General features: G+C 33.0%; 2 protein-coding genes and 7 pseudogenes across 2 annotated transcripts; 2 read left to right on the forward strand and 7 right to left on the reverse strand.

Annotated features, from left to right (window-relative positions):
- Positions 1 to 5,820: 5,820 nt before the first annotated feature.
- On the reverse strand, positions 5,821 to 8,119 carry LOC121391128 (annotated as a pseudogene).
- Positions 8,120 to 10,114: 1,995 nt separating this feature from the next.
- LOC121391118 lies at positions 10,115 to 12,127 on the reverse strand (annotated as a pseudogene).
- A 12,299-nt stretch (positions 12,128 to 24,426) lies between these two features.
- LOC121391129 lies at positions 24,427 to 26,893 on the reverse strand (annotated as a pseudogene).
- Positions 26,894 to 38,174: 11,281 nt separating this feature from the next.
- On the reverse strand, positions 38,175 to 39,835 carry LOC121391120 (annotated as a pseudogene).
- A 222-nt stretch (positions 39,836 to 40,057) lies between these two features.
- Positions 40,058 to 42,677, reverse strand: LOC121391130 (annotated as a pseudogene).
- Positions 42,678 to 45,708: 3,031 nt separating this feature from the next.
- LOC121391131 lies at positions 45,709 to 46,314 on the reverse strand (annotated as a pseudogene).
- A 1,581-nt stretch (positions 46,315 to 47,895) lies between these two features.
- On the reverse strand, positions 47,896 to 49,262 carry LOC121391133 (ras-related protein SEC4-like). Its single transcript, XM_041522861.1, has 3 exons — positions 49,058 to 49,262; positions 48,773 to 49,014; positions 47,896 to 48,093 (listed from the first exon to the last, which is right to left on the reverse strand). Exons 1-3 carry the CDS (start codon positions 49,260 to 49,262, stop codon positions 47,896 to 47,898), a joined length of 645 nt encoding a protein of 214 aa, XP_041378795.1.
- Positions 49,263 to 49,471: 209 nt separating this feature from the next.
- On the forward strand, positions 49,472 to 57,479 carry LOC121391134 (centrosomal protein of 135 kDa-like). The gene is given in 10 exon segments (XM_041522862.1): positions 49,472 to 49,574; positions 49,702 to 50,231; positions 50,611 to 50,742; positions 50,930 to 51,079; positions 52,026 to 52,253; positions 55,090 to 55,146; positions 55,148 to 55,189; positions 55,372 to 55,584; positions 56,274 to 56,327; positions 57,471 to 57,479. Coding segments are annotated over 10 exon segments (1,518 nt in total).
- A 5,530-nt stretch (positions 57,480 to 63,009) lies between these two features.
- LOC121391135 lies at positions 63,010 to 67,761 on the forward strand (annotated as a pseudogene).
- Positions 67,762 to 72,089: the final 4,328 nt, after the last annotated feature.

Genomic DNA, 72,089 nt, shown 5'->3' on the forward strand with positions numbered 1-72,089 from the left:
TGGTAAACCTCTCTCTATCTCTTTATAATCCTGTTTATATCGCACAGCTACTTTGTGGAGAGAAAGTAATCACATCAACAGAGTGCTCAAGCATAGAGTCTCCTGAATTGTCTCAGTCAGAGAGAATTACTATCACGCTAAGAGCAATTCGTCTTGTTGTCCATACCAGCTATCATAACTTGGAGGTGTTTGCCAGTGTTCTGCTTAATGTTCCTGAGAATGTTCAGTTAGCAAATGCTATTCTCAATGATTGGCAGTGAGTGTAATTGTATGTAGTCAGAAACGAAAGGAAAGAGCATTTAAATTAAGAGGGTTCCACTTTTCATATTTAGAAATTTACATCAACAACCATCCAGCTACATTTCAATTAGCATTTAAACTTTTATGAAAATAGATATTATGTATACGACACTGAAATATTAAATGGTTGATCTTTTTTGTTTTATGTACGTCCCATTATTAGAAGCATTATTTGATTTCATGTGTATAGGGAAATCTTTTGATAAAATTCCATACATTCCTCAAAGTATGAGTCCAAGATTTGGTGACAAATCGAGATGCTGAATTTGCAATAGTCCTTAGTAATATTTGTCAAGCAATCAAGACATCTGATCCACCCATACAAGTTGATGCTCTAAAGCAGTTCCTCCAAGATGGGTACCCTTACCTTAAACATCAGTTAGATCACACAAGCTCTATTGATAATATCCTGGATCTTATAAAAGAGAAGTCCACACTGATAGATCTTAGTTTTTTAGATGGTCATTGCAAAAGAGTTTGATGTCAAAGAACTACACAACAAATTCAGGCCTACCTGTGTTTTCTTTGCTGAGCGTTGTAAAAGTACATCTGACTTTCTAGACCAAACCTTGAAAGTGACCAGACTACCACATCTTCTTCAATGTGAGACTGCTACATTTTTTCATGAACTGGGAACCACAAACCTTACATTGACTGATATTGAAAACATTCTTTCAAATTCCCTTGGAAAGAATGTTCAAGTTCGCCAAATAACAACCAGGAACTCCATCACTATTACTTGCTACTTCCCCACTTTACTTAACCCCTTTCCTAAGTGCCAAAGCTCAGGAAACTCTTGAAGTGGTGAAGAAAAGTGGATTAATTAAACTTATTACGGTCACTGTGTTATTTTTGATAAACACCAAATAGATCAGGTAAGAACTGTTTTGTTCTATTAACATTAACTGTTGTACATGTAGAAGTGAAGTCTTTAGAGATGGCTTTAGAAGCAAAAAGAAAGAGAATCAGAAAAACTGAGAAGTCAACTTGAAATACAATTCAGAATAACTAGAAAAAAATGACCCAAGAAGACGAAAGATTTGAAGTCTAGACCAAAGGTAACGCAGGTAACATATGAAAACTTAAAATTGTTAAGTTGAAAACTTTAATTTCTTGAATGGCTATGCAAAATACTCTGTTCTATCATTATATCTGATAAAGTGGATGATTCGACATTAGAGAAACTCAAAGACAAAGTCACTGAAGAGACTTATGAATTGGAACACGATCTCAAAGGAATGGAAGGTAGGAAGCTTCATAGCTATTACATGATTACTTTTAAATAGATATTAATCCATGAAATATTATAGATATGAGCAAACTAGGTATAAAAACAAAGAAGAGAGTATCTTTAGAAATTAGTCCAGTTAATTTTGATGCAAACATTACTAATGTTGAGTCGTATAGTATTATATACACATAGCATCTGCCCTAATGATCTACATATACTTGGTTCCAAGGCTGGAGTCAAAACGTAAATACAAATATTATTTTTGGATACATCAAATATTGGAACCAAAAAGGTAGGTACTGAATGGCAAAATACTATATTTTAGATCCTACACAATAGTGACCAAATTAATTTTTGTTTTAGACATAGCTGTGAACTAATAGTCAGTACCATATAAAAAATACATCCCTATACAGTATATATCTTCTATAGAATTACAGAAGGAGGAACAATCATTACAAGAGATAATAACATCTCTTACTTTACAACTAAAGGAGAAAGAGAAAGAAATATTCATTTAACAGAGAACATAAAAGGTATATTAACAACATGTATAGTTCTTTACGTTTTATCTATTGTAGATCTGAGGTCTAGGATAGTAGAGGGAGAGATCTCCTTAAAACTAGTCATCCACTTCGAAGTCAAAAACTGAGGAACCACTTGATAGCAAACAAGAAGGTAAGGACACCTGTACATTATTTATCACTTCATATTTAGCTAGAGATAGAAGCATATGAGTTGGTTGACAAGATAAAAACACTAGAGGACCTCACATCTACTGTCCAAGAAAAGAGAAGGTATTATATAACTACTTAAATGTACAACATGTTATATTGTGTATTGTGTAGCTACTGACAGACAACAAGAGATTATAAAATTACAGGAGATGATTAGTTCACTAACTCTTCAATTGACAGAGAAAGATATAATCATCAATCAGTTAACATCAAAAGATACAGATGAGAAGAAAGAATCCCACAGTGCCACAAGAATCATCAGACAAGAAGAAACCATCTGAGCTTCCAAGTAGCAGCTGTCCACTTTCAGTGCAGTAATTTCTAGTGTGTAAAGGATTATGCTTCAACTAATGAGAATGGTTTTCACTACTGGCTGTCATGGTATGCTAAAGTATTTAAGTTTAGATTTTTGGAATGGGGTCTAGTAACAGTAAAGAAGTATGCAAACAGTTAATTACAATGGCCACATGAAAGCAACTACCATTATTGATAATACTAATTTTGACATTAACTTGCACCATATTTTCTGACTAATTCTCATTAATCAGAAAATTAGTGTGTAACAACTTTAATAAGAATTATGGACACCTCTTGCAAACAATAATAGTACTGTGTGATACACTTCATGTGCCAGACAGAAAAAAATAGCCACATTATTATGTATATAGTCCATGAGTTAACTTCAAGATCATTCTTACTTATAATAGCCTAGTTCTATGATAGGCATGCTGGCTATATCATCTGCTAGTACCATCCTGGATTGGGTCATTAAATCATTCAGTACCAACTGTAATTTTACCCTCCTACTTAATATAGTAATTTATAGTTATCACAGTTAAGGTAGTGACAAACTTACTAACTAGTAGAGACATCTAGAGTGGAGCATACACCATGTTAAGAATTTGTTTATATCAATCACTTCATTGATATTTCCATATACCAGACTATGTTGCCATAGTAACCTAACCAGTGACAATATCTTCTTCCTTGTTTGTGCCTTTACAACTTGTTGTAGTTGAACAATGTTAGAGTGTGTGTATCGCTATTGTTGTGTGTAAAAAATATTATATAGTTAAACTATTTTTATTATAGGAGACACTGAAGTGTTAAGTGATAGTGATAGTGTTATACTTACTTCATCTACTGTGGAAGAAATGTAAAGAAGTGATACATCAATTAAAGAGACGACAACACACAACATGGGTGGATTAAACTAAGTTCATTATCTCCTCAAAGTTTACTAACACCTATTAATTGATATTAATGGAATATCCAAAGTGAGAAGACTTGATATAATGAATACTCATTTTGATAGTAAAACTGCGTCAGTCAACTATCACAAGTAGTAACTTATAACAAAACAATGGAGTCCTAGTTTTTTACTCCTCCCCTCTTTTACCAAATACTTACCACTTACTAACAACAGCTGTAACTGTAATATAATAAATTAAGAGCATTAGCTTTGTTTGATGACATAACCATTACTGATTAAAGATATACCTCATCTCTCTCATCTCATCGCTAACAAATAAACATTACAATTACTATATCTCACTAAATGTCCTAATATACGAAAGTTGGTGAACAACACAATGCAAGAGGTTTTAGTTAAAAATAATAGTTTGAATGTTTTGTTTTTTTTTTTTTTTTTTTTTTTTTGTTAACATTACTGGTTACTAACTCCGGTAACTATTGTTAAATTTTTTATATTGTTGACATTTTTTGCCTACAAAAGAAATTAGTTTCCTAAATTTCCCCCAATAAGTCAGGTATTAGTTTAAATACTCTTAGTCCTTCAGGTCTTATCCTCTCTTGTTGCTCACAGTTAACAAACTTCACTACAATTTTAATATTCACTTCTCTAGAATAACTGAAGTGAAACTATGCCTGTGAACACTGGTTAAAAATATAGAGCACTTGAATATTGTTATTTCTAATATTTACCAAATAGCATTTAACAAACAAAGTTCGATGAAGTGTACATTAATAGGAGCTAGTATAGAATATTTCTATTAACAGTAGAATACGTATCTAAAGTTAGCAGTTTTGGCTAGTATAACTTTATCATTAGTCGATCTATCAAAGAAGGATAAGCCTAATGAGCACGGATTGCTATCATACACTTAACGATCTGGTCTATTGTCTAGTGAGTATTCGGCAATATTGATCCCCACAATATTTTGCTCTAGGAACAAAATTGCTAGCGGTTACGATCTTCAAACACTTCTATCTTAGCATACTGTTTCATCACGACTCATAAGCCAGTACAATAATGTCAGTACATCTTTCAAAGCTATTTTGAGCCATATTCTCTATATCTTATGTTGCCTCTTCTATGGCACTTAATAGATATAGCATAGTCTCTAAGTAAGTCATAGCCGTAACAAGTTTTTCCCTTCAATCTCTTTTTTTACTTTTAGATCACAAGTCATTTGATATAGTTCTTCTACAGTGAATTGATTGTAATTTTGTTATCTTGCCACTGATTTTCAACAGGTGCACAGTGAAACACCAGGCCTATAATTTTTTCGTTCCTTGAAGTCCTTTTTTGTATCTTGAATCAAATTCATATAAAAAAGTAAATCAAGATGATGTGACGTCCATCACCACATTGTTGAAGTCCTCACCACCAAGATGTGTGTGTACCTCAATTATGGCATAACCTCAAAGATATCATCAATCTATTGTCATACAGTAATGTTGAGGTTGTTTCACCAGATCAAAGACAAGGGTGTTGTGTTTCTCATAGGTGTATTGTTAGTCAAAATGCAAAGGAGTTCTGCGTTGGGTTCAGAGATCTTTTGGAGGAATATTAGTCTTGAGATGGTTTCAGCATCTTTGAGTGTTTAAATTGGCTTTGGTTAAAGTGTGAAGGAACAAGTGATACTGCATCGTCTACCAAGATATAATTAGCTGAACTCTTTCCTCTTAGCAGAATCAGTGCTAATATTTCCCAAAAATCATAATTTTGTGTTCACCGCTCTGAAGCTAACTTTGACGCTTTGGTTGGACTGTTTACATTGACAATTTGAAAAAGGGAAGTTGTTCAAAATCAATCTATTTCACAGCTGGATAATTGGAATTGTTGCTCAATAAACAATTTCATACCATAGATGGTATTTGAGCCACATTCAGCTCTTGGCAGTCAAGTCATTCTGTGTGGTGAATGCAACATAACTAGTTGTTGTTACCATGATCATTAGGGAATGATCTCTACTTTACCATGATGGAAAAACAGTTACACAGGAATTAGTGTCTGTAGATCAATACCAATGAAATGAAAGGGGTCGACATGTAACTTATAGGCTAGCCCCACCCACTGGCAGGAGGGAGGTACTCATTACTGTAAATCAATAACGATTATTTTAATTATAGTGCATTAACCTTTTTGGTAAACTTTAATTTTGTTAAAAGTATTAACATATTTCAGGTGTCTACTAACAAAAGACTGATAATAAAGTTACATAGTCCTTAATGTATACAATATATTACAAACACACAATACAATGTAACATATTGACCATTCTTAACTGTTTAGTGTTAATCAAGTCTTCAATAGGTTGGACCAGCTGAACTAGAAGAATCTCCTCCACTAGTAGATCCACCTGGAAATCTCTGTCAGTGCCTGGAAATCCTCCAGTCATACCTCCTTTGGCACCAGGGGGAGCACCACAGCTTTGATAGTCTTTAGATGACAATAGGCATACAGACTTTCTCCAATTCTTTCGTTGATGTTCAAACTCTTCTTTCTCAGGCAGTTTGATTCCTGTCTAACCAGTCAATGGGCCTCTTTTACATTTGTCCAATAACTGTCTGACTATCTTCTTCACTCACTTTGTCCTTAACTTTATCATCTTCCATTGTACTCTTCATAGTAAAGGCATAACTCTCCAGACCATTCTTAGCAGAAACACGTTCTCTCTGTTTATCATCTTCAGCTTTGTATTGTTCAGTTCATTGACCATGTCGTTCAATTTCTTCAGCTGAGAGAGATGTCCCTTGTCATTAGTGATAGTAATTTTGTTTATTTTTGCCAGTACTGTTTTCAACACAAATATTTTAAGAATATGATTTTTATCAATGTCGAAAGTGACTTCAATTGAGGAATTCCTCTTTGGAGCAGTGTGGGATACCACGCAATTTAAACTTCCCTAAAATATTGGTATCCCTTGTAAGGGCTTCGTCACCCTCATGGACTTGAAACAGGACACTAGTCTGGTTGTCTGAGCATGTAGTAAAAGTTTGAGTCACCTTCTTGGTGATGGCAAGAGTTTGGCTTGATGAGAAACTGCCATGTTTCTTTCTCCAATCTTGTGTTCCTTTACTTCGACAAAGCACCATCTATTGCAATAATACAAGAGGAAAGAGGAGCAACATCAAGAAGAAGAGAGCCTGGATTTCTTCACTTTTTTTAACCACTCAAAATGGCTTGCCTGGACAGGCTGCTCCATAAGCAACAGCTTCATCTGGATTGATGGATTTGTTGATTTCTATACCATTGAAGAAATCTTGTAAGAGTTTTTGGATCTTTGGGATACGAGTTGGAACCTCCTACCAGTACAATATCATGTATTTGACCTTTGTCAAACTTGGCATCTCTGAGAGCTTTTCTCAACTGGTTCCAGTGTACAGCGGGAAAAGATCAGCACAGAGTTCTTCAAAACAATCTCTAGTGTGGTAGTGTAGAAATCAATTCCTTCAAAGAGAGAATCAATTTCAATTGAAGCCTGAGCACTGAAGATAAAGTTCTCTTGGCACGTTTCACAAGCCATTCGAAGTAGTTGTTGACAGATCTGGCATTTCCACTGATGTCCCTTCTTTTTTCTGTGTTTGAACTGCTGGATAAAGTGACTCACCATACGATTATCAAAGTCCTCACCACCGAGATGAGTGTCACCAGAGGTAGATTTAACCTCAAAGATTCTATCTTTAATTGTTAACACAGATACATCAAAGGTACCACCTCCTAGATCAAAAATGAGTACATTTCGTTCACATCCAACTTCTCTTGTCTAAACCGTAGGCAATGGCTGCTGCTGTGGGTCCACTGATTGATACGTAGAATGTCAATTCCAGCAATGGTTCCCAGCATCTTTGATTGCTTGACGTTGGGAGTAGTTAAAGTAGGCAGGGGCAGTGACCACAGCATCATTGATAGTTTTTTCCCAAATATGCTTCAGTCTGTTTCTTTCATTTTAGTCAGGACCATTGACAAAATCTCTTCAGGATAGAAGGTTTTTGTGTCTCCTTTTGTGTTCTTACTTGTAATTTTTGGTCGACCTTTGCTATCAATTACTGTGAAGGCCAGTGTTTTGCGATCTGCTTGAAACAGTCAAGTCATTAAATCGTCGACCAATCAAACGCTTTGCACCAAAGACAGTATTGTGTGGGTTCATGAAGACTTGGTTTTTTGCTTCATTACCAATCAGTCGTTGTATGTCAGTAAATGCAACATAGCTAGGTGTTGTGTTGTTACCATAATCATTAGGAATATCTCCACTTTACCATGTTGGAAAATTCCCACACAAGAGTTACATGTCCCTAGATCAATACCAATAGCTAACCGTTAGACATTTGTGTTTTGAACCTAAAGACAGATACACATAGAATTCTACTTACTTTGTAACCAATAAACTGATTGACAATTTGCTATGTAACTTGTTACATATTGTACATGTAACATTTTTACAATACATAACAATACATTGTACAATGCATTACAATGTTACATTGTGTATATTGGCTTTGCTATGAATGAATACTATTTTAGAAAGTGTATTATCTGGTCTTAATTTCCAGTAATTTAAGGATTATAGAGGTTATGATCTACATTAATCTTGATACCAGACATTTCGCTATAGAGGAAAGGAAACCTCTGGTATCAGACTATATTAAGGGTTTATGGTTTAGAAAATTATAATCTATTGCTAATGATGTGATGTGATCGGTTTTACACATAGAAATCATCAATTAATCATCTCATAATTCATGTCATTTGGCATTTCTAATTTCTATAACATTATGAACAAAATGTCATATAACATACTGTGGTATAATTAGAGATTTAATGTGCTAGTATATATATATTATATAGATTTATTATATAATGATATAATTGATAATTTACTTATTGACTAATTTATATTTTTCAATGCTGTGTTTAGGTATTTAATGTAAAATCAATATTAATATATAGACCCTAACAATAGAACAAAACTGTATTATTTTTTTCACATAAAGTAGGTTTTTTTCTGTACCAGCTCCCTACATGTAGACATATTGTATTTTCAAAACATATTAAATTAACCAACGAGTTAACCAGTAATTTTTATAATTACCATTATTTATATAATAAATTATTTTAATCAATAAATATATCCGTGAATACACAGCTGCAATTCATATACATGGACTAACTTGTACAGGTTTTTGTGATGACTTCTTTGAGTTAGAGCTTCTAGATTAGAGCTTTGTTTACAAACTATGAATATTGCCTACCATGTATTGTTTCCTCTAATGTATATCATTAACTTATTCATTTGTTATTGTATCAGTTTTGTTTATCTAACTTATTGCATCATCTTTTAATAATATTGTTGCTTACTTTGGTTTGATTTTCAGTGTACGTATTGACTTATTAGAACTTTTGAAGTATAGTTTTCTTTCCCTCCTATCCTATCCAAAGTTAATGTGTTGAGACATGTCTGCTACATAGTCTGATAAAGAGATTACATTACTGCTAAATCTTTCTTTGAGTTCCTTTATATGTTAATCTTTCTCTATGGCTTTCTTTCTCTGATGAGGTGGACAATGCATAATCATACATGAACTGTTTACTACTACTATATATAGTGGTGTAATGTGATGTTAGTATGATATATATACTTACTTTAGTTCATAACTGTTTCTTGGTTACAAAAGTGACTCGTGTAATTGTCAGGAGTGTGTGCATGTTTTGGTACAGTACATGACAAAACATAGTATATGTCCACACTGAATCCAGTTTGATCTCAACAGTGGGTAGTATCTTGTCATTCTTCTTTCAGTAAGCATCACAAAATAGAGATAATTTCTTTTGCAATTTTTGTTTCACATGGACTACTTTCTTGTCTCAATGTCTTAAATAATGTTGTAGTGACATTTTACGCTATCATTATGGTGACCTCTCTCTATCTCTTTATAATCCTGTTTATATTGCAACAGCTACTTTGTGGAAAGAAAGTAATCACATCAACTGAGTGCTCAAGCATAGAGTCTCCTGAATTGTCTCAGTCAGAGAGAATTACTATCACGCTAAGAGGCAATCGTCTTGTTGTCCATAACCAACTATCATAACTTGGAGGTGTTTGCCAGTGTTCTGCTAAAATGTTCCTGAGAATGTTTCAGTTAGCAAATGCTATTCTCAATGATTGCAGTGAGTGTAATTGTATGTAGTCAGAAATGAAAGGAAAGAGCATTCAAATTAGAGGGTTCCACTTTTCATATTTATAAATTTACATCACAACCATCCAGCTACATTTCAATTAGGATTTAAACTTTCATGCAAAATAGATATTATGATACACACTGAAATATTAAATGGTTGATCTTTTTTGTTCTATGTAGTCCCATTATTAGTAGCCCCTCTTGCTAGCCCCACCCCTAGCAGGAGGGGCTACTAATGTAGACAGTAATCAAATTTTTAGTTTTATAAATAATAAAAATTATTGACATAATTTATGGTCTACTAACAAAAGATTGATAAATAAAATTGCGTGGTTTAAATGTTAGCAACATTTTAAATGTATACATATATTATAACAACTACATTGTAACATATTAATCAGTCTTGATTGACTGTCTAGTATTAATCAACTTCTTCAATAGTTGGACCAGCTGCACTAAAAGAATCTCCTCCACCAGTAGATCCACCAGGAAATCCACCAGCACCTGGAAATCCTCCAGGCATACCTCCTCCAGCACCAGGGGGAGCACCACCAGCTTGATAGAGTTTAGTGACAATAGGCATACAGACTTCCTCCAATTCTTTTTGTTGATGTTCAAACTCTTCTTTCTCAGCAGTTTGATTCTTGTCTAACCAGTCAATGGCTCCTTGCATTTACCAATAACTGTAACTGTCTTGCAATCTTCCTCACTCACTTTGTCCTTAACTTTATCATCTTCCATTGTACTCTTCATAGTAAAGGCATAACTCTCCAGACCATTCTTAGCAGAAATACGTTCTCTCTGCTTATCATCTTCAGCTTTGTATTGTTCAGCTTCATTGACCATACGTTCAATTTCTTCAGCTGAGAGACGTCCCTTGTCATTAGTGATAGTAATTTTGTTTTCCTTGCCAGTACTTTTGTCAACAGCGGACACGTTAAGAATACCATTTCTATCGATGTCAAAAGTGACTTCATTTGAGGAATTCCCCTTGGAGCAGGTGGGATACCACGCAATATAAACTTGCCCAAAAATTAATATTGTTGTCTTTTGCCATGGCTTGGTCACCCGCATAGACCTGAATTAGCACACTAGTCTGGTTGTCCGAGTATGTAGTAAAAGTTCGAGTCTTCTTCTTGAAATGGAAGAGTTTCGCTTGACGAGAACTGTCATGTTTTTTGTCCAATCTCATGTTCTACGCTTGACAAAGCACCATTTATTGTGATAATACCAAGAGAAAGAGGAGTGACATCAAAAAGCAAAAGATGTTGGATTCTCTTCACTTCTATCACACTCAAAATGGCAGCATGGCGGTGTGCTCCATAGGCAACAGCTTCATCTGGGTTGATGCATTGGCTGAGTTCTTTACCATTAAAGAAATCTTGTAAGAGTTTTTTGGATCTTTGGGATACGAGTTGATCCTCCTACCAGTACAATATCATGTATTTGATCTTTGTTAAATTTGGCATCTCTGAGAGCTTTCTCAACTGGTTCAAGTGTCCTTCGGAAAAGATCAGCACAGAGATCTTCAAAACGAGCTTGAGTGATGGTAGTGTAGAAATCAATTCCCTCAAATAGAGAATCAATTTCAATAGAAGCCTGAGCACTTGAAGATAGAGTTCTCTTGGCACGTTCACAGCCATTCGGAGTCGTTGGACAGATCTGGCATTTCCACTGATGTCCTTTTTGTTCTTGCATTTGAACTCCTGGATAAGTGGTTCACCATACGATTACAAAGTCCTCACCACCAAGATGGGTGTCACCAGAGGTAGATTTAATATTCAAGAATCCTTTTTCAATTGTTAACACAGATACATCAATGGTACCACCTCCTAGATCAAAAATGAGTACATTTCGTTCACATACACTTTCTTGTCTAAACCGTAGGCAATGGCTGCTGCTGTGGGTCCACTGATGATACGTAGAATGTCAATTCCAGCAATTGTTCCAGCATCCTTGATTTGCTTGTCGTTGAGAGTAGTTAAAGTAGGCAGGGACAGTGACCACAGCATTATGAATAGACTTCCCCAAATATGCTTCGGCTATTTCTTCATTTTAGTCAGCACCATTGATAAATCTCTTCTGGATAGAAGGTCTTTGTCTCTCCCCTGTATTCCACTTGGATTTTTGGTTGACCTTCAGCATCACAAACCACACGAAAGGGCCAGTGTTCTAGATCTGCCTTGAACTGTCAAGTCATTAAATCGTTGACCAATCAAACGCTTTGCATCAAAGACAGTGTTGTGTGGGTTCATGGTGACTTGGTTTTTTGCATCATTACCAATAAAGTCGTTCTGTTTCAGTAAATGCAACATAACTAGGAGTTTGTGTTGTTACCATAATCATTAGGAATTATCTCCACTTTACATGATGGAAAATTCCCACACAACGAGTTACATGTCCCCAGATCAATACCAATTGCTATTAGGTACATAGTTATATCTCAATTAATGTACATGTTTACCTGATAAAGTGTCAGTTAATTGTGGTTCTTCTCTCATCATACTGTGTGCTAGTAATAATAAAATATACAAATATAGTTTACTATTAGTTCCTATAGTTAATTGTTTATACCATAACTTGTTATACTCACATAGTTTTTTTGATGGTGTATCATCTAGTTTACGAGGCAACAATTGCTGCGTGAAATCAACTTGTTCAAGAGTTGGATCTTCTTGTAGATCCTTCATAGTCAATGCTATATTGAATGAAGTAGTTTTGTGATACTTACACTTTTAAGGAATGACAGATGGGTATATATGCATGAAGGGATGGATTGGTTAAGGGTCTGACAAAGCAGACAACGCAATATGGCATATACATTCTTTATGTTTAATGTCCATTTGTAATGTGTTTGCATCATCCAACTATTTTAGTTTTATTATTTGTATTGTCATATAATATATCACTACATTATACTTTAAGTTACTTACCTAATAATGGAGTATCAGTTAATGACTGGTCTTGTTGTTCTCTATCCATACTACTGGTTATAAACTAATGTTTTAAATAAAGAATAAAGTGATCCTTATATCATACTTATTGTATTAATATTCACCATTTAGAGAAGACTCATCTCTGTTATTTCCTCATCTTTCTCTTTTGCTGTGATATGACCTTCTCTTCAAGAATTCTAAACCTCTTCCATCAAACCTCTTACCTCCTAAATAGTATCAATAATATATATACAATTTTATTTAATACTATCATCTCTTACCTTATCTCTCGTACACTTATCCCATATAATATGATAGCCAATTTCTAATTTAAGTAATCCCAGTTTTATTAATAATTGAGATTCTTTCAGCTTCCATTTGTAGAATATCCATTATATGTTGTGGAGCATAGCAGGTCACAATGATGGAGTTGCCTTCTTTTGCTTCATTAACTAAAACCTGTCAGCAATATCTCCAAATGTTTTACACAACAACTCTCTTATTTCATTGAATGTGCGTTCATTTTGTCTTCCATTCTAGGACAAATTTAATTGTCTGACATTTGAGAAAGAGAGACGAACTTGAGATGAGCTTGTTCTTACAAACATTGAGTTTTACTTCATCACAAAATGTATCGACAGATGATTTGTAAGTTATGACACGAGCTTTAGCTTCTTCAATCTTGTAATGATTGATTATACCCTCCAAACATGCAACATTGATATTGTACACTTCTCTTCCACTAAATCCATGACATCATCAAATGATTCAGCTATGCTAAGTTGTGGTTTCAGCTCTCGAAAGCATCTTCGAAGGTATGTTTTGAGCTCTTGCAGTGAAGGTATACTTTTTGCAATTAGAGGAGCAACAGTGTCAATAAAATGTTCCAAAGGTCACTTTCATCTGATCAAATTTGTACTGATAATCGGGTTGAAAATGAATCTCTGTTGTTGCACCTAATGATAATATTGGTAGTTTAATAATAAATATTTTTTTTAATCACTTACTTTGAGCATTTGTTGATGTAGTTTCTGTATAGGAGTGGCCAGTGCTGTATATTGAGATATAGTAATAACTATTATATTTATAACATAATAATGTTGCGTCTATTTCAACATTATATATAATTATTGTAATATTATAGAATATAAGAAAGTAACACTTGGTTCTTTTTAATATAAAAGGTTGTCTTGGAATCTAAATTCTAAGTATTTATCATTTTAATGTACGTAAAAACATGTTAGTTAGATTGATGTATAGTATAGATTATACTTATACCTGATTGAATTTGAGGTGAACTTTCTTCAGGAAAGTTTTTGGTCTGTATAAATTAAAATATAATATCACATCACTATATATATTTTATGGTATATATACAAAACCAATTTACCATATTCTTTGAGTAATCTTTTGCTACTTGTACTGTTTTCCTTGATTGTAATAAGACAGTACCGAATACTCTTAACTGACCAGGATCTTCAGATACTGTACTAGACATGTTCTCATTGGACCATCAGTTAGTAAGCCCCTGATCGTTCTAGTTCTTTGAACGTCTCATTAGAGATGACCTCCTCTTTGTAAAACATCTGAACAAGTTTCACTGAAAGCACAAGTTGTTAGAAGATTGTTTCGGTAGTATTTGATTGGGTACATCCTTTTGCACTATATTTTGTCATATCATAGATAGTCTAATCATGGAGCTATAAAATACTCACTTTCTACTAATGCCTTCTTGTATTCCTCAGCCAATAACATTCTCAGCAATAGTTTTTGCTTCTGTAGTGTTTCAATTATCTCTCTTCTCATAGCTTTTGGTTTGGAACTCAGCCACAATTCAAACATTTTTACAGCTTTGACATCACTATCTTTGTATTGTTGTTCAATATCGTTTAGTTTAGACGTATCTAATTTGAGGAGTACACCAAATGTGTACCGGGGTATTTAGTAACAAACTCTGACGTGTTCACATAACTTCAGCAAGAGATTGGTTTCCATTCACAAACTGGTTGAAAGTAAATGGAGGACGAAGCCATGACTTGAATTTGCTGGGTAGGGCTCAATTATCATTTATTATAACATAGTCACTAGTGAGCATGCGCAAATTGACTCCACCCTAAAGTAAATTTTAGGTATACAATTACATATATAAGGCAAAGGAATTTAATATTGTATTATGAAACGTTGTAAACTGCAACCCATAATAAAATATAAAAAAATGACAAATGATAAATTAAATTGTTATGGCTTTATTGGCATACACATATTATAACTGACCTAGAAAGAAAAATAACGTCTAATAATACAAAGTAAGTTATCACTGTTTAGAGCCAAAACTCATTTTCTTCCAACCACATTGTTCCTGTATAGAGATAATCAGTGATACTAAAGTCATTGACTATATTATTATAATTAGAATACCTTACTTTTATTTTACTTGAAATGTTCAGTGACGAATATAGTGAGAACTCAAAAAATAAAAAGAAAAAACTAAAGTTTACTATTTATTTACAAGTAATATAGTAAAATAGTTCTCCAGTAGTGTTTTTAACCAAATGTCTCCTGACTTTTCATTGCTTTGCAACTCCTAATAATGTCATGTACTACATGATATATTATTATGGACTACATGATATATTACATGGACTATTGATATTATTACATGGGCCTACAGATATTACATGGACTATATGATCTATTACATGGACTACATGATATATTACATGGACTACGATGATAATGAATGGACTATATGATATATTACATGGACTAATCGGACTACGATTACATGGACTACATGATATATTACATGGGCTATATGATATATTACATGGACTACATAGATATTACATGGACTATATGATATAATTACATGGACTATATGATATATTACATGGACTACATGATTGGTATACATGGACTATTGATTATTAGCTGGACTACATGATATATTACGATATTACATGGACTACATGATATATTACATGGATAGCGGAGGATGATATATTACATGGACTATATGATATATTACATGGACTATCATGATATATTACATGGGACTATATGATATATTACATGGACTATATGATATATTACATGGACACATGATATATTACATGGACTATATCTATATGATATTACATGGACTACATGATATATTACATGGAGTATATGAATATATTACATGGAGTATATGATATATTACTGTGATAGATGTAATGTTATATGTAATACATATAGGTACTATATGATATGATGGTAGCATAACCTTAAAAGTATAAACCATGCATGGCTGTATTTTTTGTAATGGAATGAAGTCACATTCCCTTTCCCGGCAGTCCCCTCTGTAGAACACAACGCAGCCGTAGCTATACAATATAACTTATCAGATATTATATATTTACTATATAACTATAAATATTTATATATATATATATATAATATATATATATATATATAATATATTACTATAATGCAGTTAATATATATACTTTTACTTTATTAGAAGACAACAACTGAAACTAAAGTATTTAACTATAATAATTATAATTATTGACTTATTTGAATTTGAAATAATTTATTTTTTAGCAAAAAATATGACAATATTACAAAAATAACTATAATAATAAACAGAGTCTATTTACATTTGAATACACACATCCAAACTTTTATTTTTTTTTTTTTTTTTTTTTTTTTTTTTTTTTTTTTAACACATTTTACAGTTTTGCACTTTTAACAAATTTAGTTTTTTATTAGGACAGTAGAGAACAGGAATTGTAATGTTGTATTAGTACATGTTTTTTTTTTTTTTTTTTTTTTTTTTTTTTTTTTTTTATAGATAATTTTTGGTATGGTCCTTGTCACTAATGTTTTTGTCATTAAACAAGTATAATCTCTCAAGTATGTTTTTTATTACTTAGAGCTTTTTTTTAGTTTGGTTTTTTTTTTTTTTTTTTTTTTTTTTTTTTTTTTTTTTTTTTTTTTTTTTTTTTTTTTTTTAGTAAGTTTTTTTTTTTTTTTTTTAGTAAGTAATATTTGGTTGGGAAGAAAAGAGGCGGGGACGAATCTTAGTTATATTAGGGGAACATCATTAGTTGTATTAGTTTGTTCGCTGATAAAGCTGCTACTTGTATTAAGATTTTCTAGTTATGAACTGACACAGTATGTATTATCAAATAATGAGTGTTAATATAGGCGGGGAGGGGGGGGATATAAGTCCCTTCACTATACATGATGAACAGCGCTATCACTGTACCACTAAAACACTTCCAGTGTATAAGGCCTAGACAAGTATAATTAAACATCCAATTACATAATATATATTTTTTACACACACAACAATACTATACACACACTCTAAACATGACTCAACTACGATTGTTAAGGCCTAACAAAGAAGATACCATCACTGGTATTAGATTACTGTAGCAAGAATAATCGAACAGACTCTACCAAGTGTAACTATGTTTTACTGTGTGATATACAAATAAGTAATGGTGATGCACAATTTGTCAATGATGTGGACAGGAGATCAACAGGTACAAAGGATACTGAGCTGTTGATAGTCATCAGTAAGGATGAATCATAACATATTACTGACATATTATTACTTATATATTACTGCAGGGACTAGCTATGCTGATTTACATGCAAGCAACACTCCTTCATATCTTGTCTGTTGTGTTTTATTAATAATTTCACCTGATACAGTGTCAGTTGATTGATTTGGTCTTGTGGTCCTCTCTCTCCACACTGTGTACTAGTAATAATAAAAATATACAAATTATAGTTATTATTAGTTCTTATAGTTCATGTTTGTGATATAACTTGTTATACTCAATGTAGTTTCTTTGATGGTATTTCATCTTCTAATGAGCTTCAAGCATTGTTACAGCTGCTGCACATGTTTACTGTCTGTATAACATTTAGTCTGGTATATTTCGAATTGCCATTTCTAAGTGTGTATTTTAAGTGGTATACAAATAGTACTTCTTTGCGCCTCTAAATCTTTTTTTTTTTTACTTTTGAAAGAGAGTGTGTCAATAAAATATGAATTAATTGTATTTGCTGATGTCCTGTCTTTATAGACAATGTTGTCACTAGTAGTAGATGTATATGTTTACATATGTAGAGCATGTAGAAGATATCTAGACATGTTACATGTGTAAGCATGTGGACACAACTTACAATTACAACACATAGTTTTACAATCACAGCTTTCTAGTAGCTTTCTATTACATAATGTGTGTCTGGTATATTCAGAGATCTTACTTTTCATGTATTATTTAAAGATATTAATGGCATTTCATAATTTTTACAATCCTGTTGGCTGCATTTCCATCTTCCTCGCTCAATCGATCCTTCAAATTAAAGCTGTATATTTCTGGATATCTTAATCAGTCCATCCAGCTAGCAATACCAGTTGGATACTAAGTTGCATGGAGACTTATAGTATCCAGATTCCCTGCTATTGCTAGCTGGGTACTGCTGTGCAGCATGGTAACTCTCTTCAAAGCGAGGTATCCTGGCTGGAATATTGCCCCTCATTTACCAGCTATGCTGGGATTCAAGATAGGGTTTGTCACTGTCAGTAGAAAACAAAGAATGTAAACATACCAGCCTCTTCACATTTAAAGGGGATTACCATCTGTATCCTAATCTACCCCATTGGGAATACCTGTAATCTCTTATGAATATGCTGGAAACCCTCTTAACAGGTTATTTTTTATACAAGTTATCATGTGCAATATTGTTAGAACCAAATATACACTAGATATGACCAGAAATAATAAGAATAAACTGTATTGTGTTTATCTGATTATAATATAGATCAATACACTCCTTGAAATTTACTTGCAGACTATTCTTGTGGTGTGTGTTAGGTAACTGTGATTTTATAGCCATATATGCAAATCACTGTAAATGTGTTATATATATACACTTCTAACAATATTACTACAGAACTTTAGGAGTGTAGAACTTTGACATCCTTCCCATCTGTGAAATTTAATTATAATAAACATCCTTTAGCTGTTCATCAGAGTTATAGACAAGATCTCTTGAAGAAGAACATTACTGCTTCTTCTTATATTCCATTTGGGGTTTTGATTGACCTTTGGTTTCCACCATTTTTGGTTTTGAAGGACCAATGCTCACAATTGTTTGAACTCTCATGTCATTAAAATGTTGTCCTATCAATGCTATCCCACAACATGATGTTGTTTGAATTCATGGATGTATCACAGATATATTGTCCTGCATCAGTGAATGTGACATAGCCTGCCCAGTGGAGTTGTTTGACTGTCACAGTCAATTTAGGAATTTATCATAAAAGTCACGATCAGTTGGGAAATGGATTCTTCCAGGTACCAGTAGTAGAGCTGTTGTAAAGTCTAAAGGATTACAGAAATGTTCATGTAGACTAAGAGTGTGGAGGTGTGGTTGACATTACAATAAAAGCTAATAAACAACATGTCTAGTTCTTTACTTTATCTATTGTAGATCTGAGGTCTACCAAAAGATGAATACGGCCTAAAGGCAGGTGGATTGCTGGCATTGTTAGAAAAGTTTCAAACACTGTTTGGCTTCAGACTTGGGCATTTAGTTTTTAGTGCTTCTGAAACATTTATCGAAAACCCTGCAAGGAAAGGATACATCTCTTCAGGAAGCACTATCTGCAGTAAATCTAGCAAAGTCCTTCTATCGACGACATCGAACTCATGAACATTTTTTGACAGTTATATTCTCAAACTGTTGAAATTGCCAAGAACCTGAAAATAGGCCTACCACAGCTTCCACGATATAGAAAAGCTCCAGCTAGGTTTGATGGAGGAAGCCAGCAACATCAATACAATTCAACTGTAGACTATTTTCGTCATCAGTACTTCCAAGTTTTTGACTTACTGATTAGAGAATTAGAAGACCGATTTGATCAAAAGGATCTACTCCCACCTGTCCTTGCATTGGAAGGTTTGATACTCAAGCAGCTAATGGAGATGATTACAGCAGTAGTCTCTCTTATATTAAAACTTCATGCTTTAACAGTGATTTGGACTTCGATGTCCTGCATAGGCAGCTGTTACTTCTCCAAGATGTGATTAGTCAAGAATACCACTGTTAAAACATGTTACAACAGTCCGAACAGTGTGCGAAGCACTAAATCTAAAGAAAACCTATAAATCTTTGTTTTCTGAAGTGCACAGCTTATATTACGATTATTTTTAACTATACCAATAACTTCGGCAACATCCGAGAGATCTTTTTCAACACTGAGACGTGTATGCACCTACCTGCGATCAAAACTATGACTGAAAAAAGGCTCAATAACTGTTTCTTACTGCATGTTCATTAAAGACACTAACCGACAAGTGCAAACCTGCAAGAACTTGCCAAGGAGTTTGTTAAAAGAATGATGAACGATATAAATATTTTGGTGTATTTTAATTATTGTTTTAAAAATTTATAATTTTTGCAAGTGATACTGTGTACAAATATGTTCAGCCCCCCCAACTTTTTTGAGCTTCCTCCGCCTATGTCTAGGATAGTAGAGGTGAGAGATCTCCTTAAAACTAGTCATCCACTTCTAATTCAAAAACTTGAGGAACCACTTGATTAGCAAACAAGAAGGTAGGACACCTGTACATTCTTTATCACTTCATGTTTCAGACATAGAAGCATAGGAACTGGTTGACAAGATGAAAACACTAGAGGACCTCACATCTACTGTCCAAGAAAGAGAGGTATTATATAACTACTCAAAATGTACAACATGTTATAATTGTGATTGTGTAGCTACTGACAGACAACAAGAGATTATAAAATCACTGGAGATGATTAGATCACTACTCTTCAATTGATAGAGAAAGATATAATCATCACTCAATTAACATCAAAAGATACAGATGAGAAGAAATATACCTACAGTGGCCAACAAGAATCATCAGACAAGGAAGAACCATCTGAGCTTCCAAGTAAGCTGTCATTTTTACAGTGCAGTAATTTTCTAGTGGTAAAGGATTATGATTCAACTAATGAGAAATGTTTCACTACTGGCTGTGCATGATATGCTAAAGTATTTTAAGTTTTAGATTTTGGAATGGGGTCTAGTAACAGTAAAGAAGTATGCAAACAGTTAATTACAATGGCCACATGAAAGCAACTACCATTATTTGTAATACTAATTTTGACATTAACGTGCACCATATTTTCTGACTAAATTCTCATTAATCGAATTAGTGTGTAACAATAAGAATTTAGGGCAACTCTTGCAAAACAATAATAGTACTGTCTGATACACTCATGTGCCCAGACAGAAAAAATAGCCACATTATTATAGTATATCCATGATCGAGTTAACTTCAAGATCGTTCTCACTTATAGCTAGTTCTATGATAGGCATGCTATATCATCTGCTAGTACCATCTGGATTGGGTCATTAAATCATTCAGTACCAACTGTAATTTTACCTCCTACTTAATATAGTAATTTATAGTTATCACAGTTAAGGTAGACAAACTTACTAACTAGTAGAGACATCTAGAGTGGAGCATACACCATGTTAAGTTTGTTTATTTCAATCACTTCATTGATATTTTCATATACTTAGACTTTGTTGCCATGTAACCTAACCCAGTGACAATATCATCTTCCTTGTTTGTGCCTTTACTGTTGTAGTTGAGCATGTTAGAGTGTGTGTATAGCTATTGTTGTGTATAAAAAATATTATATAGTAAACTATGTTTTATTATAGAAGACACTGGAAGTGTTTGAGTGGACTAGTGATAGTGTTATACTTACTTCATCTACTGTGGAAGAATGTAAAGAAGTGATACATCAATTAAAGAGACGACAACACACAACATGGTGGATAAACTTAAGTTCATTATCTCCTCAAAGTTTACTAACACTATTAATGGATATTAATGAATGTCAAGTGAGAAGACTTGATATAATGAACACTCCATTTTGATAGTAACTGCAGTCAGTCAACTATCACAAAGTAGTAACTTATAACAAAACATGGAGGTCCTAGTTTTTTACTCCTCCCCTCTTTTGAACCAAATACTTACCACTTACTAACAACAGCTGTAACTAATAATATAATAATTAAGAGATTAGCTTTTGTTTGATGACAATAACATTACTGATAAAGATATACCTCATCTCTCTCATCTCATCGCTAATAATAAAACATTACAATTACTATATCTCACTAAATGTCCTAATATTACTGAATTTGGTGAACAACAACTGCAAGATGTTTTAGTAAAAATAATAGTTTTGAATGTTTTGTACATTAATGGTAATAAAACTCCGTTAACTATGTTAGTTATTTTTGTATTATTGTTGACATAGTTTTTTTGCTAAAAATAAAATTATTTTCAAATTCAAACAAGTCAGGTATTTGTTAAATACTTTAGTCTTCAGTTCTTTTTTCTTTTAACAAAGTTAACAATTTTAATAATTCACTTCTCTAGAATAACTTCTCTACTTGACAACTGAATTGAACACGCCTATGTAATAATATATAGAAGCTTGAATATTGTCATTTCTATATATTACAAATAGCATTTATAACAAGACTAAATTGTACATTAACACTCCTCCAGTCATTAGCCATAATAACAGTAGTACACTGTATCTAATAGTTATAAACAGCTTTGCTATTACTAACCTTCTATCATTAATAGTCTCTAGTAAAGAAGGATTAAAGCTTAATTAGCAAGGATTTTGCTCTCATACACACTTACCGACCTCTGGTATATTAGTCTACAGCCAAGCGAGCTAGACTGTCTGTCACGCAATATTTGATCCCCACGCTATTTTTTGCTCTAGGAACAAAAATTGCTAGTTGTGTTTTTATTTCCACCCTACTATTTTGTATCCACGTGCGTCGCTATCCAAACTGAACAAAGAGTCCTTGCCGCGCAAAATAACAGGATTCAAGCCTTTTTGGCACGTAATATACTGTACTAATAAGTATTTCTTGTTTGTTTGTTTATAAACATTATCATAATATCACTATTAATAACAATACATATATTTAATATAGATTATTTCATCTGGTTCATACACTGTTAATTATTACTGGTAATTATTTTAATATGTTATTATATTAATATGTGTAATGTTTGTAATTCCATTTCCAATAATTAAAAAGTGACATTAATATTTTTGAAGATTGTTTTCAAACTTAGTTAAATTCATCAGGTTCTTCATTGTAATTGATCAGAGGATGTACAAACTCTCTCTATCTCTTTCTACGATGTTCAGACCTTCTATCTTAGCGTCACTCTTCTCATCACAACTAAGCCAATCAATAATTTCAGTACATCATTCCAAAGCGATCTTTCGAGCCTCTACTTCTCTATATCTATATTTTGCCTTCTTCTATTGCACTCTTCATAGATATAGCATAGCTCTCTAAGTCATTCATAGGAGTAACACGTTTTTTCTCCTTCAAATCATCTTCTTTGTACTTTCTAGCATCACAAGTCATTTGATATAGTTTCCTCTGCAGTGAATCTGACATTGTCATTTGTAGTCATTTTGCTCTCTTTGCCACTTGATTTCTCAACAACATGCATGGTGAAAACACCAGGCCTATCAATTTGTTATCTCCTCGAATGTCCTTTTTGTATTTGAATTGTTTTTTTTCAAATCATATACAAAGTAAATTCATCAGACGATTATTGAAGTCCTCACCACCAAGATGTGAACATCCATTAGTGGACCCAAACTTCAAATATATGATTTTCTATTGTCATTACAATAATGTTAAGGTTTGTTCCACCAAGATCAAAGACAAGATTGTTTGTGTGTTCTTTTATAAGTGTCTTGTTTAGAAACCCAAATGCAATAACTCTTGCAGTTGGTTCAGAGATCATTTGGAGAATAATTAGCCGCAAGACTGTTCCAGCATCTTTGATCACTTCAAATTGTGTTTTGTTAAAGTGTGAAGGAACAGTTGATAACTGCATTAACAATGGGTATATAAGATATACTCAGCTGACTCTTTCATCTTAGCAAGTATCATGCAAGTATTTCAACCTGAATCAAAAATTTGTGTTCACCTCTGAAACTAACTTTGATCTTTATTTGATTGTTTACATTTACAATTTGAAAAGAAAGTGTTTCAAATCTGATTGCAACAGCTGGATCATTGAATTGTCGCCCAATAAATCATTTCATAACCATATATGGTAGTGAGCCAATTCAGCTCTTGGGTAAGGTCATTCTGTTGTCAGAAATGCAACATAACTAGTTGTTATTGTTACCATGATCATTAGGAATGATCTCTACTTTACCATGATGGAAAACAGTTTACACAGGCAATTAGTGTCTGTAGATCAAATACCAATGAATGAAAGGGCTTGGCCAGTTTACTTGTACGCTAGCCCAACCCACTGACAGGGTGGGAGGTGCTAATTACTGTAATGAATAAGATAATTAATTGTATTCTATTAACCTTTTTGGTAAACTTAATTTGTTAAGTTTTATAAATAAGTCATAATTTATTACCTATTTCAGCATCTACTAACAAAAGACTGTGATTGACAATTACATAGTCTTAATGTATGCAATATATATAACACAATTACAATATAACTTATTAATTAGTCTTAACTGTTTAGTTTTAATCAGCTTCTTAAATAGTTGGATCAACTGAACTAGAAGAATCTCCTCCACCAGTAAATCCTCCAGCACCTGAAAATCCTCCAGCACCAGGGGAGGCACCTCCATCTTGATTGTGTTTAGTGACAATAGGCATGCAGACCTCTCCAATTCTTTCTGCAGGTATTCAATTCATCTTTCTCGGCAGTTTGTTTTTGTCTAACCAATCAATGGCCTCCTTGCATTTGTTTGATAACTGTCTGGCGATCTTCTTCGCTTACTTTGTCCTTAACTTTTATCATCTTCCATTTTTCTCTTCATAGTAAAGGCATAATTCCTCCAGGCCATTCTTAGCAGAAATACGTTCTCTCTCTTTGTCATCTTCAGCTTGAAATTTTTTTAGCTTCATTAACCATACGTTCAATCTCTCCAGCTGAGAGATGCTCCTTGTCATTAGTGATAGTAATTTTGTTTTCTTTACCAGTTCTTTTGTTCAACAGCCGACACGTTCAAGAATATGATTTGTATCAATGTTAAAGGTGACTTCAATTTGAGGAATTCCTCTTGGAGCAGGTGGGATACCAGACAATTCAAACTTGCCCAAAATTGCTATGGCTTGGTCACCCTCATAGACCTGAATTAGCACACTAGTCTGGTTGTCTAAGAGTGTAGTAAAATTTTGAGTCACTTCTTGGGAATGGGAGAGTTCGCTTGATGAGAACTCATCATGTCTTTTTGTCTAATCTCGTGTTCTTTATTTCATCAAAGCACATCTATTGCTATAATACCAAGAAGAAAGAGGAGCAACATCAAGAAGCAAGAGAGCCTGGGTTTCTTCGTTTTTTACACAACTCAAATTGGCAGCAGCCTGGACAGCTGCTCCTATAGCAACAAGCTTCATCTGGGTTGATGGATTTGTTGAGTTCTTTACCATTAAAAAATCTTGTAAGAGTTTTTTTGAATCTTTGGAATACGAGTCGATCCTCCTACCAGTACCATATCATGTATTTGACCTTTGTCAAGCGTGGCATCTCTGAGAGCTTTCTCAACTGGTTCCAGTGTCCTTCGGAAAAGATCATCACAGAGTCTTCAAAACGAGCTCCTAGTGATGGTAGTGTAGAAATCAATTCCTTCAAATAGACAATCAATCTCATTGAAGCCTGAGCAATGAAGATAAAGTTCCCTTGGCACGTGTCACAAGCCATTCGAAGTCGTTGGACAATCTGGCACTTCTGCTGATGTCCTCTTGTTCTTACGTTTGAACTCCTGGATAAAGTTTTCACCATACGATTATCGAAATCCTCACCACGAGATGGTTGTTCACCTGAGGTAGCTTAATACTCAAAGAACCCATCTTCAATTGTTAGCACCGATACATCAAAAGTACCACCTCCTAGATCAAAAATGAGTACATTTCGTTCACATCCAATTTCCTTGTCTAAACCAAGGCAACACTGCTGGCTTTGGGTCCACTGATGATACGTAGGAATGTTAATTCCAGCAATAGTTTCCAGCATCCTTAGTTGCTTGACGTTGAGAGTAGTTAAAGTAGCAGGAACAGTGACCACAGCATCATCAATATCTTGCCCAAGTATGATTTCAGCTATTTTTTTCATTTTAGAGGTCAGAACCATTGACAAAATCTCTTCTGGATGGAAGGCTTTTGTCTTTCCCCTGTATTCTACTTGTATTTTTTGGTTTACCTTCAGCCTCAACCACACGAAAGGGCCAGTGTTCTAGATCTGCTTGAACTGTTGCATTGGTTAAATCGTCGACCAATCAAACGCTTTGCACAAAAGACAGTGTTGTGTGGTTTGAGGTGACTTGGTTTTTTGCAGCAATCATCGCCAATTAGTCGTTCTGTTCAGTAAATGCAACATAACTAGGAGTTGTCTTGTTACCATGATCATTAGGAATTATTTCCACTTTACACCATCACGAAAATTCCCACACAAGAGTTACATGTCCCCAGATCAATACCATTGCTAGTGCTGGACCCTCATACATTTGTGCTTTGAGCCTAAAATAGATACACATATAACTGTATTTATTTTGTAGCTAATTAACTTGATTGCTTCATGTAACAGCTTACATAGCCAATTTTGCTATGTAACCTGTTTACATATATTGTACATGTAATATGTACAATACATTTTACAATGTTGCATGTTGTATATTTTGCTTTTTGTCATGTATGAATACTATTTTTAGTTGAAAGTGTCTTATCTATTTTTAGTGAAGTTAGGAATTGGGAAGGTTTTATGATCTATATTAATCTTGATACTAGACATTTCCACCTGGGGGAAGGAAAACACTTGGTACCAAAACTACCGTAGTTCGGGAAAGTTTTCGTTGTTATCGACGATGTACGAAAATTAGTTAACCCCTAAATTTTGCACATTTGAAATATTTACGGGTATGTAGTGCATGTGTTACGTGGTGTGTGTAGGGACAGTGTTCGAAGTGTAGGGAGTGTAGCTATACGACTAAGAATGACTCGCTTTTTGAGATATCTGAAAACCTTACGGATGATCCAAAATGTTCCGTCATCCCTCCATACAACCACAGACAATTGCTGGCCGCGCCGAATGATGAAGGCCACGAAAAGCGGTATCCAAAATGTGGACCTTATCTGCCGTATAGTTCACAGGCATACGAGCTAAAATTGGTAATTACGATAGTCATCATGATGTTCCTGCAGCCTTGCATTTCTTTTTTAGATTATTTACATGATAGCCTCCAATAATGTGTTGCACGTTTGCAAAAATTTAGGGGGTTGATAAATTTTCGTACACGCCTCTTTTGTCCGATTTTGTAACACGAAAGTTTTCAGCGATCTACGGTATATTAAGGATTTATGGTCTAGCAAAATAATGATCCATTGCTAATGATGTGATCTTGTGATCAGTTACACACAGAAATGGTCAATTACAACAATTCATGTCATTTGACATTTCTAATTTCTACAGCTGATCAATAAATGTCATGAATCATACTGTGGTATAATATAGACATGTACATAAATTGCTAGTATATATTATATACATTTATTTATGTAATTGATACAATTGATAATTTAATTAATGGCTTAATATTTTTAATACTGTGTCTAGGTAGCTCTGTTTTGATATGTGAAATCAATATTAATATATCGACCATTATTGTAGAACAAAACTGTATTATTTTTGTACATTAAAGTAGGTTTTTCTCTACCAGCTACCTACATGTAAATGTATTGTATTTTCAAAAACATATTCAATTAGCCAACCAATTAACCATGTACTTTTTATAATTACCATTATTATATAATTAAAATTATTTTAATCAATAAATATATCCATGAATACACAGCTAATTACATTGCAATCCACTTACATGGACTAACTTGTACAGTTTTTGAGGTGAAATCGTTGGATAGAATAGGAGGAATAATAACTTTAAGAAAAAAACTTATATTTCAAAAGTTTTAACAACTCAAAACACTGAAAAATCAAACCAAAAGTAAGCAACTTATATAGAGATAGACAAAAATGCAATATCATTAAAAGATGATGCAATAAGTTAGATAAACAAAACTGATGAAATAACAAATGAATAAGTTTAATATTAGACATTAGAGGAAACAATATATGATAGGCAATATTCATAGTTTGTAAACAAAGCTCTAATCAAGAAGCTCTCAACTCAAAGATCATGACATTTACTGATCAGCTGTAGAAATTAGAAATGTCAAATGACATAATTGTTGAGATGGTTCAATTGACCATTTCGGTGTGTATGTAACTGATCACATGATCATATCATTAGCAATGGATCATTATTTTCTAGGCCATAATTCTTAATATATAGTCTTGGTGCCAGAGGTTTCCTTTCCCCCTAGTGAAATTCTAGTATCAAGTAGATCATAAACCTTCCTAATTCCTAACTTACTAAAATAAGATAAGACACTTTCTAAGAATAGTATTAATTCATACATGACAAGCAAATATACAACACGTAACATTGTAATGTATAATTGTACATGTAACATGTACAATATGTACACAGCTTATGAAAGCAATCGATTGGCCACAAAAGAATACAATTTTTTGTATCTATTTTTTTGCTCGAAGTACAAGTAGCAATTTGCTATGCAACCATTTACATGGACTACGTACTTGTACAGGTTTTGAGGTAAATCTTGAGTTAGAGCTTCTAGATTAGAGCTTTGTTTACAAACTATGAATATTGCCTATCATGGTATTGCTTCCTTTCTAATTATAGTATTAACTTATTCATTGTTATTGCATCAGTTTTAACTTATTGCATCATCTTTTAATGATATTGTTGCTACTTTGGTTTGATTATCAGTGTATTGACTTGTTTAAACTTTGAAAAACGTTTATAAGTTTTTTTTTAAAGTATTATTCCTGAGATTAATGTTTGAGACATATCTGCTACATAGTCTGATAAAGACATTACATTACTGCTAAATCTTCCTTTGATATGTTGATCTTTCTCTATGGCTTTCTTTCTCTGATGAGATGGATGATGCATAATCATACATTAACTGGGTTTACTACAATTTGTGATAGTGGTGTAATTGTGATGTTAGTATAATATACTTATTATGTTTCTTGGTTAAAAAGTGACATATGTAATTGTCAGGAGTGTGTGTGTGCAAGTTTTGGTACAGTAAAGGGGACTACCATCTGTATCTTAATCTACCCATTGGGATAACCTGTAATCTCTTATGAATATGCTGGAAACCTCTTAACAGGTATTTATTATACAAGTTATCAATGTGCAATATTGTTAGAACCAATATACACTAGATTATGACCAGAAATAATAAGAATAAACTGTATTGTTTTATCTGATTCTATAGATCAATACACTCCTTGAAATTTACTTGCAGACATTCTTGTGTGTGTGTGTTAGGTTGACTGTGATTTTATAGCCATATATGCAAATCACTGTAATGTGTTATATAAAGTGTCATCTGAAGTTTCCTACCACATATGCAATCTGTTATATATATACACTTCTAACAATATTACTATAGAACTTTAGAGTGTAGAACTTGACATCCTCCCATCTGTGAAATTTAATTATAATAAACATACTTAGCTGTTTTATTCAGAGTTATAGAGACAAAATCTCTTCGAAGGAGAACATTACTGCTTCTTCTTATATTCCATTTGGGATTTTGATTGACCATTGGTTTCCACCATTTTGAAGGACCAATGCTCACAATCTGTTTGAACTCTGAAGTCATTAAAATGTTGTCCTATCAAATGCTATCCCACAACATGAGTTGTTTGAATTTCATGATTATCACCAATATATATCCTGCATCAGTGAATGTGAATAGCCTGCCCAGTGGAGTTATTGACTGTCACAGTCCATTTAGGAATTTATCATAAAAGTCACGATCAGTTGGGAAATGGATTCTTCCAGGTACCAGTAGAAGCTGTTGTAAAGTCTAAAGGATTACAGAAATGTTCAATGTAGACTAAGAGTGGAGGTGTGGTTGACATTAAAATAAAAGCTAATAAATTACTAAGACAATATAATATTCATAGTTATCTGTTAGTCCCCACCCACTGCACTTATGACCTCACACGAACAAGAGAAATTAACTATAATGGGTAATATAATACCCTTGGCAAAGAGAACAAGATCAACTTAGAGAGTTGCCGGCGCCACTAACAAGAGATCACTCGGTATTTACTGTATCTCATCTTGGTAAGCCCCTTTATATAATGGTGTTTTACTTACTCGGGACTGTTTGGTTTTGTAGAGCCCCGTCATCTCATTGACATTATTAATGTTTTAGAAAGACATCATTTTCCAAGCACAAAATGGTATAAACTAGGGTTTTCATCTTCGTCTACGGAAGAATACACTGGATATTATTGGAGAAGGAAAACATAAAGATGATCCTGGTAGATGTCTTCTAGAATGTCTGATCAATGGTTGAAAAGAGTTTGATGGTGTAAGAGAGCCCAACTTGGGATCTGTTGATCAATGCTCTCAAAGATATTGGAGAGGTTGTTACATCTGAGAACATAGGAGAACAAGTAAGTGAAGATATCATGTTACTGTGTACAAACCTAGTTTATGATATAGGAGAGGAAATGACATTACCTACTGTTCAGCAGTTTTTACCTTTTCAGAAATGGTTCTGGTAATTTTATTTATCATGTCATTAGTTTTATATTTTATAATTATTAGCAACTATTGCTGATATTCTTCAGAATCTTTTAGCTGCATTAGAACAAGCTAGGATTTATCCAATGAAAATGGCTCAGATGTTTTTCAGTTATAAATGTATCAGTGAAACAACACTTGATGAGGTAGAGATATTAGAAAAACTCATTGGATGCTAAAAAGAGAACTCTCCTATTGCTATCTCTGGTGTGGTGTCCTTAGATCACAAGCTACTTAAAGTGTTAGCTACAGTATTGTCTAAATTTGAGGAGACGAGGGCTCTTTCTCACAAAATATTTAATGAATATAGTAAGATTCATTGCTATGTATGTAAAATATATATATTTATTGCTTGCAGTTAAAATTTTCCCAGAAGATCTTACTTTCAGTAGCCATCCCAGAAGTACTTCTCTATAACAGTAGTCTGATGAGTCGTGAAGGTCATGCTAGTGACATTTTACGCTATCATTATGGTGACCTCTCTCTATCTCTATATAATACCATTTATATCTCACAGCTACTTTGTGGGGAGAAAGTAATCACATCAACAGAGTTCTTAACTATAGAGTCTCCTGAATTGTCTCAGTCAGAGAGAGTTACTGTCATTTTAAGAGCAATTCGTAATGCTGTTCATACCAGCTGTCATAACCTGGAGGTATTTGCTAGTATACTACAAAAAGTTCCTGAGAATTTTCAATTAGCCACTGTTATTCTGAAAGATTGCCGTAAGTACTACAAGTTATTAAACAAGGAAAAAGAGGACCCAATTTAGAAATAAATAACTTGTGTCATTAACAATGTGGGTTTTATTTTACTGGGGTGTGGGGTGGGGGGGAAAGCTTTTCCCCCAAACTCAGTAACTTCCCCAAAAAAATTTACAGTATTTAGTAGCATGAAATTAATAAAAAACAAGATTGAGAAGCAGGATGTGAGAAGAAACATTAGAGCATGCGATGAGAATATGTATTGAAGGATCTGAAACGTTAACAGATGAAACCCTGGAAGAATTATTGAAAATTACAAAAAGTCAAGAAAAGAAAAATAGCACTGTAATTAATAATTATTATTTATTCTCTTTAGTTATTAGCAACATGTTATTCATTAAAGCTAAAAGTGCATTGGAAGTCAACTTCCCCCCCCCCCCCAAAAAAAAAAATTCTAGATAGAACACTGACAATGTATACTTAATATAATCAATTCTGCTATTGTGGCATGTGATAGCACTTGCTACCCTCAACTTGTATTACTAAACACTAAAAGTCACACATGCATACAATTAATTATTAAATTTGACAATAGTTGGGCAAACTTTCTCTCATTTCATAGACTCTCTCCTATTATTATCATATTCATTAGTAATTATTTTTTTATTATTTTGTTATTTTGTAGAGAAAGCTTATGATCATATTCCCATACATTCCTCAAAGTATGAGTGCACAGTTTGGTGAAATCAGAGCTGAATTTGAAGTGACCTTTAGTAATATTTGCGAAGCAATCAAGGCAGCATCAGATCCACCTGTACAATTTGAGGATCTAAGACAGTTTCTCCGAAAAGCATACCCTCACCTCAGGGATCATTTGGATCATGCAAGGTCTACTGACGACATACTAGATCTCATTAAAGAGAAATCTACATTGATTGATCTTAGCTTTTTGTCAGCTATTGCAAAGAAGTTTGATGTCAAAGTAGCTACACAGCAAATTGAAGCATACCAATGTTTTCTTAAAGAGCGTTGCCAGAGCACGTCTGACTTTCTAGACCAAATGTTGAAAGTGACCAGACTACCATGTCTTCTTCAATGTGAGACTGCTACATTTGTCTTGAACTGGGAACCACAAACCTGTACATTGACCTGATATTCAATACATTCTTTCAAAATCTTTAGGAAGAAATGTTCAATTGCAAATTCATTATGTAACAATTGGAAACTCCATCATTATCACCTGTTACTTCCCACTTCACTTAGCCACTTTCCTAATTGCCAAAGCTCAGGAAACTCTTGAAGTGGTGAAGAAAAGTGGATTAATTAAACTTATTATCGGTCACTGTGTTATTTTTGATAAACCAAAATAGATCAGGTAAGAACTGTGTTTGTTCTATTAACATTAACTGTTGTACATGTAGGAAGTGAAGTCTTTAGAGATGACTTTAGAAGAAGAAACAGAGAGAATCAGAAAAAACTGAGAAGTCAACTTGAAGTACAATTCAGAATAACTAAAAAAAATGACACAGGAAAATGAAAATTTGAAGTCTAGACTTAAAAGTAGTAAAGGTAATTAATTTGATTATTTTATGATGTTATCATATTATCATTCTGTTACAGCTGATAAAGTGAAAATCAGAGAAAAGTCAAGACAAAATCTACTGAAAAGACATATGACTTGGAACATGAGTCAGAGGAATGGAAGGTAGGCAGCACTCACAGCTAATATCATGATTACTTCAAATATATATTAATTAATTCATGAAATATTATAGATTTGAGGAAAGTAAAAAAAAAAATGAAAAAAAAATATGTTGTTAGAACTTAGTCAGTTAAATCGTCACAGAAAGACACCTACAATTCTTGTATAGTGGCTATTATATGTAATAGATATGTACATATTGTCTAATGAAAGTAATCTGTTAATTTGGTATTTCTTCTTATCACATTATATAGTAACTACCTTAATAACATATATACTTTGTCTTAAGGGTGGAATCTAAGGGTTATGAATATTATTTTGAGTAACTGAGTGACATGACAAGAAATGGATACTGAAATAGCAAATTAATATGTCCTAGATATTAAACTAGTGATCAATCAAATTTGTTTTAGTTAATCAATTAATTTATTTACACATAGGTGTAGCCCAATAGTCAATACAATATATAAAATATTTCTTTACTGTATGTATCTTCTATAGAGGAAACAACAATCATTAATAACATCTCTTACTTTACAATTAAGAGAGAAAGAGGAAAGAAATGTTCATTTAACAGAGAACATAAAAGGTATATTAACAACATGTATAGTTCTTTACTTTATCTATTGTAGATCTGAGGTCTAGGATATTAGAGGTGAGAGATCTCCTTAAAACTAGTCATCCACTTCTAAGTCAAAAACTTGAGGAACCACTTGATAGCAAAACAAGAAGGTAAGGACACTGTATATTATTTATCACTTCATATTTTAGACACAGAAGCCATATGAGTTGGTTGACAAGATGAAAACAACTAGAGGACCTCACATCTACTGTCCAAGAAAAACAAGGTATTATATAACTACTTAAAATGTACAGCATGTTATATTGTGTATTGTGTAGCTACTGACAGACAACAAGAGATTACTAAATTACAGGAGATGATTAGTTTTCACTAACTCTTCAATTGACAGAGAAAGATAAAATCATTACTCAGTTAACATCAAAAGATACAGATGAGGAGGACAGCCAACAAGAATCATCAGATGATGAACTACCAAGTAAGCTGTAATTGTAACTTTAATAATATTTTAAACATGTCATTAAACTATACAATATATATATTATGGTACAGTATGTACTGGCTTGTAGCACACTCTTCATAACATATGATAACTCATCAATTTCATATACAACAACTGTATGTGCAATTTATTACATTTAGACACAAGTCTCTTTCATTAGTTACTTTTCATCACCACACCTTTGTCAATGTTCAGTAAGAATGAGTAATGAAAAAAAATTAAAATTTAAAGCTTACAATGTATTATGTTAAAATATCTTTACTGACGTCATTCAGACATTTTAGTACCTTGTGTGTCTTTCTCATAGTAGATAGTAGCATCCGCATCCTGGCTAATATCATCTAATGCAGTAAATTATAGTATAACACTCAGTAAATTTAAGTCTGCTTTGTAGAATCTGTTCATTTCCATACGTTGTTGTTATAGTAACCTAACACTAGTAAAGGCATCGTCTTCTTCATTAGACCTTGACAATTGTAGTTGAGCATGTTAGGAGGTGTGTATAGCTATTGTTGTGCATGTAAAATATTATATAGTAACTATGTTTTTATTATAGGAGACACTGGAAGTGTTAAGTGGACTAGTGATAGTGTTATACTTACTTCATCTACTGTGGCAGAATGTAAAGAAGTGATACATCAATTAAAGAGACAAAAACACACAACATGGTGGATCGAACTCTATGCGTTATCTCCTCAAAGTTTACTAACAGTATTAACTGATATTAATGAATGTCAAGTGAGGGGACTTATATAGAGAACACAAATTTTGATAGTATCAGTGTCAGTCAACTATTACAAGTAGTAACTTATAACATAACAATGGAGTACCTATTTCTTCACTCCTCACCTCTCCTACAGATACTTACCACTTACTTATAACAGCTCTAACTGGTAATAAAATAATCACGAGATTAGAGTTGCGTAATGACAATAACATTACTGATAAAGATATACCTCATCTCTCTCATCTCATCATTCACAATAAAACATTAGAAGTACTAGATCTCACTAACTGTCCTAATATTACTGAATTTGGTGAGCAACAATTACAAAATGTGTTATTAAAAATAATAGTTTGAGTGTTTTGTACATTAATGGTAATAGACTCCGTTAATTATTAGTTATTTTTTGTACTATTATTGTTGTATTTTTTATAAAAATAATAAACTATTTTAAATTCCAATAAGTCAATTTATAGTTAAATACTTTAGTTTCCAGTCTTTGTATTCTAGCAATTGTTATAAATTCACTTCTCTAGAAATTCTCTACTTGACAATTGCCACGCCTACAATAATTAATAAAGCTTCAATATTGTTATTTCTAATATTTACAATAGAATTATAACAAACAAACTAGACTAAATTGTATATTAATAGTCCTCTAGTTAGTAGCTATATAAAATTACATATTATTGCTATATCTAATACCACTAATTACTACTAACATCCATTAATTAAAGCCAACTTTCATTCATTTTATTTCACATTATTGGTAATATCTCCTAACATAATTATGATTAATAATACTTGTTATTAACTTAATTTTTGCTATGTGTTAATGGCAACATCTTGCAAGCTAGCCCAGTCTTTTCCTTTATAAGATTATAATATAACATTTTAATGAACATGATAAGAGGAAATGAAAATATAAATGTAATGATAAAGTGAAAACAAACCATATTTCAGTAGAGAACATTTAGAGAATAATTAATTTACAAATCGTACATTAAATCAAAGGTTTTTATAGACATACCCAACTATTAACACAGTATGGTTTGTCTGGGAAAGGTTCATTAGTCTGGTTTCCACACATTATTAATTTCACATTAAAGTATGGTCTTTCTTTGCAGGCTATCTAGACACTTAAAAATATAAATAATGTAAATATTAATTGATCTTAAAAAATAAAAATAAATCTATATTAGTGGTCAGGTATTATTGACTTCAAATCATAATGATACTGATGTATCTTAAATATCATGTTTTTAGTTTTTTATTAGATTCTCAATATTGGGATTCAACATATCTATTAAACCAGTCAAACCAATTAAAAATTATTATATAAAATGATTTATGCTAATAATATTTTATGAAATTTTCTTTGTCAGTTTTATGTTTGTAATACCAATTGCATATTTTGTATATATCATACAACTTAAACAAATTCGTGAAAATGTCTATATTGTCATAGAGAACATCTTACGAATTTGCTGACAGTTCTACTAATAGGTAGTTTCCCAGTAGTTTAAATAAATCTAAGTTTATTAAAAAAACTTGTGTAGTTTAAATAAATCTAAATTTATTAAAAAAAACCTTGTGTGTTGCCCAAACGATCCCTCCTCATTCACCCACTTAGCTTCCACTTAAGCTCCAGGATTCCCTGCTATTTTTATATGTACTTACGATTTTGCTTTCAATCTCTTGTGGGGCGCACTGTCTACGCTTATGAATGTCATTAACGGTAACTATGAAATGATTAACTAGCATCGCTACCTTTGAGGACCAAGAATAAAAGCAAACTAGAACAACGCTACTAATTATAATAATTTTATCATATTTTAATTTAAAGAAATAAAAATCATTAACTAAATACTCTTTTTCATTATCTTTGTTCCTTCTATCTAAATTTATAACAACTCCTTTAGTTCCTCGAGTGCTCCAGCTTTGGATAACTTTCTTAAGCCAATGGCTTTCGACTTACCTTGTTGTAGCTATAATTAGCTAATTATATAGGTCAACCTAAGACTGTCTATATAAACAGTTAATACAAAAATGGAAATTCATGATTTTATGTCTCAATTTTATAAGAAGTGGTGGCATAAGTTTAAGCTTTTTTAAAAAAAAGTGCAACATAAAAATATAGTACATCAAGAGAAGCCATGTAAATAATAAGTTATAAGCACAAAGTTAAAAATATCAGTTTAAACAGGTTTTATATATAAATAATCTATGTTATCAGTCACAACGTTAACGAGGAGCTAAGGAAAGAGTGAGGCTTCTGTTTATCCATTATCCATCCATATATCCATCATTCTATCCAATTTATTCCATTCATCCATTGTCCATCTATCTATCTATCCATTCATTTATTTTAACTCTTTTCTCTCTCATTTTATAGTGTCATTTTCTCCATCATTATTAGATACTACTATTAAACATATACATTACATATACTGATATGATATACTGATATGTAGTCAAAGTTTATTAAAGTGACATAACTCAATTACAGTAATCATACCTCATGACACATGTAGTTCTGTGAGAAGAATTCTGTAAATTATTACTTTATTTTTATATATTTCATTGGAAATGTCCATAATGTCTAACAGTGATAACTGAGTGATAATGAATTGATTGTAATTGGGGCCACTGTGAGCAAAGTAATTCCACATGTGTGATTTAAACAGACCATTCATCCAGGTTTGGTCAAAATAGTCTGAGTAGCCCTTGTCATCTGGTATTTCAATTTTTATTTGATTTCATCAACAATTCCTTACTGTTAATAACAAAATACTTATTAATCATTATGTTAGAAGATATTGCCAGTAATGTGAAATAAAGAAATTGTTGACTTTCATGTGACATGATGACATGCTACTGGTAACTACCGAGTGTTATCATGTGACATGACTGCTGAGTTTGACATCTTCTCTTTCTTCCTTGTCACATGAAAACATCACTCCTGATATAAGTTAAAGTAATCAAGAGATTGTCACATGATAATCACATGATCCCATCTTTTAATTGATTTATTGAACTACATTTTAATAACTTTTAATAACATCATAATAAGCAATCTATGTATCCATTTCATTTATCATACATTCAACTATTCATACATTAAGTTTATGTAGAGTTGATGTATGTGAATATATATATATATATATGATAGAGTGGAACTGAGCAGAGACTGTCACATGACTGTCATGTGACTAGTTTGTACATACATTATGATGATTAGATGCTTTGCTTAGAGTATTTAATAATTTAATTATTTCATTTAATATTGTTTTATTAATATTTCTAATATAAAAATATCATTCATACAATAATTATTACGTTCTAGTCAAATCCATCAGGTTCTTCATTGTAAAGAACAAGAGGTATACAAACTCTCTCTATCTCTTTCTTACGATGTTCAAACACTTCTATCTTAGCATTCCAGTTTTCATCAAGCCAATTAATAATCTCTGTAACATTTTCTCAAAGCTTTCTTTCGAGCTTCTTCATCGTTTCTTAGTTTGCCTTCTTCTATGGACTCTTCATAGATATAGCATAGTTCTCTAAGTCATTCATAGCAGTAACACGTTCTTCTCTTTTAAATCGTCTTCTTTGTACTTTTTAGCATCACAAATCATTTGATCTAATTCCTCTGCAGTGAGTCTGACATTGTCATTAGTAATAGTTGTTTTGCTCTCTTTGCCAGTACTTCTTTTCAACAGCATGCACATTGAGAATACTATTCCTATCGATATCTATAGTCACTGTTATTTGAGGTACACCTTCAGGAGCTGGTGGAATATCTGTTAATTCTAAACTGCCCAATGGATTGTTGTCTCTTGTCATGAGGTTCTCTCCTTCATATACAGTAATGGTCATTGATGTCTGGTTATCATAAGTAGTGGATATAACTTGTGATACCTTTTTTGGTATTGTAGAGTTACGTGTAATAAGAGGAATCATCACACCATGTTTTGAACTAATTCCGAGAGAAAGAGGAGCAACATCAAGAAGTAAGAGATCTTGGACTTCTTCACTTTTATCACCACTCAAAATAGCAGCCTGGACAGCTGCTCCATAGGCAACAGCTTCATTTGGATTGATGGATTTATTGAGTTCTTTACCATTAAAAAAATCTTGTAAGAGTTTTGGATTTTGGGGATACGAGTGGAACCTCCTACCAGTACAATATCATGTATTTGACCTTTGTCAAATTTGGCATCTCTAAGAGCTTTCTTAACATATTCTAGGCAATGTTGAAAAAGATCAGCACAGAGTTCTTCAAAACGAGCTCTAGTGATGGTAGTATAGAAATCAATTCCCTCAAAGAGAGAATCAATTTCAATAGAAGCCTGAGCACTTGAAGAGAGAGTTCTCTTGGCATGTTCACAAGCTGTTCGGAGTCGTTGTATTGACTTTGTATTTCCTCGAATGTCCTTTTTGTATTTGAATTCAAATTCATATACAAAGTAATTCATTAGACGATTGTTGAAGTCCTCACCACCAAGATGTGTACCTCCATTAGTGGACCAAACTTCAAATATATCATCTTCTATTGTCATTACAGTAATGTTGAGGTTTGTTCCACCAAGATCAAAGACGAGAGTGTTGTGTTCTTTCATAAGTGTCTTGTTCAGAAACCAAATGCAATAGCTCCTGCAGTTGGTTCAGAGATAATTCGGAGAATAAGCTAGCCGAGATTGTTCCAGCATCTATGATTGCTTCAATTTGTGCATTGTTAAAGTGTGAAGGAACAGTGATAACTGCATTAACAATGGGTATACCAAATATGCTTCAGCTGATTCTTTCATTCTAGCAAGTATCATTGCTAATATTTCAACTGGATCAAAAATTTTGCGTTCACCTCTAAAGCTAACTTTGATCTTTAGTCGATTGTTTATATTGAAAATCTGAAAAGGAAAGTGTTTCAGGTCCAATTGGACAGCTGGATCATTGAATTGTTGCCCAAATAAACCGTTCATACCATATATGGTATTGTACGGGTTTGTACCAATTCGGCTCTTGGCAGCATCACCAATAAGTCGTTCTGAATCAGTGAATGCGACATAACTAGCAGTTGTATTGTTACCATGATCATTAGGAATGATCTCCACTTTACCATGACGGAAAATAGCTACACAGGAATTAGTGGTTCCTAGATCAATACCAATTGCATGAAAGGGCTTGGCCATATTTCTTGTAGGCCAGCCCACCCACTAACAGGAGGGGCTACTAATGTAATCAATAAGATATTTTTGGTAAATTTTTATTTTTATAAATAATCCAAAATTTATCGACATAATTTAAGAGTCTACTACAAAAGACCGATAAATAAAATTAAATGTTAACAATGTATACAATATATTATAACAACTACAATGTAGCATAAATCAGTCTTGATTGATTGTCTAGTATTAATCAACTTCTTCAATAGTTGGACCAGCTGAACTAGAAGAATCTCTCCACTAGTAGATCCACCTGGAAATCCACCAGCACCTGGAAATCCTCCAGGCATACCTCCTCCGGCACCAGGGGGAGCACCACCAGCTTGATAGAGTTTAGTGACAATAGGCATACAGACTTTCTCCAGTTTCTTTCTGTTGATGTTCAAACTCTTCTTTCTCGGCAGTTTGATTCTTGTCTAACCAGTCAATGGCCTCTTGCATTTACCAATAACTGTTTGACGATCTTCTTCACTCACTTTGTCCTTTACTTTATCATCTTCCATTGTACTCTTCAGAGTAAAGGCATAACTCTCCAGACCATTCTTAGCAGAAATACGTTCTCTCGTTTATCATCTTCAGCTTTGTATTGTTCAGCTTCATTGACCATACGTTCAATTTCTTCAGCTGAGAGACGTCCCTTGTCGTTAGTGATAGTAATTTTGTTTTCTTGGCCAGTACTTTTGTCAACAGCAGACACGTTAAGAATACCATTTCTATCGATGTCAAAAGTGACTTCAATTTGAGGAATTCCCCTTGGAGCAGGTGGGATACCAGACAATTCAAACTTGCCCAAAATATTGTTGTCCCTTGTCATGGCTCGTTCACCCTCATAGACTTGAATCAATACACTAGTCTGGTTATCTGAGTATGTAGTAAAAGTTTGAGTCTCTTTCTTGGGAATGGTGGAGTTCGCTTGATGAGAGCAGTCATGACACCACCAGCTGTCTCAATACCAAGAGAAAGAGGAGCAACATCAAGAAGTAAGAGATCTTGGACTTCTTCACTTTATCACCACTCAAAATGGCAGCCTGGACAGCTGCTCCATAGGCAACAGCTTCATCTGGATTGATGGATTTTGTGAGTTCTTTATACCGTTGAAGAAATCTTGTAAGAGTTTTTGGATCTTTGGGATACGAGTGGAACCTCCTACCAGTACAATATCATGTATTTGAACCTTTGTCAAACTTGGCATCTCTGAGAGCTTTCTCAACTGGTTCCAGTGTAACTTCGGAAAAGATCGCACAGAGTTCCTCAAACGAGCTCTAGTGATGGAGTGTAGAAATCAATTCCTTCAAAGAGAGAATCAATTTCAATAGAAGCCTGAGCACTTGAAGATAGAGTTCTCTTTGCCAGTTCACAAGCCGTTCGAAGTCGTCGACAGATCTGGCATTTCCACTGATTGTCCTTCTTTTTCTTACGTTTGAACTCCTGGATAAAGTGGTTCACCATACGATTATCAAAGTCCTCACCACAAGATGGGTGTCACCAGAGGTAGATTTAACTTCAAAGATTCCATCTTCAATTGTTAGCACGACACATAAAGGTCCACCTCCTAAATCAAAAATTAGTACATTTCGTTCAGTTTCCAACTTTTTTGTCTAAACGTAGGGAATGGCTGTGTGTGGGTTCATTGATGATACGTGAAACATTGATTGCAGCAATGGTTCCAGCATCCTTGGTTGCTTGACGTTGGGAGTCATTGAAGTACGAAGGTACTGTGACAACAGCATCGTTGATAGTTTTTCCCAAATAAGCTTCAGCTGTTTCTGTTTTATTTTAGTCAGGACCATTGATGAAATCTCTTCAGGATAGAAAGTTTTGTGTCTCCTTTGTGTTCTACTTGTATTTTTGGTCGACCTTCGCTTTCAATTACTGTAAAAGGCCAGTGTTTTTGCGATCTGCTTGAACTGTCGAGTCGTTAAATCGTCGACCTATCAAACGCTTAGCCTCGAAGACAGAGTTATGGGGGTTCATGGCGACTTGGTTTTTAGCAGCATCACCAATAAGGTCGTTCTGTGTCAGTGAACGCGACATAACTAGGAGTTGTTCGGTTACCTTGATCATTAGCAATGATCTCCACTTTGCCATGTTGGAAAACTCCGACGCAGGAGTAAGTTGTTCCGAGATCAATACGATAGCTGGACCTTAGATGGTTTAGACATGGTGACGTATCGTGCAGAAAGCTCCTTTACTGCAGATTTCAGAAATTCAATTGGTGATTCTTGTGAATTCTGTTGAATGAAAGGCGACTACGTCTATCAACTGATATAGTAGGAGTCTTCCACGTTCTCTACTATTCTCGAACATTCTTAGCCAATCAGATGAAAGAACTCCAAAACGTGTTTGTACTTGTACTAAATAGTTAGGGGAAATTCTCGGAGAACCTTCTAGAGCAGTACAGAGGCGTGGCTACTAAGTTGACAGGATATTTCCTTTTTGGGTGTATATTATTTAACCACACTGATGACTCATGGTATCCACTCAGCGGAGGAGGGCTTCATTGTCCAAAAGTTAAAGTTATTACAAGAAGCTAGAGCCAGGAGGCTAGAACATGGGAGCTTAGGTACACCTCTCAATACACTGTTATATAGGGACAACATATATGGGATTATTTTGTTTCATTTATAGGAGATTATACTGAAAGTACTTCAGTTTTTATAGGGAACTCTATTAAAACAAGTGGATTTATTCAACATTGTATAGATGTAGTACATAACAATAGTTTCAGTCAATGTTACTGCTACCAGTAACAGACATGTGTTGGTGTCTGACTCAAGTTCTTGTCAAGACCACCACCACTTCGGTCCATCTACAAAGATCAAATAGAGCGACTTAAAACAGATTCCTCTTTGTATAGAATGGTAAAGTATTATACATCAGGGCTGGCCACTGTAGGTATCATTGTATGAACACAGACTTGAAAATATTACCTTTAAGCTTATCCATACAAAAACTTTTTTGTAAATACTTCAGGTTCTATCCGGGGAAATCTCTTTGTATATTCCCATAAGATCAGTTAGTATTATAAATTACACAAATAGATAATGGCTTGTTAGTTGAGTTAAAAGATTTTTACCTCAAGTCAATACAATAATTGTAATATATAATAAAGTTATATGATATCAGTATCAATGACCTTATCAATGTACTCTCTCATATGAACCATTTATCAATGATGTCATGAATTTGTGAAATGTAGATTGCCATTTTGATAAGTGTGACAGTCTGATTGGTATCTCTAATCAATTTCCTTTTTAGGAAGAAATCATACAGGAAATGGTATTGGGTCAGACAAATCTTTGTTCCCAAGTGCAAGTAAATTGAATTACATTATATTATATTGTAGTGTATACATCCCTCAGGGAATTATACCTACAGACACTACAAAAGGAATATATTCAGGAAGAAGTCGTCAACTTTTAAACCAGTCCTTTGACCCATGACAGACTAGATTAAACACTTACACACATGTGAGTACAACCACATATAATGTATGTACAGGATGAAACCTCTCTATACATTAGACTGTCCTTTAATAGACCCATCCTCAATACAAAGGTTGAATATGAATATTAGCATTGGATTACACAAAACATAAGTTTGTATAATATATATCCTTTTGTACGAGTGGTTTCGTGAATGTATCATCATCGTTGTAGTCTGATAGTAACAATGATGTCGTTTTTTTTGTTGATTTAGATTGGAACATTGCTTGTAGCTGATACATAAGAAAGAAATGGTTGTATGGGTTCAGTGTCTCCACATGATATATGGAATAAATTAACTAAAAAATCAAATATTTTTAAAAAGGAGAATAGTAGTACTTACTAGTACTAGCTAGCTGAGGTGTTTACAAGAAATGAAACATGTTAAAATATATTATTTTAAAAACATGATTTTTTAAATGGAAGAACTTAAATAACTGTCAGTTCTAGTGAAATCATGGAATAGTTACTGCCCAGACTGTCCAACTTCTAATATATTCTGAAGCCTGCCTGTACAATCATAATAATACTTCTTCTTCTTCATTGCTAGTACTAATGTTAGTCTCTGTAGTATTACACCACAGTCTTTCTTCCACTCTGATATCAAGTGAGAGAAATTGCGAGTGTCTGTTTCATCACCGATTTTTTTCAAGAGGTTGGGCTTGCTGCTAGTCTTTTTGCTGACAAATCTTGTTCAGACGTTATATCCATTCGCTCCTGATGGTTTCTGTTCCATTGTAATAATCTGCTGCTGGTGATTTTAAGACTTAATCTCGCTTGATTGTGCTGGGAGTAGTAGTCAACTGTTCGTCTCCACCGAGTTCACAACTTATAAAGAGAGCTCAATTCACTCCGCTTATATTCATAACGTCTTTTGACAATAATGACGTCATTACATCAATCAACTGACAGGTTTGGTCTGGGGGGTGGTGGTCGTCTGGCAATAGTGATCTAAGGGTGTAAACTTATCGAGACTGGCCAGCTATGCCAACTGAATCACTTGTAACAAAGTAAGAGTCCTTCTATTGATCTAGTATTGAAAGTTCATTCTCTACAGATCTCTCTTCGTCTTCTCTTAGTAACAGAGAGACTAGTACATTATATTTGAACCCTCTGTAACATCCAAAGAGATAATTCGTCATGTATATACTAACTGGCCAGTCGAATGGGAAGAAAGAACAGTTTGATCATCCTCAATTCTTACAATTACTTTATCAAGGAAATTTCTCAGTCAGTCTACTACATTATCAGGTAATTATTTCTCTTGTTTTTGTTGTTGCTTGTAAGGGGAAATAGCACCAACTAATCAATTGGCACTTTGTATAGTATAATATGTAGTGTTATCTCTACAAATTGTCACATAGAATTAATAGGCTCTATATTATAATATACAAACAATGTAGTAACTATATATGGACTTCTTCCCATACAAATAGCATTTTTTGTGTTAATGATAGATAATTGTCTAGCCAATTTTCTCTGTGTATCAAAGCATATCCCATAAACCTCATAGTACACGACACTTCCTTTGTGTTACCATGGCAGCAACGCCTATTGCCACATCAAAGATCATTTATATTACATCATAGGTATTAAACCTTGAACCTTAGAGCAGAATTGTACAAATATGGGTATTGAAATAATTTATATGAATAATATGATTCAGGAAATATTACTGTCTACTAACATCATTGACTTTTAATGTCACTTCCTATGGTTCAGATTTGTCACTTCCTCATAACAAAAGTATTGTGATGCATCTTATTGTCAGAGCCAATGCGCCTCAAGAAGAAACACAAGGTTAATAGACACATTATGAATTACTCATAATATATTTTTTTATTTATACAGATCAGTCCAGACCCTCACGGAAAACCAATGACCATACTCAAAGTTGTTGTACAATTTTATAAGTCATATCACTGTTACGTGATCTATTAATTTTTAACTGTTAGTCATAACGATAGGGGTCTAATCATGTGATCCCTATTACATCATTAATGTCATCCTCTCATATGCATGTAAATATTGTCTTCTGCTATAATAATTTTTGTTCTATATAATGTGAAAATTTTATCTTGATTAGAAAAAAAGGATTTTTTGAATGAAATACATATTATAAAATATGAGAAGAAGGGAAATGAAAAGAGAAAAAGAACATTCAATATAATGTAAGTATCAGAATTGAAAGTGTGGTCAAAGATTATTTAATATATTTATAGTTCACACACAAGAAGAGAATGAAATGTTAACATTATATTTTACTATACAACAATAACTCTAATTGCCACAAAAAAATCACTGCCCATTGTTTAATTATTATAAATTATAGATTTAAATTGTGAATAATATGGTCTACGCACAGCACCCACCTCCCTTAGGCTTCTTCCCACTCAAGTCAACAGTAAAGTCAGTCTTTTTAGAAATAGATAAATGTCCTAAAACACTTATTCTCATGATGGCTGCTTCAAAGGGCTTGCTCTACATTAAGTGCTTGTTTAGCACTGGTCTCATAGTATGGCATATTGCCATTCTCAGTACACCATCTTCTTGCTTCCTCGGGGCTTACTTTACGATCACTGACATCAATTTTGTTACCTAAGACAACAAAGGGAAATTCTCTGGATCTTTTACATCTGCATAGTAAAGAAATTCTTTCTTCCACATGCTTAAATTTTGAAAACTTTGTACATCGTCTACAGCATAAGTGAGCAGACAGCAATCACTACCACGATAAAATGGTGTCCGCAAACTCTTAAATCTCTCTTGACCAGCAGTGTCCCAAATTTGAAGTGTGTAACGATCATTATCAACTTCCATATCTTTATTTAAGAACTCAACTCCAATAGTATGGACATACCAGGATCAATTTGTTGCTCACAAATCGTTGAATGAGTGAGGACTTGCCTACCCTCCATCTCCAAGCAGGACAACTTTGAGAAATATTGGCTTGTTTGACATGACTGTCAGGCAGTCTTGTACGTGGTACTATCACCTGAGTAGTGAAAGAAGAAGGAATAAGGTCTTGCAGACACACCCACCTTTCATAGAACGACTATAAGCTATCATACAGTGACTTAGCACAAGTAAATTAACGAGGTCTACTGCTTACCTCGAGTCTCGTTTGCTTACTCTAACTTAACCAGTTCAGCTAGAAGCACCACGTCATCTGAGATTGTCCTCACTAACTAAGAGTGTATTCACACTTAAGGTCATATGATCAGGTAGGCTGACTGAGGTCATTGAGCCACACCCACTTACTATTAATAAGATAATTTTTATTTTGCAGAATATAAAAATAATGCAGCTCATTTTTCAAAGGTAAAATTAAAACATATTTAACATTTATAACTCCTACTACTACTAGTGGTATGATCAAGTTTTATAGTTTTCAATGTCTTTCCTTGTTTTTGCTCATGATAACATTTGGTTACCAATTCAAAACCTTCTTGACTCCAGTTCCATTTTTAGCACTAGTTTCAACATATGGGATATTATGATGTTTATCACACCATGTCTTTACTTCATCTGTTGTTATTACAGTCTCAAGATCAGTTTTTATTACCCATAAAAAAAATGGTACATGTTCAATATTAACCTGTGTATATTGTATGCACTCATTATACCATTTGTCTAAGTTAACAAAACTATCACGATTGTCAACAGAGAACACCAGTACAATACAAGATGGATTTCTGTAGTAGATTCTATGTAACGGTACAGCAGTTCGCTCACTACCAGCTGTGTCCCAAAGCATAAGCTGATATATCTGTTCTTGTATTGTAATTCTTTTTGTTAAATAGTCAAAACCAAGGGCACTCATACGAGCTGGATCAAATTTATTTATCACTAATTGATAGATCAGAGATGTCTTACCCACTCCAGCATCTCCTATGATTATCACCTTGAGTTCAGGAATTCTTTCCATATTGAATTAAAAATATTCTGAACACACAGTGATGAATTTGTCAGCAGATACACTACAGGTGGATAAGGTGTGGTTACTAATCACAGATCTACCAGCTTCCTTATTTATTTTATGTTTTTTAAATAAAAAATAAGAGTTTGTAGGAAATATCATACTAAAAATTAAATGATATTATAGTAAAAATTAAAACAGTTAGCATTGACAGACCCGGTCACTTGAAGTATTCTGTTCATTTTTTAGCATTATTTGTCGTTTTTTTTACAGTTTTTAGCAAATTTTTTTGTTCTGTTGTGAGCTCATGAAAACGTCTGGTAAGTAATTCAAAACCTTCAAGGACTCCAGTTCCATCTTTAGCACTAGTTTCAAACATACGGAATATTGTGATGTTTATCACACCATGTCTTTACTTCATCTGGTGTAATCACAACTTTGAGATCACTTTTGTTACCAAATAAAACAAATGGCATACTCTCAATATCAATTTTGTGCAGTATTTTACACACTCTTCATACCATTTGTCTAAGTTGGAGAAGCTATCATGATTATCAACAGAAAACACTAGTACAATACATGATAGTGATCTAAAGAAGACTGGACTCAATGGTATATATCGTTCACCCTAGCAGTGTCCCAGACAGTGATTGATACGTTTCTTCATCTATTGAAACTTTCTTTCTCAAAAAATCAACTCCAATGGATGTTGGGATATCTGGACCAAAGGTATCTCTAGCAAATCGATACATAAGAGATGTTTTACCCACTCCAACATCTCCAATGAGTCTTACTTTGAGGTCAGGAATTCCTTCCATTATCTAATCAAATTATGTTGAATACAAGTGCTATTTTTGTCAGTAGAAAGATATTTATACTATAACATAATACGTTACAGGTGTGGTATCACTTACCAGTCATGGATGTTCACACACTATAACTAGGACATTCACCACACCCACTTGTAATAAAGCAAGCATTCTTGCAGGTCAAGCATAAGGAATGTAATATTTGCAAGTCCAATTACTATAAGTATTTCTATTAGCAATTAGTTTAATAGTTTCTTATACCTTTTTTGGTTTTTATGTTATCTTTTTTGTCAAGTTGGCTGCTCCAATTTTATCAAAGTTCTCGCGTAGCTAGCCCTTCCCGAGAGGGAGGGGCTGGCTACGCGAGACAAAGTTGAAGCATCTTATTTGGTAAGTCAATATGCCTGACCTTTCTTATAACAACCACTTTAAACTTGGAGATATGTAGTAAGTTGCAATTACTAATAATATATATATACAGTTTATTTTATGAACTCTTTGAATGAAAAATAATAAATTTGTACTCATCATAACACAGGATATACAATAAACTAAAATGGAGTATCATTAGTTAGCATTGACATATCCAGCCACTCAAAGTACTTTGTTCACTTGTAGCATTATTTGTCATGTTTACAGCTTTCAATTCAATCTTTTGTTTAGGTGTAAGGTCATGATAACATTTGGTTACCAATTCAAAACCCTCTTGGACTCCAGTTCCATTTTTAGCACTAGTTTCAACATATGGGATATTATGATGTTTATCACACCATGTCTTTACTTCATCTGCTGTTATTACAGTCTCAAGATCAGTTTTATTACCCAATAAAACAAATGGTACATGTTCAATATTAACCTGTGTATATTGTATGCACTCATTATACCATTTGTCTAAGTTATTAAAACTATCACGATTATCAACAGAGAACACCAGTACAATACAAGATAGTGCTCTATAGAAGTGTTTGGTTCAGACATGTAAATCGCTCAGCACCAGCAGTATCCCACAGAACAAGTTGATAGGTTTGTTCATCTCCTGAGACTTTTTTTCTCAAAAAATCTACACCAATTGTTGTCAGAAAGGCTGGATCAAACTTGTCTCTGACTAATCGATACATTAGAGACGTCTTACCAACTCCAGCATCTCCAATGATGATGACTTTAAGATCAACTGTTTCCATAACTGCTGAATCATTTTATAACGTGTTTGTAGTTTACGGTTGAGTACAGAGTGTGTTTACAAGAGAGGGTGTGGTCATGAGATATTTTGCTCCCTTTCCATTTCTATAGAAATTTCAAGCGTTTTCCGTAAAATCTCGTATATTTTTGTATAATATTGCTTATTAAATTCCAATTTGCTATCACGGCGCCAAACGAAAAAACATAGAGGATGGCCACAGCTATGGAAAGAAAGTTTACTGGACTTAGAAAGCGTCTAGATCAATTAGGCTATCGTCAGCCTCTGGGAGTGGAGTCTCTACCTCTGGTTGAACGTATTTTTAGTGACTTACTTCACACAACAGAGAGCTTGAGAAATGCTAAATTACAACTAACAAAGAATAAAGAACAAAAAAGCAAGTCTTGTAACATTTATCATTTATATATCTGTCTGCTATTTAGGTTTATGGGAACGGCATGTGGCACCATATCAACAGGACAATGGTCGATTAACTCAAGAAAACATTAGTCTTCATCAACAAATTATGAAACTTAAAGAATCTCTTGAACTCAAAACTAAAGAGTTAAAAGCAGCTATAAGACGACTTGAACATGAGAACACTGACTTAAAATTTCTCAACAATCAGTATATGCAACGTTTGATTACACAAGAAAAAGAGTCACAAGCAAAGTCTGAAAAAATTTTAGAACTTCAAGAAAAAAACTCGCAAGCTGTCATTCAAACTCCAGGTGGAAGAAAACGGCAAATACCATTTCGTCGACAACGTATGGAACTTGATTCTACACTCACAGACAACCCATCTGTCCCCACGTCCCAGAAAGCTCATGTTACCCTTCCTTCTCCTGATCCTTATGTTGCTGATCTCCTCAAAGTAGCTGACAACAAAATGGCTGACATGCAAAGATCTTTAGAACAATTAGAAAAAGAGAAATCATTATTATTAGATAGTATACAAGATCTTAAGAAACAAGTTAGTAAGATGGTAGATAAATGGACATACAGGCAAATGAATGGATGAATGAATTGATATTTTTATGAACAGATAAATAATGAATGGACAGATAGAAGAATAATGGATAAATTGATGGGACAAATGGATTGATGGATAACAGAGTAGATGGATGGATGAAATAATTAATTACATTTTTGTAGGTGGAGCGAAGAGAAGGAGAAATAGAGCGTCTTTCTAGTCAGTTAAGAGGAGGACGACCTCCTGAAGCATTGGCTATGGAAGGCAAAATAGAGAGTAATGAAAGAATGACTGCTCATCTCAATATTCAGGTCGTACTCCAGGCCCTATACACAAGGGGTCCTAATATCAACATGATATGTAAATATTTTCTTTACAGGTGGACTTCTTACAACAAGCTAATCAGAAATTGGAATCTGAACTGATAGAAGAACAGACTAAAAATTCACAGCTGCAGTCTCGAGTTGATGAATTAAGTAGTAAAAACTCACGTATTTGTACAGAATTACAAGTAAGTACTATATAATGTATCTATGAGGATATATAGTACATGTTCGTGAGGACATAGTACATGGTCCTTTAGAAACAATTTGTGAGTGAGTGTATTATTATAATAATAATGTGTGTCTCTTTTAATGTAATAATACTTGAAGTATATTAGCCTATGTTATGAATGTATGTTGTCCTATTATGTGTAGGAGATAGGAGAGCTAGTGAAGGAGATGGAGAAGGAGAGAGAAGACAAGGAGGGATCATTGAAATCTGAAGTGGATAAGTTAGTCCAGAAATGTCATGAACTCACTCAAAAACTAAAGATATTAGAAGAAGAGAAACAACAACAACAAACAGTTAGTGATTGTAGTGTCCTAACTTGTATGTATCTGTGATCATTTTAATAGTTACATAATGAAGTGGTCTCTGATAATCAGAGGATGGCAGAAATGTTAGTTACATCTCAAAGTGACTCAGAACAAGCAGCAGAACTTCTTGAAAACTCTCAAAGGAAAATCGCCTCTTGAGAAAAAACATATTCAACAACTCAAAGAAACTGGTAATGTTAACTGGTTTAACTAGTTTTCTAAACTTGTTTGTGTAGAATGTACCCTTCAAGATAAACTGGAGGCATTAGAAGGAGACAAAGGAAAGAGAAAAGAATCTCCAATAAAATCTTCTAGTCCAGGAGAGCTGAGAAAACTTCGAAAAGAGAGGATGAACTCAGAGAGGCTGTGAAGAGCTTTGAAACAGAGTTATTACAAGTGAGCTGTCTATAATTAGAGAGTACTTCATGAGCTATTACATGTAATATATCATTAATAATAGGTTGTATATAATAAAATACATCATGATATCTCAGTACTAGAGTGTAATGACATTATATTATATAATGATCCCCTCTCTACTAGAGATATATATTGTAACTAGTACATTAGACCAGGTGTCATTAATATAGAGGTTGTTCTAGTGTAGTGTTCTGAATGTAGTGAGTGTTCCTTAATTGAGAGGATTCATTAGTAGATATTACATATTGTAATAAAATTAATATGTCATAATAATATATATAACAGAATATTATCTTGTGTCATATGATGATCACAGGATAGTCATGTGATCATATGATTATATACTTTGTTCTATATAGATACAACAGTGACAATACATATGATATGATATCATCTTATATTCTATAGATACAACAAGATGCTAAAGCATTAACTCATGATAGAGATAACTTCCAATTACTCTATACTCAAGTAGATCTCTCTTTATTAATATTATTATATTACTGCACTATAGGTCAATGATGAATTGAATAGAGTACGTACAGAGTCCAGGGGACCTACAACTGCTCATCTCTTACGTCGACTTGAAGGTGAACGAGATGATGCTAGATTAGAAGTTCAACAGTTGAGATCAGAGTGTGAGAGTCTACGAGAGAGACTACAAGTTATGAGAGAAGGAAGAGAGAAAGAGGAAGTCGAGGAAGAACAGGAAATGAAGGAGTTGTTGTTAAGGATTGAAGAAGTTAGTGATCAATCAATAGATGGATGGATGATAGATGAACTGATAAATTATATAATTCTCTTTCATTAGATAACATTGGAACGTGATAATTTAAATCAACATTCAGACACATTAAGAAATGTTGTTCATAGTCTTGAAGAGGAACTAAAACAATCAACAACTACTTTAATATCTGCTCAATCAGAGAGTAAAAAATTACGCACAAAATTAAAACAAGTACAAAATTTACTTGAAGCAAATGAGAGAACTAGACAAGAACAACAAAGACAATTACAACAACAGGTATGTTAATAAAGTCTTATCAATAACAATATTTATATTATGAGGACACTTGTCCCATCCTAATACTTTAGTGTATTATACAACCTCTATATTGAGGACACTTGTTCTAGTCCCATACTAATACTTTAGTGTATTATACAACCTCTATATTGAGGACACTTGTTCTAGTCCCATACTAATACTTTAGTGTATTATACAACCTCTATATTGAGGACACTTGTTCTAGTCCCATAGTAATACTTTAGTGTATTATACAACCTCTATATTGAGGACACTTGTTCTAGTCCCATACTAAATACTTTAGTGTATATATACAACCTCTATATTGAGGACACTTGTTCTAGTCCCATACTAATACTTTAGTGTATCATACAACCTCTATATTAAGGACACTTGTTCTAGTCCCATACTAATACTTTAGTGTATCATACAACCTCTATATTGAGGACACTTGTTCTAGTCCCGTACTAATACTTTAGTGTATTATACAACCTCTATATTGAGGACACTTGTTCTAGTCCCATACTAATACTTTAGTGTATCATACAACCTCTATATTGAGGACACTTGTTCTAGTCCCATACTAATACTTTAGTGTATTATACAACCTCTATATTGAGGACACTTGTTCTAGTCCCATACTAATACTTTAGTGTATTATACAACCTCTATATTGAGGACACTTGTTCTAGTCCCATACTAATACTTTAGTGTATCATACAACCTCTATATTGAGGACACTTGTTCTAGTCCCATACTAATACTTTAGTGTATTATAGAACCTCTATATTGAGGACACTTGTTCTAGTCCCATACTAATACTTTAGTGTATTATACAACCTCTATACTGAGGACACTTGGTTTAGTCCCATACTAATACTTTAGTGTATTATACAACCTCTATATTGAGGACACTTGTTCTAGTCCCATACTAATACTTTAGTGTATTATACAACCTCTATACTGAGGACACTTGGTTTAGTCCCATACTAATACTTTAGTGTATTATAGAACCTCTATATTGAGGACACTTGTTCTAGTCCCATACTAATACTTTAGTGTATAATACAACCTCTATATTGAAGGACACTTTCTAGTCCCATACTAATACTTTAGTGTATTATGCAACCTCTATATTGAGGACACTTGGTCCATTAAATAGAGAATTTTTGTCATCTTTATACTCATTGTGAATTCTAAACACTAACTCCTCCCTCCCCTCCACACTTCACACACATACACACCACAGATGTCAGTGTCAGAAGTGACTAAAGTTGACAAAACTCGCTTACAATCACAAATCTCTCAATTAGAAGAAGAGATAAAAAGAAAAGATGAGAAAATTGAGGAAGTGACGCAGGCACTTACTCTACTAGATCAGGAACATGACACTTTAAGAGAACAATGTGATATTAAAGATGAAGTAATAGTTCAATTAAAGACTGAACTACAACAAAAAGTAAGTCTATAAATAGAACATGTAATAAATTAATTAAAATTATTAAAGATAATAAAATCCTAAGACTTTAAACTTTCAATCTTAATATTTCTTAAAATGATTTAACAGGTTAATTGTGTGGTATTGTTTTAAAGAAAAATAATTGTTAAGTTAATACAATGTCTTTAGTAGTAGTTATAAACTTATTAATATTATGTACTAGTTATTAACTTATTAATATTATATACTAGTTATTAACTTATTAATATTATATACTGGTTATTAACTTATTAATATTATCTATTTATTCTATTATAGATTACTGAAGGGAGTCAGTTAGAAACTAATGTCACACGTTTGAAATCAATTGAAACTGATGTTCAAAATCAAGTTACTGCTAAAGATAAAGAAATTATTAGTTTTACGACAGCAACTATTAAGAGTTGAGGATGACAGAGAGAAGATAGGATGTGATCAACGTGAACTAGAGCATCAAGTTAGTCAATTGAAACAGGATTTAGTTTACCATGACAACTGAGAACCAAGCTATTCATGGAGAACTTCGTAAAGTTGTTCAAGAGAGAGATCAATTAGCAAAGAACATTGAGGGTTATACCCAACGTCTGGTCAACTTGGAAGAACAGTTAATTATTAAGGTATGGACTGTTGTATTAGTGAAATCACTCTGCATAAAAACAGTTTGAAATAACCTTTATATAATGGACACTTTAGAACTAGATAATGTCCTTAATATATAGAGATGTCCTCAATACAGTACAGAGGACGGTGGAGTGTTAATATCATTATAGAGGGTATTGTTAATTCAGTGTCCATTATAAAATGGTTCTGATGATAACAATAATACATCCATTTCTTTGTCAATAGGATCAAGAGAGGGAAGGATTGTTAGAGTCATATCGTGTACTCACAAAGGAGGCAGAGAGGTTAGACTGTACTATACAACAAACTAAAGAACAACAAAGTTCATTTGAACTTGAAATGACTACATTACAACAAGAGAGAGATCATCTACAACAATTATGTCAACAATATACTAGTGAGATAGACCAGGTACTCCCATTATTATAATATAATATATTATATAATGTATTATAGCATATTACTACATTACAATCTTATGAACTACAATTATCAAATTTGACTCATTCACTCTCAAAAAATGGAACAAACTGTACGACAGGAACAAGAAGAGAAGGTAACTATGGACACACTCATCTGTATTTATCCATTCATCCATCTATCCATCCATTCATAATCTATTCATTAACATGTATATTCCTATATTACTTCATTACATTACATAATAGTCATAAAACTCCTTAATTGTGTATGTGTTATGTAATAATATATTTATTTATTTATATCTCTTTATTGTAGAAAGCATTACTGGGTGATTTGACAGCTGTGAGAGAACTGTGTCTTCAATTAGAACGTACTAAAGAGTCTCTTACACGTCAACTATCATCATTGTCTGTTACACAAGAACAGAGACAACAAGAACTAGTTGATATCATAGCTGAGAGAGATCTACTTAAACAACAAGTAAGAGAAGAGATAACAACTTTAACACAGGATATGATTTCTCAGCTAGTAAGTCAATGATATCTCTCTCTCTCTCCATTTTAGTACACAGATGAACAGAGACGAGTAGATAGTTTAGAAAACTTGTTATCTCAAGGAAGAAAGAAGGTCTCCATTATAACAACAATATTATATGATAATACTTGGTATATAATGATATAGGAAATTTCAAGCTCAAGTATCTGGTCAAGAGAGAGAGACAGAGATACAACATTTAAACAACAGTTAACTAGGCTAGAAAATGATCAGTAATAATATGATTGTATTATAAATGATATGAAGACTGTTTAGTATGTTACAGAGAGAACAGATCAAGAAGTTACAAGGTGAAGTTACTGTAAAAAATGAGAGAATACAATTACTTATAGCTGAACAAACAGCAGAGAAATTACAAAAGTATGTTATCGTGAAATCTTTGATATAACAAAATTAATTGTTATATTAGACAAGATGTACAGGAACAATTGAGTAGACTGCGTACTGCTATTACATCATCATTACCTCACTCTTCTCCCACGTCTCATCTTCTTCTCCTCCTGGTCCATCTCTGTCACCCTCACCAGCACCAGAATCAAAGGTACATTGAGTGAATGAAGAGAGGGACAGGATAGCTTTATTGTTAATGAGATTATTACTACAAGACAACCAACCTGTTATAATGAACACTGATATATAATGTCATAACTTTATTATTGTAGGGAGTTGAAGAGGTAATTGCTCGTGAACAAGAGGACCTCAATCACAAAGTGCTAGTAAGTAATTCAGCTAGATATTTACAGAAATTGTTGTTGTTTATTTTCCTTTTATTTTATTAGAATTAGTACATGAACTGTTATCTACTCCTCCTATGTTGAAAACTAGTCATTAATATATCAATATTTTTATATATTATTATTATTATTATTATATATATAACTATTGTTGTACTGACTATTAATTGTAATATTGAAGAAAATAGAGCATTTCTATTCTATGGTTGATAAAGATTACAATTGTTAGTATTATAATATATTATTTTATTAGTATATAATTTGTATACAATATTAATACAATAAAGATAATATAAATAAGAGAAATAAAATATAACATATTGTCAGATATTTAACTAGTAAAATGTTTAGTGTCTCAATTATTTGTTATCATTGGAGATCAGTGATCATCAAATGTCTAATGAGTGTGGGAGTAAGTAGATAGAGATTATATTAATACACTATATGGATGAATGGAATGGATCAATGAAATAATGAATAATGGATTAACTGACTGGTTAGACATTTTATTACTGATCAAGTTTATGAAAGCAATAAAAAATATCTAAAGAACTTCTCCAATAAATATAATAACATATTATGTTTATTATATATGTATACATGTATAATTAACAGGAAGTAATCATTTAATAATGAACACTAGTTTAACAAATAGTTTTAAATCAAAAAACATATTATTAACAATTATTAAAACTACCTAATAATTGTTAATAATGTTTAAATATTGGGAAGTTAGCAAGAGCTATGAGATTACAAAAAGTGACTAGTTGTCCTCATCATAATAAGACATTGTCAGTAGTTTCATAACATGATCAATAGTCACACTCATTGTCATCATAGAAAATGATAATTAATTATATTGATTTCAATAAAATTAATATATATTAGTTACATTATATATTTTTAAATTTATTTGTAACTCTCAAATTTGTATACAACAATAAAATAAAAATAATAAATAATACGATAATATGGACCTAGTACTTGATTTAATCCAATAGTCAGTGCTGGTATATAAAGACCTACATTTATATGTATAGTATGTCTGATATTGAAGTATGTAAATGATTTTATGTTTAAGAGAGTAACAATAGACTATTAATGAAACATTGTTATATCTTTAAGATCTCATGACTGTTCTCTGGACATCCACTAGGACATTAAGTAAAAGTTCCACTGTTAATACATAACTAATAGTTTTCATTATAGACTAGAACAGACATCATATAAACTTTTAGGTCAAAGTCTCCTCCTCTTCCTACAGTCTGTAGTCTGAACTCTTAGCGCCATCTTTACTTGCGGGTTTGCATTTTTAGTAAGAACCACACCCATTAAAGTAAGCTGGAGAGTTATCAGTGAGAAATTGCTGCTGAAGTCTTTACTGCTTTAGTCTTCTTTACTAGAAACTACTAATGATGGAAATAACTAAAAGCAAAGTGTATTATTACTAGATACAGAACTGTATAGAAAACTAAGTTAGTTTAGTAAATATAATATTAATGTTTCAAGAAATTTCTGATGTGAACTGTGTGTGTAGGAAATGAGTGTATTTTTTAGGTGATTTGATAAATTAAATGGCTTTAATTAATGGTGTTTTTTTAGGTGATGACAGTAAGTAATTAGTGGATTTTTTTATGAGCATTAGTAATTAGTGATATTAGATAGCGATAAATTTATATAGCTACTACTACTAAGAGGACTATTAATGTACAATTTAGTCTAGTTTGTTTGTTATAATTGTATTTGTAAATATTAGAAATAACAATAGAAGCTTTTATTATTAATTTGTCAAGTAGAGAAGTTGAGTTTGCTAGAGAAGAAGTGAATTATAAAAATTGTTAACTTTTTTTAGAAGACAAAGAACTGGAAACTAAAGTATTTAACTAATAATTGACTTATTGGAATTTAAAATAATTTATTTTTTAGTAAAAATACAATGACAATAGTACAAAAATAACTAATAATTAACGGAGATATTATCATTAACAAACAAACTCTTCAAAACTATTATTTTTAACAACAACATTTTGTAATTGTTGTTTACCAAATTTAGTAATTTTAGGACACTCAGTGAGATCTAGTTATTGTAATGTGTTATTGTTAATGATGAGATGAGAGAGATGAGGTATATCATTATCACTAATGTTAGTGTCATAATACAAGTGTAATCTCTTGATTATTTTATTACCAGCTACAGCTGTTGTTAGTAAGTGGTAAGTATTTGGTAAGAGAGGTGAGGAGTAAAGATATAGGTACTCCATTGTTTTGTTATAAGTTACTACTTGTGATAGTTGACTGACACAGTTAATATCAAAATGAGTGTTCTCTATAACAAGTCTCCTCACTTGACATTCATTAATATCAGTTAATACTGTTAGTAAACTTTGAGGAGATAATCTGATGAGTTCAATATACCATGTTGTATGTTGTCGTCTCTTTAATTGATGTATCACTTCTTTACATTCTGCCACAGTAGATGAAGTAAGTATAACTCTATCACTAGTCCACTTAACACTTCCAGTGTCTCCTATAATAAAACATAGTTACTATATAATATTTTATACACACAACAATAGCTATACACACACTCTAACATGCTCAACTACGATTGTCAAGGCCTAACGAAGAAGACGACGCCATTACTAGTGTTAGGTTACTATAACAACGATGTACGGAGATGAACGGATTCTACAAAACGGACTTAAATTTACTGAGTGTTATACTAATAATTTACTGTATTAGATGATCTGAGTCAGAATGGGGACGTCACTGAGACTGTCTGAGACAAATACACAAGGTACTGAACTGTCAGATAGATATCAGTGAAAATGACTCAGTCATATCACTAGTCAAGATTATTCACAATTAAGATGCAACACTCAATCATGAATCATGATGATGTCTGGTAACAGAGTTTTTGTTTGACTTGTCTTTTTATATCAATTGATTGATTTCTATTTTACTTTACAAAATGTCAAATTTAATAAAAATTAAATTTAGTGTAATATAATAGTATAATGTTACTCTTGTCATTTATAATATACTTCAAGTGAAACAATATTATTTGACAATATCCTATTAACATTGAAGATTGAACATGTGTGTAATAATAGTGACATCATTTCTCTATGTCAGTTTAATGAACACCAGTTAACTTATAGATGTCATTACAATATTTCATATCAAATGAGATTACTATTCTTCTGGTAAATTATTAATTTTTAAAATATATAACCCAATCATACAATAGTATTGAATTTGATGTCCTAGTTTCCACATTATACTCAAGCTCTGAAGGTATCTTGAAGTAAACAATAACTAATTGGACTATATTAATTGGTACATGTGTAGGTACTATTATGACAGAGATCATCATAGAGATCCACTATAGATTACCAGGAAATATTTGATAGATGGATTTTTATTTATTACGCTGAGCCATCAATGATGAATTCATTACTTGATTACTCAATATTGACAACAGGTGTGGTGATGAAAGTAACTAATGAAATAGACTTGTGTCTTCATGTAATAAATTTCACATACAGTTGTTGTATGTGAAATTGATGAGTTATCATATGTTATAAGAGTGTGCTACAAGTCAGTACATACTGTACTATATATATATATATATTGTAGTTTAATGACATGTTTTAAATAATACTAAAGTTATAATGACAGCTTACTTGTTAGCTCTTCATCATCTAATGATTTCTGTTGGTTGTCCTCCTCATCTGTATCTTTTGATGTTAACTGAGTGATGGTTTTATCTTTCTCTGTCAATTGAAGAGTTAGTGAACTAATCATTTCCTGTAATTTTGTAATCTCCTGTTGTCTGTCAGTAGCTACACAATACACAATATAACATGTTGTACATTTTGAGTAGTTATATAATACCTTCTCTTTCTTGGACAGTAGATGTGAGGTCCTCTAGTGTTTTCATCTTGTCAACCAGTTTCATATGATTCTATGTCTGAAATATGAAGTGATAAATAATGTACAGGTGTCCTTACCTTCTTGTTTGCTATCAAGTGGTTCCTCAAGTTTTTGACTTAGAAGTGGATGACTAGTTTTAAGGAGATCTCTCACCTCTAATATCTTAGACCTCAGATCTACAATAGATAAAATAAAGAGCTATACATGTTGTTAATATACCTTTTATGTTCTCTGTTAAATGAACATTTCTTTCCTCTTTCTCTCTTAATTGTAAAGTAAGAGATGTTATTATCTCTTGTAATGATTGTAGCTCCTCTATAGAAGATACACATAGCAGGAAAATATTTTATATAGGTAAACAAATTTGATTAGTTAACTATTCTTTAGTGTAACTATGCCATTAATTGTGTCATAATATCAAAAAATAGACCTGTATCTAGGAAAGTTGCAAACCAGAAATTCCATATAAAGTGAATGGCATTCTTCACATTCCATCAACACCTAGCCTCGTACCCAGGCTTTTGTGATAGAAAAGAAAGCCTGGTAACTACTGTTTGCGCATGCGTTTAATTTCCCACAGATTTCTTGGAAAATAGTATACTTTAGGAATCCTCCGTTAACTATGACATCAAAATTCCTTTTACTGCAATGTTGGATTATTTGTGATGGCTACTTGTGGTAAAGTTATTCACGTACCCCAATTGTTTGCATCCCAACAGTACTGAACAAGTTTGTTGCTCTTTTGACTTCCACTAAATCTCTGCACAACCAACAAACTCAACTAACCATACTTAAACTCATGTAGTGAATAAAATGTCATCAATATAAACCCAGCCCATCAATTCATCATTTAATTTAAAATATGTCATTATGATGTCACATTTTCAATAATTACGCGCATGTGCAAGCAGTAGTTACCAGGCTTTCTTTTCTATTGCAAAAGCCTGGGTATGAGGCTAATTAACACCATATCCAAGTTTGGTTGATGTCATTGTCATAATTAAAATTCCACTAAACAGGAGTTATTCTCAACATGAACAGAATATAGTAAGGTTTTGTACAATCATAATTATGTGTATATTATAATAATACTATTATGTTTATATTTTTACCTTTCCTTGGAAATTTTATTTTCTTTTGCAATATCTCAATCTCTTCTTGTTTCTCTACTAATATTTTATCAGTAACTATAGAACATAACATATATATGTACTGTACTACTAATAGTATTATAGCTCACCTTCTTTATGTCTGGTTAACTTCTCTATCTCTAAGGTCTTTGCCTTATTCATTCTATCTAATAGTTTCATCTTCTCTATTTACATTAGGTACATAGTTATATCTCAATTAATGTGCATGTACCTGATAAAGTGTCAGTTGATGATTGATCTTGTGGTCCTTCTCTCTCCATACTGGTATAAACTAATGTTTAATGATAAAGTATATAGCACATGTATCATATCATATAGTGAAGTCAATGTATCAGTAGGATTATTAACCTTCAAGAGAGGATCTTAACTCCATTATGACCTCATCTTTCTCAGCAGTTATCTTTCTCTGTGAAATAACCTTTTCTTCAAGAGCTCTCACCTCTTCTACAAAACCTCTCACCTCCTATATATATAAAGAGAGAATACTGTCTAGTACTACTCATCTCTTACCTTATCTCTGTTATGTTCATCCCATATTGTATGGAAGGCTATTGTTAGTCTCATTAATCCCATCTTTTTAAGTAGGTCAAGATTCTTTTTAGCTTTCACAAATAGGATATCAATTAAATTTTGTGGAGCATAGCAGGTCACAATGATAGAGTTGCCCTTTCTTAGTTTCTTTGACTAAAACTTTCTTAGCCACATCTCCAAATGCCTTCCAAAGAAGATCTTGTATTTCACTAAGTGTGTGCTCATCTGTATTCCATCCCAAAACAAACTCAATGGTCTCACGTTTGAGAAGAGAGGACGGACCTGTCATGAAGCTCAAGTTCTCATTTTCACACACACTGAGTTTAACCTCCTCACAGAACTTATCAACTGCTGATTTGTAGACTGTGATGTGAGCTTTGGCATCATCAATGTTATAATGATTGATAATAGCCTCTAAACAAGCAACATTGATTAGTGTACACTTCTCTTCTACTATTTGCATAACATCATCAAATGACTTAGCAATGTCAAGTTGAGGTTTTAGTTCACGGAAACATCTTCTAACATATGTTTTGAGTTCTTCCAGTGGAGATGGTACTTCCTGCAGTGAAAAAGTAATTTGTGATGAAGAAGCCATAATAGCAGATTTAATAAGAGGTACAACTGTATGAATAAACTTCCCAAATGTTACTCTCATATTATCAAAATTATATTGAAAAGTAGGTGGAAGATATAGCTCTGTTATATCACCTATACATGTAGTGAAATAATAAATGAATTAATAATTGATATAAAATACTAACATTGAGTAGTTGTTAATGAACATGTAACATTTGGAGAAGGAAGAGCAGTGGTAGTAAGTGTAGTATCTATTAGTTAAAAGATATAAAATGATATCATGACAATAATATAATGTAAGACAAGGCAATTATTCTGTTGATTTTCAAATAAAATCAATGATTCATAGTTTCAGGTTCTTCTATGCATTTGTATTCTTGTGTTCCTGTGTCACTAAAAAGTAAATAAAATGCATCCATTTGTATGACTTATGTGATTATGGGTTGTGATAAAACTCATATCTAACCATGACCGAATCCACCTTCCAAACGTATACACACTAAGGCATACTAAAGGTTACTCAATAATTAACCCTTGTTGTTTTATCAGTATAATAAAATCAATTATATAATCATCATACCAGCTATCTTTGTAAAAAGAAGTAATTTGTTATACCAGTAATACATACCTGATATAATTAATTGTGGAGGTATTTGAGGAAAGTTTTCATCTGTCAAGAAAGACAAGTAAAGATTTTACTTTTCATTTTAAATGCAAAGAGCTTACCATATTCTTTCAGTATCTCTTGTCCTATTTGTACTGTATCTTCTGATTGTAATAAGATTGTTGAAAATGTTCGTAACTGGTTAGGATTATCAGATACTGTACCAGATAGTGCTTTCAATGGAGAAATATTTGATCTCTGAACTTCATCAAATGTTTTGTCAGAGATGACTCCCTCTGTATATAACATCTCCACAGGAAGGGTTACTTGTGAGAGTCTCTCAGAGAAGTTTTGCAATATTTGATTGGGAACCTTTTTTTGAACTGATCATAAAAGAAAACACATTCCATAATTAAATTATAACTTGTGGTTACTTACTTTCTTGTAAGGCTACTCTGTATCTTTCAGCAACAGTAATCTCACCAATGGGCGTCTTTCTTTAGTGTTTCAATAATCTCTCTTCTTGTAGCATTAGGTTTACTACTCAGCCACAATTCAAACATCTTTAATGATTTGAAATCACTATCTTCATTTAGTGATCTGATATCATTTAACTTTTGATATCTAACTTGAGAAGAACACCAAGTTTGTGCCAGTTAGTACCAACTCTGACATGTTCGTATAACTCGTGAACAGTTGGTTTTCCATTCAGAAAAACTGATCGAAATAGTTCGACTGAAAATCGACTGATCGACGAAGCCATGACCTCTGGTTGAGCCACTCCCACCAAATTCCTCTGCAGAGGAATTTGGTGGGAGTGGCTCAACATTATTCACAGAGTTGCTGGTTTGTAATTTGGTAGGGCGTGGTCTGTACAATGGAAGTAGGTATCTCTCTTCTCTCTCTCCTACAAATCATATTACAATTGTCAGTATTGTTCAGTACTATTGCTAATAGGAGTGAGTTTATATATTTAATACAATTTATATTACAAACATAATTATTATTGACAAAGAACAATGACATTATAGTAAGGTATTCCTGTAGCTCTATCTTTATTTGAGGCTAACTACATCACGTGAGCCAGATCTCAAAAGAGCTGAACAAGAGAAAACATTTATAGATCCAACGATGGCAATTCATTAAAGCCTTTCCCCTCAATATCTGATCCGCCCACTCTATATCTCTCATTAGTTGTCCCAGCGTACATGGAACAGTATCGATGTATGTATGTCATGTGATATGTCATGTGATTATACTCTGTCATTTCAGTGCCAAAAATGATGGATGAAACAATGAAATATCTTGAAAAAAGGAGGGTCAGTTACATTTAACTAATATATGACAAAAAACTTAATATGAATTACAGGAAAATGACCCTTTATTTTCATACGAAGTCATTATTGTTAATGATGGTAGTAAGGACAAAACTGATAAGGTAGACATCACTATAATGTCATGCTATATTTAGTAGTACTATTTATAGGTTGCTTTAGAGTATGTTGCTAAATATGGAACTGATCATGTGAGGTTATTGAACTTTGGTCCGAAACAGAGGGAAAGGAGGAGCAGTGAGAATGGTACTTAGTCACATGATAGTCATGTGATCATCATATGACTATATGCTTTGATAGGGTTTTTAAGTGCTAGAGGAGAAAAGATCATATTCGCTGATGCTGATGGAGCAACTGACATTTCTGATATGAAAAAATTAGAAGAAGCTCTAACTGTTGATCATGTGAGTAGTCATGTGACTCTGTGCGTATGCGTGTAATATTAAATGTAAAATTTTATAGACTGTACCTGCTATTGTTGTTGGCCTCAAGAGCTCATCTTGAAGATAAAGCTATCGCTACTTGTAAGTTCACTTTATTGCATTATATACCTCTCTCTCTCTCTCTCTCTCTCTCTCTCTTTCTCTCTCTCTTACTCTCTCTCTCTTTACTCTCTCTCTCCTCTCTCTCATACCTCTCTCTCTCTCTCTAGCGTTCTTTTTTTAGAAACATATTGATGTATGGATTTCATTTTCTTGTATTTTTCTTTGTGTCAAAGATGTCCGTGACACTCAATGTGGTTTTAAAATGTGTACTCGTTTAGCTGTTCAACAAGTATTTGAAAACCTCCATATTGAACGATGGTAAGTCTATACATGTGCAAAGCTATGAATATCATTAATTATAAACATATGAAATAATTATAAATTAATAATAATATTATTACTTTTAACCACACCCTCTCATTAATATAGGGCATTTGATGTAGAGATGTTATATATAGCACAATATCTTAAGATACCTATTAAGAGATCGCTGTTAAACTGGGAAGAAGTAGAAGGTAATAACTTTTAATAACTTAAAATTGGGGTGGAGCACGTCTTTTCATTAAAAGGATAAGCTATTGGTATCCTATTGAATACCCCATCTTAAAAATCTCTCTTTTCAATATTCAATAGTCAGCCCTTACTCTAGAGTTTGTAGTTGTGTCCAATTCAATCTCTTTTTAATGTAAAAGGTTATATTTAAAACTATTAGATACTTTTATAAGAGTAACTACTTTGAATATTATTGTTATAAATTATCAATTTATTTCTCAATAGGTTCTAAACTAGTTCCAATCTTTAGTTGGTTACAAATGGGGACGTGATCTCCTCTTTATAAGACTGCGATACATGTTTGGATTTTGGACTGTGAAAACTAAATCTTCATAGTTACTAAACCACACCCACTCATTGCTATTTAATTAGGTATCTACAGGTAAAGGTCTTCCGAGCTACATAGCAACAATATTAGGTCAAAATGTTATTATTACATTTAATTAAATTTGGAAAAAAAAAATTGAGTTAAATCATAACTGTTATTTAGAAAAAAAAAGGAAAATTATTTCTTTCAAGAACATCAGTGAATTATTAGGTCATCTAAAGTGAGAAAACGTATAATAATGAGGTTAGTGATCATAATTGTGACTCACTGGTGGGCGTGTCATGATTGTAATCTCTTAGGATTATTAGCAGCAATGTAGTGATAGAGAACAACCAAAAGAAAGAGACTCACTCCTAATACGTTAGCAAAAATGGCTAACTGCACGTCTGATATCATAATGAAGAGACTGAGAAAAGAAAAAATGACTACATTTATTGTTGGGGGACTTACTTGAGTGGTAGAACAAAGAAGGGGGCGTGGTTGAGAATGGGGTTTAAAATTTTATTTCCTGTGAGCATGCTCTGTTTTATTTTCAAAACTTAAAATTTGATGATTGCTATGGCTGACGTTCAGCAGCTGTACAGAAGATGAATTAAGAGCTAAATTGTACAGTTCTTTACAGAAGAAAGGAATTCTAGATTCACTGAAGGTACAAACTCGCTGTGTGAATGAATCTTTGAATAGAGACTATATATATAATATTATATAGATTGCTATTAACATGTGATTATCACATAATATATTTCTCTTCTCCAATAGTCTCAACTTAGGAACTCATTGGCAAGAGAGTTACGAAGTTCTCTGAGTGTCGACCACATGTGCCACGCCCATCTCTTTATCATCAAATTTCTAACTACTTAATAACTGATTACCTCCAAGAGAATGGTTTGGAATATACTCTATCAACATACCTACCAGAAGCTGGTGTTCATTTAGATAAGTTAGTATATTTACTGTGTACAATTTACAATTTATCAAAAGTTGGTCATAGTCTCCCCTTCTTGTCTCTATACTTGTACAAAACACACAAGTCATTTTTCATGTTAAGGGAATATATTCTGACAATGATATCTCAACAATAGTATTATAATTTTCACTCTCTACTATTTTTATTAACATAACATAATATTATATTTTTTTACTAGTTATTATCAGCTGAAGAAGTTTGCAATATATTAGATATTATCCTCAACATACAAAGGTAACAAAAGATTACATACATTAAGTAACTATTGTCTTCTGTAGGCTGTTTGCAAAAAGAACAAAAATGTTGGCTCAGTAAATAATAGTAACCATGGTAACAATGATTGTTATCTTTTAGCATCTGGTTTATTATTACAACTCCTACAAGATTTACCTACTTTATTAAATAAACCATTACCAGCTGTAATATCTTGTAGTGTTCAGACTGAGAGTGAGGACCAACTAACAGTTAGAAAAAAAACAAAAGAGATTGAAGACAGTGATGATGAACAGAGCATAGAAAGAAGAATGCTAGCTTTTCAACGAGACTGTGAGAATAGAAACAAAAGAATGTTAGAATTAGAGGTAAGAAGAGAGAGAGAGAGAGAGAGAGGGAGAGAATACAAGAATAAACTAACCTTTACAAACAGATGGCACGTTTTAAAAGAGAAAGAGATTTCTTTGATGAGATTAGATGAGAGAAATCGTTATTTAAAAGATCTAACTGAAATCAAAAACAAGTTAGTGGTAATTAGACAAAGTATTGTCTTTTAATGTTCCATTTATAGTTAAAAAAACAATACCAAGAAAGACTTACCTCAGCAAATAGAACAATTGAAGAAGAGAAGGAAAGATTATTAAGAAGGGAGAGTGAACTTGAGAAAGGTCTCTTCACTCAACGACAAGCTCTTCTTGATGAAATGGAGGCTTTAAAAAGGGGGGAAATAGAATGAAGAGGCAATCAGAAATTGATAAAAGGTAAGTTTATTAATGAGATTATACAATTATTATATAGTATTATAATATAGGTCTGTTGCATTAGAGAAAGAGAAAACAATGTCACTACAGGAGTTATTAACAAGTAAAGAAGAACTTCTTGATGACCTCAAACAGCAATATGATCAAATGGCTGAGGCTAAGTTAGAGAGGTGAGTAGAGAGAGAGATCTTTCTGAATGTGATTATTTTAATCTTCTTTAGATACAAAGCTGAACTGGAGACAAAAAAACTAACAGAAACTCAACAAATAGAACAGTTGAAGATACAATTGGAAGGTACTAGTTCTGTTCTTCTGTCATTCTATTTAATGTTTTCTCGATTATTTTAGGATCTCAGGAGTCTATGAGAGGGCTACAGTCAAAGTTTGACAAAACAGTTGGTGACCTTCAGGAGGAGAGAGATAGAGTTAAAGAGTTGTGTGAACAATTACATTCTTCAATGAACAGACCAAAATGAACTAGTCAAAGAGAGGGAGAATCTACAAATAAAACTTGAAACGGTACATTAATTGTAATGAATACAACATATTATATAACATTTAAACAATGCTAGGTTGTAGATTATCCTATACTACCAGGCAGGTAAGAGAAATGGAGCTACAGTTGGAAACTGTAAGGAGACAACATGAGGAGAGAGAGGACAATTGAAAAATAAGATAGCAGGTGTGTGCGTGCGCGCGCACGCGTGTGTGTGCGTGTGTGTGATTCTGATAATTCTTTTTAGAGCAACAAGTAATAATCAAAGAGTTAAAAAATAAAGTTGGTAAGTCGTCAAGGCAACAGGTAACAACTCAACAACAATTAGAAGAACAATTGGAGGATACAAAGAAGAAATATATATCATTACAACATAACAATAGATTATTAAAACAAGAGAATAATAAAAAGGTAATGTTGTTATTGTTTGTTTGTTTGTTTGTTTGTTTGCTTGTTTGTTTGTTTGTTTGTTTATTGGTATATCATCTGTGTTTATTTATGTCTCTGTTTTATATAACATACTTCACCTTGACCTCTCATTTATACTCTACTATATAAATTATTATATAAGAGTAGACTAATACAATATATATTTGCAGCTGTCATTTATATATATATATGTACTGCAGCTGTCATATTGTTTTATTTATAGATGGAGATGAACAAACATTACAACATAGACTAGATCAAGTTATGATTGAACTTCATTCAGCTCACAATGAGATCCAGACTTACAAGAACAGATTGATGATTTACATAATAGTAAGTAACAAGAGATAGAGTTTATTAACTAGTTTGGTTCTTTCAGTATTAGCAGCTGGTGGTTCTGTGACAGAAAACCAAAATAAAGAAAAAGTAAGTTCCTCTCAGAGTTAATAAATGTAGAACCTTCTTTGACACAGACACAGTCCAAGAAGACGTCCCAAACCTGTTTCTCTTTCAACTCCACCTTCAAATAATAGCCCACTTCCTTCATTAGAAACATTATTTACTAAATCCTGTTGTACACTCACCTTCTACTCCAAACAACATTAGCTTCTCTGATGCATCAGCTCAACTGTTAGCTGAAGCAAAGAGCTACCTTTGCAAGATGGAAAGAGAAGCAGAGGTAATGTCCTTCAGGAAATAGATCAATTATTTCATCAGATTTTTTTTAGGAGCTTACAAAAACTTACAATATTTTTTGAACCTTTTTCTCAACTCTTCTCCCAGCAATGACCCAATTATCACAGAAACTTCCCGTCATCTTGAAGAACCTATGACACCCTTTACTATAGCAACGGGAGTACACCCTACGTTATCATATACTGATACCGATACTGTCTGTTGGTCACACACCCACTTATCTAGATCTAATGTAACCACCCCCTGTATCTCAACATACCAATGCCCATTTCTACTGATACCATGGCAACCAAACAAATCACTTCAATAACGTCATTATCATCCAATCCTACACAAACTACTGTATAGTTGGTTCTTCTAGTGAGAAGATCCTATTACAACTGTTATAACAATTGTTAGTACTAAAAATATTTCTCCAACAACTGCTACAATCATCTATTACTACTATAGTAGTAATCCTCTGTCACTGGATAATTTATGGAAGACAGCAGCTGTTACATCACAATCAACTATTACAGTGACTACCATACTACACCATTAGTTTCCTACACTGCCCCCTCAGTGTCAGTAGTAATCCTCTAACACTAGCAGCTGTCACCTCTCAAACAACTGTTATTCCATACCTACCTCATTAAACACCCAACAAGAAGACGGTCATCTGTTACTACAACATCTTCAAATGTTGTAGAAGATACTGTCAGAAAGAGTACCTGACTCATCTAAACCAGCTGGTACATCTATTATGATACCTCCTAAACTTGATGATTTTGTGGAAACCATCACCTCGTATAGTATCATCACAAGTTACTTCTAGTATAACCACCCAGTCTTTGTCAAGCACTAAATTAGAAGCTAAATGGTCTGATACAATGATGAATGGGAAAGAGAGAGAGAAAGAAAACTACCAACTTAGACAAGACAAGAACTTAAAGAACAAGAGAAAGTCCAACAAGAGCTAGCCAAGTTACAACAAGACAACCCAATGAAGACAAACCCTTGTATGATGAAAGACAGTAATCATGATCCCTCTCACCTCCTGGTGGTGGTACAGTTGAAGATGACAATACTAATGAACTAATTGGATTTCATCCACAATATCTACTAGTATCCAATGCCAATCTTCTCCTCCTCCTCCTGGTTCTTTACAATACACGGATCCTTCCTCTCCATCTGATCAAGTAAGAACTTACTATAGAGATATTTAGGTTTGATGATAAGTTTGTTAAGACATTGGAATGGTGCCCTGGTTTGATTATTGTGTTATTAAAACAATTTGGATTAGAGTTAGTGCTAAAAAATCATATCATAGCACTGTAGTACTACATATATGTGTATTACCTTAAAAGGGTTAAAATAGAAATGATTTATATTACAATTATTTTAATATAATTTTTAATATTCTCAATTTACTACAGACCTCAAATAACTTACAAGTTTCTTTCTGGTCCTATAGATAGGTTAGTAAGTACATTTATAATAAATTTTCATTTATTAACAATAATAGTTTAGTCTCTAGTGGAGAAGGTGACTCTGATCCATTTGAAAATTGGTTAATTAAATTAGAAAATATTACATAATTGTATAATTAATTTATTGACAATAACTTGTCAACACAAACTATAATATGTATTAACTATTTATATTCTACAATATATTACATGAGATGTTTATTAAATACCATAAAAATGAACAGATTATGTTATAAACTATTGATGTTTTAGAAACATCCTTCTAACCACTGTCATCACTATCTCCATTTCCTTGGGGTTCGGAGAGTTAGGATGACGTGAGGCAGTACCACCTCGTCCTCCCGAGGACTGATACCTCTTGAAGAATTATTGGATTGGGAGAACAGGTAGTGGGGGGGGGGTAATGGGGGTGGGACTTTTCCTTGTCCAGAGGAAGAAGGGGACCTCCCCCTTTTTCATTAGACTGTGGAGAGTTAAGGGTTGGGAAATTTTAACCCCAGCACCACACCTTCGGCAGGGCTAATACCACTAGGGAATGACTCCCTGAAGGAGAAATAGTGGCTGTAAATGGTTCATTAGGTGACCGTATTCTAGTAGGTGTGGTCATCTTAGCACCATTTGTGGTATTTGACTTGTTCTACAGGGGATGGTGACGGAGTGATCGTGAAGGGGGTGTATTTGGGATGTAGCTGTCCCTGAAGGGGTGTGGTTAGATTAACAGGTATGTGCTTGTCTTTTGGGTGAAGGAGATCGAGAAGCCCACACCTTCTTAATGATTGTGTTTTCTTTGCTGTTGAAGGGTGATGTTGTGGCATCTCTCTAGCAGGTGAAGGGATACTATCTGGCCAACGCCCCCTAGGGGAACCAAATCTTATTGACTAGCATTTGGTCCAGGACGTGGTAACTGTCTTTGTGATGATTGTTGTTGATATGTCTGTGTATCTTGATTGTCTCTGTGGATCAGGTGATCTAGTTAAGGTATCTTCTTCAGATGACGCAGGACTGACTTTCTTTTAGATTCCAATTGACTTTCAGAGGACTACACCAGCTGCTGTTACTGGTTGTGGAGACTGTGACAAATTAGTTTTCAAATTATATCACTTGAGATCTCATCATCAGATTTATTACGTGTATCTCTGATTGAAGGTTTGTCTTTTCTTTGTAATGTACCACTTCGTTTAACAGTTGCTTGCTTGGGTGTGTCCATCTTCTT

This window comes from Gigantopelta aegis, unplaced genomic scaffold, assembly GCF_016097555.1.
Source record: "Gigantopelta aegis isolate Gae_Host unplaced genomic scaffold, Gae_host_genome ctg1752_pilon_pilon, whole genome shotgun sequence".
NCBI classification, from domain to species: domain Eukaryota; kingdom Metazoa; phylum Mollusca; class Gastropoda; order Neomphalida; family Peltospiridae; genus Gigantopelta; species Gigantopelta aegis.

Bases quoted from the DNA above. Each gene is read 5' to 3' on its own strand.
- LOC121391133 (XM_041522861.1), bottom strand. From the start codon at position 49,262: ATGGAAACAGTTGATCTTAAAGTCATCATCATTGGAGATGCTGGAGTT. The intron at 49,015-49,057 runs GTCTGAACCAAA...CTTGTATTGTAC, and splicing joins TGGTGCTGAGCGATTTACAT to TGGTGTTCTCTGTTGATAAT. The intron at 48,094-48,772 runs GTAACCAAATGT...TAATTTGATTAG, and splicing joins TCCAAGAGGGTTTTGAATTG to ATAATGGAAGGAATTCCTGA.